Source organism: Cynocephalus volans, chromosome 3, assembly GCF_027409185.1.
Source record: "Cynocephalus volans isolate mCynVol1 chromosome 3, mCynVol1.pri, whole genome shotgun sequence".
Taxonomy (NCBI): Eukaryota; Metazoa; Chordata; class Mammalia; order Dermoptera; family Cynocephalidae; genus Cynocephalus; species Cynocephalus volans.
In genome coordinates, this window is record NC_084462.1 from 6,410,339 (window position 1) to 6,482,427 (window position 72,089).

Consider the following 72,089-nt stretch of genomic DNA (forward strand, 5'->3'; position numbering starts at 1 on the left):
TGCTTAGGTGAGTGAATTCTTGTTTTTCTCTTCCTACGGACCCCAGGATGTCCTCAAAACCCTAGCACCAGGGCAGTGGCTCTCCTCTCAGCCACACTGGTGGCCAGGCACCTCCACTCTTAGGGACACCTAGTGTCATTGGTTTGCCTTTCACTCTCTGAGATCCTCAGTGATTTCTGGGGATGCCTGGTCTTCACTGAAGAATCTCAGGGACCTGAATTTCTCTCACTTCCCCCCCCCCGAACTTTACATTTCATCTCATGGGCAATCAGGCCTCTCATACTCCTCTCACCTGATATCCACCCAGAATGACATTTTCTTCTACAACACTTCCTGGCCACAATACAAATTGGAGAATGAAAGCTGGTGGCTGGAAGATGGTGCTCTTGATTTCCAAATCCTCTAAAACTTAAGAAACTTCCTTAGGTGCAATGGGAAGTGATCTGAAGTCCCCTATGCCCAAGCCTTTGTTTACCTTCATTCTCAACCCTCTGTCACTCCTGTGCTACTTTTTAGATACTTCTTTCACAAACTCACTCAAAGAATAGGATCCACCCTAAGTATGGGAAAACAACATCCACTTCTCAGACCCCCAATCCATCTCCTGAAAATAAACCTCCTCCAAACTGTACACCCTCTCTGCAGACAGAGGTCACCATGTGTCTTACAGAAAGGAATGCCTTGATGGAAATGCTCCGACCAGTCTTCCTGCCTTGCTGTTCTCTCTCTCAACACATCTTCCTCACTACAACTCATCACAGACAGCACCCACTCCTTCCTCTCACTCACAAACCAAAAAGGGTTTGTCTCTTCCTCCACCAGCATTCTCTACCAACCCCTAACTGGTGTGACTCTCTCCAGATCCTACTCAGTGTGGGACCTAAAAAAAAATAAACAAGTCTCATGACTAGCCATTTTCACCTATAGCTTCTGTCTTGCTACCCCAGGTGTCTTCTTCCTCGGCGGCTCCTCATCCCACCTCTGCCTTCCCTCTAACTGATCCCGCACCTGGACCCTAGTGTTCCAGCTCCCCACCATTACCTTACTGCCAAGCAATCAAACTATTCAGGCTCCCCTTCATGCTACAGTTCTCTCTTCTATGGCCTGTCATAATCAGGCTGCTCCACTCCTCATTCCCTTACTGGCTACCTTAGGAATTTCAACAGCCCCAAGGACAGGAATAGCTGGTGTTAGCACTGCCACAACCTATTTTCAACAACTGTCAAAAGCCCTCTCTGACACCCTGGGTTAAATGGCCTCCACCCTTACTACCATTCAAAATCAAATAAATTCACAGGCAGAGATGGTCCTACAGGTCCTGTTTCAAGATGGCGGCGGCTGCGGCAGCTGGCGCGGAGTAGCTGAGGTGGAAAAGGTGGCCACTGGGCCTCAGGCAGCCGGGAAACTTGTGGACCTTCCTCTGGCCATCTCTTAAGGGAGGATTGCTGCTGCTGGCCGGTCGTGGGGGCTCAACGCCACTTTGCCCCCGGCAGGAGAGGCTGCCTCATTTACAGGCAACAGCTTTGAAGTGTGGAGCAGGAAAAGAACTGATTCTTAGCTGCAAAAGTGAGTCTTGAAACAGGGAACACGGCGCCAGGGCTGCTGTGGATGCAGCCAGGATCCAGGAGGCTGGGGCCGCACTGAAGGCGGCCAGCTGCCCTATTCAGGATTCGAGGTTTCAGGCCGGCATTAAAGAAGATTCCTGGGAGCGCCCGAGCGGCGCCGCAACTGAACAGCCCGAGGTGGCAGCGCCGAGAACACGGAAGGCAACAAACCAGAGACAGAGCGAGCGCCCGACCTGGCACAGCACTGTGAGTGATCCCTGGCACAGCTCTGTTCGGGGGGTGGATGCCCACGCGGCTCCCGCCTGCACCACCAGGCCACTCACTGCCCCGGTGCTGCCTCCATTTTCCCAGGTGCGGGCAGCTCCGCCCTGCTCGGCCATCACTGAGCCCATTTGCTTGGACTGGCGCGGGGCTTTCCGGACCCTGCGGGCCAGCCTCCTCTCCCACTCCCTCCGCGGTTCTCTGGCAGGGCTGGGGGTGTGGGGCGTCCCGACCAGTTTTGGGAGGGCTAGGAAGTACGGGCGGGCCGACTGTCACTCCACCACACCCTGGACTCTGGCTCCGGTAAACTTCCTGTTACTGGGAGGCAGATACCATCTCTGCGACCACCAGTTTGGAAAAAAGCCTAACGAATTTCTGGTTGGGAATAGTGTGGTAGGAGAGTTCCCAGGTCCGCTTGAACCTGCCGGAGAGCAGGCTGCAGGCGGGCACTAGACTCGGTTTATACCGGGGGGATACAAAGGTGAACAAGACCCGAGAAAGATCTACACAGTGCTACAAAGGCACCCAGAGAGACCAGTCGTCTGTGCCTAGCAGAAACCTGGTAGACTTCCTGGGCGAGGCGGTGCTGAGCAGGGTCTTGAAGGCCCAGCTGATAGACGAGGGGTGCAGAAGACACGCCCCAGCCCAGCACAGTGTGCACAGAGGGGGGAGACGTGCGGCCAGGGAGGCAGAGACTCGACAGAAACCACACACCCGGTGGGGTCGCCACTGCACGATCTAACAGCCTGGGTCAGAGCACACGGAACGGGGAGAAGTCCTGTACAGAAAGTGAAAGCTCAACAGAGATCACACACCCTGTGGTACGTGATCCACCAGCCCAGCAGAGTACAAGCTGACCAGAAAGGTGGATCCCCGGAGAAGCCCAAGACCCGAGGCAACCACACACACAAGACACTAGAGGCCAACTGAGCAGTCACGGCGGGAGCCATACCAAATTGGCAACCACAGCAACATCCTAGTTAGTCATTAGTCTTAAACCGGTGGACTGTGAAACCCCCTGCCACAATGAATAAACACCAAAAAAAAAGACACCAGAAATACAAAAAATCAAGAAAGTACACCACCAAAAGTTAATAAATCTCATACTCTAGATCCTATAGAACAAGAAGCCCTTGAAATAACTGACAAGGAATTTCGAGTGATAATTCTAAGGAAACTGAATGAGATACAAGAAAACTCAGCTAGACATCATGATGAAATGAGGAAAAGTATACAGGATCTGAAAGAGGAAATATACAAGGAAATCAATGTCCTGAAAAAAGATGTAGCAGAACTTGCTGAACTGAAGAAGTTATTCAGCGAAATAAAAAACACAACGGAGAGTTTAACCAGCAGGCTTGTCGAAGTTGAAGAGAGAACCTCTGAACTTGAAGATGGGCTGTTTGAAATAACACAAGCAGACAAAAAGAAAGAAAAAAGAATCAAGGACATGGAAGAAAATCTGAGAGAGATATCAGACAACCTCAAGCGCTCAAATATCCGAGTCATGGGTATTCCAGAAGGGGAGGAAAATGGAGATTCCATTGAAAACATATTCAACAAAATAGTGGCAGAAAACTTCCCAGGTATAGGAAAAATCACAGATCTTCAGATCCAGGAAGCTCAACGATCTCCAAACGTATTCAACCCAAAAAGGCCTTCTCCAAGACATGTTACAGTCAAATTGGCAAAACTCAGAGACAAAGAGAGAATCTTAAAAGCTGCAAGAGAGAAGCGTCAAATCACCTATAAGGGAGCCCCAATCAGGTTAACATCAGACTTTTCATCACAAACCCTAAAAGCTAGAAAGGAATGGGATGATATTTTCAAAATACTAAAAGACAAAGATTGCCAGCCAAGAATACTCTACCCTGCAAGGCTATCCTTCCGAAATGAGGGGCAAATAGTATATTTCCCAGACAAACAAAAACTGCGGGAGTTCACTACCACAAGACCACCCTTACAAGAAATCCTCAAGGGAGTACTGGGTTTGGTTCCTGAAAAATAACTACCACTGCCATAAAAACCTAAGAAAAATCTAAACCCGCTAGTACAATAAAAATGGCATTCATGAAGAGAAAACAAGCTAACAAAAACACTATCTACAACCTAAGGAACCAACAAACAAAGAAACCAAACAGTAAATCAGAAAGCAAGGAACAAAAGACACCTAAGACAGCCAAACAACCAATAAAATGCTAGGAATAAATCAACACATTCAATAACAACTCTTAATGTTAAAGGCTTAAATTCCCCAATTAAAAGACACAGACTGGCTGACTGGATCAAAAAGCAGGACCCAACTATATGCTGCCTACAAGAGACCCACCTCACCCATAAAGATTCACACAGACTAAGAGTGAAAGGATGGAAAAAGATTTACCATGCAAACAGAAAAGAAAAACGAGCTGGAGTGGCTATTCTTATATCTGACAAAATAGACTTTAAACTAAAAAACATAAAAAGAGACAATGAGGGACACTACTTAATGATAAAAGGACTGATCCATCAAGAAGACATAACAATCATAAATATGTACGCACCCAATGTTGGAGCAGCCAGATTGATAAAACAAACTCTATTAGACCTAAAGAAGGAAATAGACACTAATACCATAATAGCAGGGGACCTGAACACTCCACTGTCAATATTAGACAGATCATCTAGGCAAAGAATCAGTAGAGAAACACAAGATCTAAACAAGACTCTAGACCAATTGGAATTGGCAGATATCTACAGAACATTCCACCCAACAACCTCAGAATATTCATTCTTCTCATCAGCACATGGATCATTCTCCAGGATAGATCACATATTAGGTCACAAATCAAGTCTCAATAAATTCAAAAAAATTGGAATTATCCCATGTATCTTCTCAGACCACAATGGATTAAAACTAGAAATTAATAACAAACAAAACTCTGGAAACTATACAAACACATGGAAATTAAACAGCATTCTACTTAATGACATATGGGTCCAAGAAGAAATCAAGCAGGAAATCACAAAGTTTATTGAAACTAATGAAAACAATGATACATCATACCAAAACCTGTGGGATACTGCAAAAGCAGTATTGAGGGGAAAATTTATTGCATTAAATGCTCATTTCAGAAGAATGGAAAGATGGCAAGTGAACAACCTAACACTTCACCTTAAAGAACTAGAAAAACAAGAACAATCCAATCCTAAAGTTAGCAGACGGAAAGAAATCATTAAGATCAGAGCAGAACTGAATGAAATTGAAAACCAAAAAACAATTCAAAAGATCAACGAATCAAAAAGTTGGTTTTTTGAAAAGATAAATAAAATTGACAAACCATTAGCATGGCTAACAAAAAAAAAGAAGAGAGAAGACTCAAATAACAAAAATTAGAAATGAAAAAGGCGATATTACAACTGATTCATCTGAAATACAAGGAATCATTCGAGACTACTATAAACAACTATACGCCAACAAATTTGAAAATCTGGAGGAAATGGATAAATTTCTGGACACACACAAGCTCCCAAAACTGAACCGTGAAGACGTAGAAAATTTGAACAGACCAATAACAATAAAGGAGATTGAAGCTGTTATCAGAAGGCTCCCAACAAAGAAAAGCCCAGGACCAGATGGATTCACAGCAGAATTTTACCAAACATTCAAAGAGGAATTGACACCGATTCTTTACAAACTATTCCAAAAGATTGAAACGGACGCAAATCTCCCAAACTCATTCTATGAAGCAAACATCATCCTGATACCAAAACCAGGTAAAGATATAACCAAAAAAGAAAACTACAGGCCGATATCCTTGATGAATATAGATGCAAAAATCCTCACTAAAATACTAGCAAACAGAATACAGCAACACATACGAAAAATTATTCATCACGATCAAGTGGGATTCATCCCAGGGATGCAAGGTTGGTTCAACATACGCAAATCAATAAATGTGATACACCATATTAATAAACTCAAACACAAGGACCATATGATCATCTCTATAGATGCTGAAAAAGCATTTGATAAAGTTCAGCACTCATTCATGACAAAGACCCTCTATAAGTTAGGTATAGAGGGAAAGTATCTCAACATAATTAAAGCCATATATGACAAACCCACTGCCAATATCATCCTGAATGGGGAAAAGCTGAAAGCTTTTCCTTTAAGAACAGGCACTAGACAAGGATGCCCACTCTCACCACTCCTATTCAACATAGTGTTGGAAGTACTAGCCAGAGCAATCAGAGAAGAGAAGGAAATAAAGGTCATCCAGATTGGAAAAGATGAAGTCAAACTGTCCCTGTTTGCAGATGACATGATCCTATATATCGAACAGCCTAAAACCTCTACAAAAAAACTGTTGGAATTGATAAATGATTTCAGCACAGTAGCAGGATACAAAATCAACACACAAAAATCAGTAGCATTTCTTTTCTCCAATAGTGAACATGCAGAATGAGAAATCAAGAAAGCCTGCCCATTTACAATAGCCACCAAAAAAATAAAATACTTAGGAATTGAGTTAACCAAGGAGGTGAAAAATCTCTATAATGAGAACTACAAACCACTGCTGAGAGAAATTAGAGAGGATACAAGAAGATGGAAAGATATTCCATGCTCTTGGATTGGAAGAATCAACATAGTGAAAATGTCCATACTACCCAAAGTGATATACAAATTCAATGCAATCCCCATCAAAATTCCAAAGACATTTTTCTCAGAAATGGAAAAAACTATTCAGACATTTATATGGAACAATAAAAGACCACGGATAGCCAAAGCAATGCTCAGAAAAAAAAATAAAGCTGGAGGCATAACACTACCTGACTTTAAGCTATACTACAAAGCTATAATAACCAAAACGGTATGGTACTGGCATAAAAACAGACACACTGACCAATGGAATAGAATAGAGAATCCAGAAATCAACTCACACACTTACTGCCATCTGATCTTTGACAAAGGCACCAAGCCTATTCACTGGGGAAGGGACTGCCTCTTCAGCAAGTGGTGCTGGGATAACTGGATATCGATATGCAGGAGAATGAAACTAGATCCATACCTCTCACTGTATACTAAAATCAACTCAAAATGGATTAAGGATTTAAATATACACCCTGAGACAATAAAACTTCTTAAAGAAAACATAGGGGAAACACTTCAGGAAATAGGACTGGGCACAGACTTCATGAATACGACCCCAAAAGCACGGGCAACCAAAGGAAAATAAACAAATGGGATTATATCAAACTAAAAAGCTTCTGCACAGCAAAAGAAACAATTAACAGAGTTAAAAGACAACCAACAGAGTGGGAGAAAATATTTGCAAAATATACATCTGACAAAGGATTAATATCCAGAATATATAAGGAACTCAAACAACTTTACAAGAAGAAAACAAGCAACCCAATTAAAAAATGGGCAAAAGAGCTAAGTAGGCATTTCTCTAAGGAAGATATCCAAATGGCCAACAGACATATGAAAAAATGCTCAACATCACTCAGCATCCGGGAAATGCAAATCAAAACCACATTGAGATACCATCTAACCCCAGTTAGGATGGCTAAAATCCAAAAGACTATGAACGATAAATGCTGGCGAGGCTGCGGAGAAAAAGGAACTCTCATACATTGTTGGTGGGACTGCAAAATGGTGCAGCCTCTATGGAAAATGGTATGGAGGTTCCTTAAACAATTGCAAATAGTTCTACCATACGACCCAGCCATCCCACTGTTGGGAATATACCCAGAGGAATGGAAATCATCAAGTCGAAGGTATACCTGTTCCCCAATGTTCATCGCAGCACTCTTTACAATAGCCAAGAGTTGGAACCAGCCCAAATGCCCATCATCAGATGAGTGGATACGGAAAATGTGGTACATCTACACAATGGAATACTACTCAGCTATAAAAACGAATGAAATACTGCCATTTGCAACAACATGGATGGACCTCGAGAGAATTATATTAAGTGAAACAAGTCAGGCACAGAAAGAGAAATACCACATGTTCTCACTTATTGGAGGGAGCTAAAAATTAATATATAAATTCACACACACATACACACATACACACACAAACGGGGGGGGGGAAGAAGATATAACAACCACAATTATTTGAAGTTGATACAACAAACAAACAGAAAGGACATGGTTGGGGGGAGGGGGGGGAGAAGGGAGGGAGGTTTTGGTGATGGGGAGCATTAATCAGCTACAATGTATATCGACAAAATAAAATTAAAAAAATAAAATAAAATAAATAAATAAATAAATAAATAAATATCTGTAGGAAAAAAAAAAAAAAAAAAAGAGATGGTCCTACAGAATAGGAGGGCCTTAGACCTACTTCCTTCTGCAGAAGGCAGCACATGCTTATGCCTTAAAGAAAGCTATTGTTTCTACATTAACCAGTCTGACAAAGTCCAGAAAATAAATAAGTAAATAAGCATACATACATATGCAAAATAGTCTTTAAAAGGCTACAAACCTAAAAACCCCTGCCAATTAAATGGTCTAAGGGCTCGTGGCAATTACCCCTTTTTCTCCCCATCCTAATTCCCTTTGTAATAATTTTCCTTCTGCTATCTGTAGAACCTATACTTTTTTTTTTTTTTTTTTTAAAAAGATGACCGGTAAGGGGATCTTAACCCTTGACTTGGTGTTGTGAGCACCACGCTCAGCCAGTGAGCAAACCGGCCATCCGTATATGGGATCCGAACCCGGGGCCTTGGTGTTCTCAGCACCACACTCTCCCGAGTGAGCCACGGGCCGGCCCGAACCTATACTTCTATAACAATTCTCCTGGCCCCTCTGCACAACCATCCAGACAATGACTCACAAGCAGAAGCTAGCCAAAAGCCTAAAAGAAATTTCAGATCAACTAGATAATCTCCAAGATCAGGTCGACTCCCTGGCAATGGTAGTCCTACAAAACCGCAGAGCACTGGACCTCCTCACAGCAGCCAGGGATGGGCTTGTGCTCTCCTCCAAGAGGAATGCTGTTTCTACACTGTGAGGAAAATGGAGTAGTTTGGTCAGACCCCTTCGTCTCAGGTCCAGTTGGGTGTGGTGCAGCACATTTTCCATAAACAAGTTGTGTGTGGGTGGAGTTAGTGTGCATGCACACCCATGTATTTTTAGTTTGTTGCTATTCTTGTGTGTTCTTCAGAGTGTGTGAAGCAGTGGCTCTGAACTGCTGGTCTGCAGAGCTCTTATCTAGAAATAAAGACTATTCTTTCTTCACCTACATTTCCAAGGACCTTTTTCCTGTTACCTAGCTCATAGACCTGCATGTGAAGGGTTTGTGAACAGGCTCAAGGAGTCTGTGAGACCTAGCCCTAGCTCTACATACACCAATAAGTTCAGTTTGGTTTGGGATGGGGTGTCACGACTGAGAAATAGGGCTACATACCTTCTGGACAAGACATCTTCCTTTCCTTCTTTGTTCATGCAATGGATTCCTTCATTTCGTACCCCGTTACTTGCCCTTTTTGTTATTTTGGCTTTTGGCCCATGTTTATTTAAGCTTCTTTTAAATTTTTCCCAGGACCAATTACAGGCATTCACCAAACACATGGTGCACGAGATGCTTCTTCTACAATAGGACTATCAATGCCTCTAAATCTACAAGGATCCCACTCACTTTCTTCCACCCCACGCTGTAATCATGATGCCCTTGTAGCTACAAGAAGAGAGGAAAATCACAATCCCCGCTTCCCCAAAAACAAATAAAAAAATTAAAAAGGGAGGATTGTTAGGTCCTTGGAACTAAGAAACTGACTTTTAGAAAGCCCCCACCCTTCAGTTTTGTTTCTCTGTTTTGTTCCTCTAAGTTTCTATCTCCCTAAGTCTCTGTTCCCATGAGCAGGCTGAGCAGGCTGTACCCAGAGTGTAAGATTGTAATTGTTTCCCTCTGTTAGCCCAAGGTTTCTGTCTCCCCAAGTCTCTGTCCCCATGAGCAAGCTGTACCTGAAGTGGAACACCGTGACCGTCTTCCTAGGCTAAGCCGGATGCCAATCTTAACCCTATAAAAGAAGACACCCAACTGCCTCTTAGCACTGACGCCATTTTTCAGCTCAGCCTGTCAGGTCCGCTTGCCACTTGCTAATAAAATCTTCTTTTCTGCCTTTACCTGGCTAGTGTCTCTTTCCTTGGCAAACTTGCACCCAGCAGCAATTGATCCTCAGCGCTTGCACCCATTTGAAGCTCTGTGATGTCCTGGTGGGCAGGCTGCTTCCTACCTATTTCAAGTTAATGTTTCAATTTAAAGTAAAAGCTTAGTTTTGTGGGCTTCTTATATTGGAAGGGGAGGAGATGTTTTAGTCTTAACAAGTTGAAAGTTGTTTTAAGTAAAAGTTATTTGGGGGAGTGGGTGGAGATAGAAGTCCTCAGTGGTCTGGGAACTGGGGGGGGGGCGTGCATCTATGGGAGTTGGTTGGTCCTGGAGCGTCTAAGCCTCTGGAAATTAGAAGAGCTTATTTAATTAAGGAAGGACTGTAGTTGTCTCTGTCAGGAATAGAAAGTGGAAGGTGAAATGCAAAACTCCGCTTATACAGAATTTGCAGTTTTACAGTGATTCCCATTAAAACATAAATTCCATTTTCATTCCCCATGCATTGAAAAGTTAGAGATTGTATGTTTTTCAAAATTTAAAAGGAAAGAGCATTTAAACATTTACACGTATTTGGTTGAAGAGAACTAGCATAAGTCATTGAAAGTATTTCAGCACAAAAATTTAACATGAACACATAATTTTATGAAAGAAGATAATTTTTTTTTCCAATTTCCAGAGAGAAAAAATATACCCTATTCACCAATTCCACTGAAAAGAAGCGCAGTTATATTTAATTTGAAAGTCTTCCACAAGTTTTCCTGACAATCTGGTGAGGTATTGCCATGTTGAATGCTTTTATAATAATGAACTCTGCTTAAACAAAACAAATATATTGTGTAAACCCAGAGTCATGAACACAGATCAGTGTAGAATGTAATTTCTATTAATGGAGAAATGACCCTATTTTTAAACTTTCGTGTAAAGTCATACTCTAATACTCTAGCATGGTACTTTTCAACCTTCCCTGTACAAAGAAATTCCTTAGGGATCTTAGAACGAAGGATATGTTTCAATAGTGGTGGGGGCAGCCTGGGAGTCTGCGTCTATTAAGAAGCCCACAGGGGTGCCAACGCAGGCCCTAGAGGACAAATTGAGCAGTGTGGGAAACTGAACTTAATCTAAACTAACTAAGGTGTGTTTGAAGGATGTGACTTTTATGTACTAGATACACTACCAGGGCAGCTATAGGAGATACTAAAGAAGAATTATGAAAAACAACATCAGAATAAGCCTGATAAAGAATTATGAAAAGCAGGACATCACAGTAAGCTTAGTGTTACTGCTAATGAAAATTGAATAGGACGACATATAACAACTGTCACTTAAATTCTGTATAAGTAGAGTTGAAAATCTACCAAAGCCTTGTAGCCATCTGCTGGCTACCTACACTCACTCAGCACCCTTCCCCCCCAAAAATACATTTAGTGAATTCTATATTTGTAAATGGCAACATTCCATTGGGTCTCAGCTTCTGTTTTTTGGTTGGGTTTGGAGGACTTAACAATAAAATGTAACAACAGGATGATGAACCTCTGTTATATGTTGTCATTGATATATTCTGTTGGAGAAATACAATTAAAAATAAAATCTACCAACCCAGAAAATTACTTTTCACAAAACATAGGGAAAAAAAATATTTTTTGAATAAGCATTAGTCTAGACTGTGCCTATGCATCATGGGCAATACACTAAAGAGATTGCAATGATAAACAATAACTTAGTATACAATTAAGAAGATTTGATAGCATAATGCATTATACATAATTCATCCTGAATTCATTTGGCATTTGGGGTGGCCCTCTGTATTTTCTAATTGTGTTTTTCCAAAACAAAATAAAACAAAACCTCCTATCTTTAAGACCCAGGAGGTAGTTTTACAATTCAGACCCAGGTGCCTGGGAAAGTTAGGCTCCTTACCTTCCACAGAAATTGGGTGATGTGGGCACTATCTCCCTTAATGGTCATAAGATTTTCTCCAAAAAGATTTTCATACATCATAAAGGGGGCAGAGAAAGAATTTACTATCTCAAGTTTTCTAACAAATTCTCTAAGAAAAGGAAGGGGGGAAAGTCTCCCTCTTTGTATCAGGGAGACATTAAAAATTTTTTGTTTGGATTTGAATGTACAACAGCCAAAAGACTCTACTGAAAGATAGCCATGCAATAGAAGCAAGAAAAATTGCCAAACCACTCGGGACAAATACATTTCAGAGCAGCTAGAGTTTATATCACCAATATCTCACATGAGACTTTCATTAAAGCATTTTTGCAATGTTTAATTTGGTAATTAAATTTAATGGCAGCAGTTTTTGTTCTCAGAGGCTGAGTCTGTCACACTCATTGCCTGACTGTCACCTGCTCTGATGTAGACAGCAGGGACGCATATTTCATAGGCTTCCTAGCCAGCTGGTGTCTGGGTGGGTGTTGGCACCTGCCAACACTGGCAGACAATAGACAGGGAAGATGCCCAGGTGTTTCTTTCTTTCTTGCCATGCCTCAGGTGACCTCTATGTCAGGGGCTACATCTATTCCAGGACTCCAGCACACTCTGAAAAAATTGCGCTTCATGATCCCAGCTCCAATTGATAGCTTTGGCTGCTGGGCCTTAGAAACTCCACCTGACCCACTATTCCTCCAGCTGAGGAGGTGGAAGCACTTCCCTGCTGGTGCTAACCTCTTAGGTGTTTCCACATTCTCTCTGAAGGAAAATTCACTGGACCTTAACTGATGAGAAATGTACATAAACTAATAATGTATCCTATATTCAATGCTATCTTAGATTTGATGAAAAAAAGTATTTTTTTTACTTATAGATAATGGTGGCTGTCAGGTTTCTATGTTAATTCTACTTATTTAAGAATAGTGTAACAGTTTGATATTTAAATGTAATTTTTTGATATTACTAAGATTTTGTCTTCTGCAACTTTTGGGGCGGGGGGGGGTGCAGATGGCAGGTAAGGGGATCTGAACCCTTACATTGGACTTCTGCAATTATTTATTATACTTTAGGTTAAACGCTGAGATGCCATCTTAAAAAAATGAGATGGCTATTAGTTTTATCAAACTCTTTAGTAATAAAAGTAAAACAATTTTATAAACCACTAATATCTCAGAATTCCCAAATTTTTTCATGAGAATTTGCAGCTTTCAATACCTGCCAAGACCAGAAACTAGTGAAGCTATGAACTAAATCATCTAATAGAAACCTTGGAATGAGGAAGAGGAAGGGAAGCTGAAGAAAAGAGAGAATTTTCTTTCCTACTTATTTTAAATAATGCTCAGCTGGCAGAAGAGAGGATGCCAAGATAATTTAGTGTTGAATATGTCAAAAGACAAAATTAGTTTTGTCCAAAGATCTAATTGGCTTCATTTGTGATCCATGAATCAGGCAAGATCTCATTCTATAAAATAAAATGAGAGTTCTTCTGGGCATGACAGAACAGAATGGTTGGTTTTTATAAGGGGGAAACAAGTACACAGAACAATAAAAAAAGTGAATTGGTTAACATCAGGTTACTACAGGCCACTATTTTTGTAAGGGTTAAAGCAGAAGAGACTCCCTTATTTTGCTGACTCAGGTAGACTGGGCTCTTTCTGACAGGTTGCTGTAAATCCCGTTTTCAAGAAAAACTGATCTGTTTGGGAATCTACCTGCTTCCTTAATGTTTCTGCTTAATTACATGGAACTTAACATGAGTGACTTTATTTTGCTTTGTTTTTTTCTACTGTGGCCTGCTGTAGGAGGTTAATTGAAAAGAATGTCTTCCCATAAACTTAGTTTAACAAAAGTTACATGCGTATGACATTTTAATTACTGCTTTCATTGTCTAACCATGACCAGAAAAAATCATGCTGTTTTCTGCAGATTTTTCCTATGAGCAATGGAAAAATGGCAAAAAAAAAAAAAAAAAGTTTTTAAAAATATGTAACCCCTGGGTTCTCCTTGTTCAAAATAACTGTCACACTGACCTCTGATTTTGGTAATGTAGAGCAAGATCTTTCATAATTCGATGTCTCTTGTATGTGACAAGAACAGACACAACACAGCCACAATAAAGATACAGGGCCCTTCAATACCATTTGAAGGCATATACACCAAGGTTCCTGGGCAAATTCATTGTTACTATTATTAAGCTAAAATTTTTAATGTTCCTTTTTAAAAATATAATGTGTATTTTTTTAAAATTTTGCTTGGTGTCATAATACGTAAGGACAATATTGAACTTTATCTGAGCCTTGTAATCTTGGAAAACAGCAACAGTTAAATTCTCCCAATGCTTTGTGTTGTAGAAATCAGATTACTGCAGAAAAACATCCTTTCTTTTATTCCTTAGATAGAACTTCTTTAACTAGAGCAAATGCCAGATACAAACTCTCTAGATTCCCATTTTTTTCCATAAATAATTAGCTGAACTGTCTGTTCCTACTGATCAATCAGAACAAAATGCTTGTAACATTAATTACCAAACTTTAACCTACTGCTCTCTTTTTCCCAGGACCCTGAACTTTGGCCAACCCTTAACATTGTAGTTAGAAACATCCCCTCCTTTTTACAGCCCCTCCTGAGAGTAGGTTGACCTCAGGGCAAAACATTCCCTGATCAACTGTAAGTTATGCTCCCAGCTCATTCACTCTACCATGTCTTGTTCTGTCTACCCTTCCCTATAAAAGAAAATCCCTTTTCTGTCTGATCTTTGAGATCTTCACAGATCTTATGGTCAGGACATTCTCTCATTGTAATAATATTTCATATAAAGTCTCTCCTAACCTAGGCCCAGGTTTTTGTTTGTTTGTTTTTGGGGGTTTCTTTGGACAGTAGTAAATACTATGTATTCCATGTTTGCTTAGAAAACCTATAGTCTCTATTTTTTTTTTGACATGAGATTTGATTCAAACTAGTTCCTAGAGTTTTTTTCAAATTTTTGAAATCTTTAATAATTTGTATTTGTTTTTAAAACAATATTACAAGGACATGTATGTTGAAATCTTCCTGTGAGAAAATATCTTTTTTTCATTGTGATTATGCCCATTTTGCTCCTTTGTAAATTTTATACGCAAAAAGACTCCCCATAAGCAAAATGGATTCATGACTTTCATTTATATTCAGTTTCTTCTCAACTTTTTTGGAGTTTGATAAAAAGCTCTACCATCAACTTATTTCTTTGCTTGAAAACATGGGAGTTCATGCAAAAGCCTTTTTGTGCCCACTAGGCTAGGTGGCAATATTTTATAATACAGAATAATCTACCTTCTGAAGATTTGAAAATGTATCCCAGACACTATATTTTTAAAAAAGTGTAGCAAACAAGTACATAAAATGATTTGAAAATATGATTACATTAGGTTTTCAGTTACATCTGGATGTACTGTAGAGATTTAAAACTGAGAATGAATATTATAAATGTAATCTAGTTAAGAAATCTATCAAAATGATTCCTCAGTTTCACAGCTTGAAAGAATCCTTCCTAGTGTCAAAACCAACTTATTTGCAATAAGAACAGAAAAGTTTTGAACCGTTCTTCATTGATAACAAAATATCACAGTATACATATTAGAGAAAAACTTCACAAACGTAATGAATTTGGAAGGCCTTGACAGGGTGAATCATCACTAATCACCAGAAATTCATAGTGGGGGAGATTTTAAAATTATAATGAATGGGGCAATGTATTTAACCAAGAGTCAGACTTTACCAAACATCAGTAAATGAGAGAAACCTTAAGAATACATTGTGTGTGGCAAAGTTCTCATCCAAAATTCTATCCTTCGGGAATCATCAGAATATCAATTTGAGAGTAAAATCTTACAAATTTTATGAGTAATGATGTTCAAGGATCACTATATATCAGATAATTCAAATAGAATGAACATTGAAAAACCTGTAACCAATGCTTAAAACTTGTGAAACATCTCATGATATATACTGCAGTGAAATCTTATAAATTTAATATATGTGAAAAAATTTTTTAGCCAGAGAACTTTATCTCATCAAAGAAATCTCGCTGAAGAGAAATCTTCCACACGTAGGGGTTTGACAGAAACACATATTTCATAGTAGATTTTAGCTCACAGATACTGTCTTAGAGATTATTGACTGTAGAAATGAGAATATTGAAAATTTAATCTAGTTTTACTTTCTTTAGGGTTCATATAAAAGCAAATAGACATCTCTATTAAATTCCCCTAGAACTACTGCAAAATTATTCACTAGGTGAAAACATTCAATTGTCTTCTAAAGAGCATATGCTTTACAGGGTTTGTTATCTACACCTGACAGAACATTCAAAAATAATAAACAAGAGCCAAAATATATAAAAATTTTTAAATAAAAATATTCTTTCTAGTAACTCTTGAATAGATGTAAATTGAATTTGACATTGTTATTTTTAGAAATTGATAATAAGCAAATTATGATGTCATAAATGTTTATTTCAAAGGTATTTGAATTTATCATTCATCTCAAGTGTGGAATAGAATAACACTTATGTATAAAGAAGAACAATGCAATTTATACCTATGAGCATATTAAACCATTATTGCTTTTTTTTTTTTAAAGCAATTGTTGGTTACCTAAATTATCACAAGCTTTACCAGTCCGCCTCCCATGCCATAGATCTTGTTCCTATGAACGTCTTCAGAACTGAGCAGAGAATGTAGTCTCTCTGCCTCAACGGTGAATTGAGGGTAGAAATAGAAATGATGTTCCGATCGGTATCAGCACGGAACGGCAAATTCTGCACAGGAAGAGTTTTGCATTTTACATTCAAGATTGTATTCCCTACATAGACACCTGCAGTCCTTAATTAAACTGTTTAAGTTAAATTCTAATTGGAGAAGACATTCCGGGTGTGATCCAACCATAGCCCACATATACCCTACCCACCCTACTCCAGTCACAGAACCCGCACCTTCAAAAAAATAGTTTTTGACTAAAAACTTAAAACGCAATCATCTTAGCTTTCACATAAGTGGCCTACACAACTCTAAGCTTTTACCTTAAACTTCTTGACCTAAAAAGAAATTGAGACCAAATACTGATAGCAAGGATTTATTGGGCCAATATGAGGATTACCACTGGAGAGATGCATAGTCGGGTCGCCCTGATAAATTTTATATTTTTATTCACAGCCCCGCCTAATTACTTCATTAGTTTTTCTATTGATTGTATGTGACTATACATTTAGGATTGTTACTAGGGTATATCCTACATGCAGGGGTCGGGTAAGGGCTAAGAAGCATTCTAGGTTATTTTATGGATTTCTGGTGCCACTATGTCTGCTTCTTAGGAAAAGTGGTCTTATGATAATGTGTTCCAGGAGAGGTGTATGTGACTACTGACTTATTCCAGATCTCCCAAGGCACTATAATGTAGCTGACCTAATCAGAGCAGTTTTTTGGTTATCAAACTCTTGGAAATTAAGTTAAAATAGGCAAGAAGCAATGCTGCTGCACAGGACTCAAAAGAAACTCAATTGGTCCTAAATACACACAAAAATAGAGGGAATGGAAGCTATGCACACCTGCTCCACCCTCCAGCAGGTCTGTGCCCAGGCCTGGCCACACTCAAGGCACAGCCCCTTGCCAGTCCCGCCCCGGCGCAGGTCCCGCCCAGGTCCCGCCCAAGCTCCGCCTCAGCGTCGTCCCGCCCCGCCCCCAGGCTGCCCTACCACTTTCAGCAGCGCGCAGGCGCAGTTTTCTACAGACCCGGAAGCGGATAGCTCAGAGCGAAGGTCACGCAATGGTCCGTGACTTCCGGTCTGTCTTGTTTAGACTTGTGCGACTCAATACCTCCTCCTCCATACCCAGGTCTGGGGGTCTCAGCGGAGGTTAAAGTCCCCGCACCCGTGCATGCTGTCCGTGGTAAGTCCCGGCGTCGCCGTGAGACTTTCGGGACCCCGATCTCTTTGCTGCCGGGTCGGGGGGCCCAAGTTCGTTTTCGGTTAAAATCTTTCTGTGGCTTTTCCTCGTCTATAGTCTTTCTGTCTTCGGACCACGTAGCCACCGCCTGTTGCATTGTTTTGCTGCTTAAAATCCTTCACTGACCACCCCGCCAGTCCCGTGTCTTTTAAAGTCTTGGTAGATGGACATGCAAGATGGACTCAAAAACTCTTTGAGCCTGTCCCTGCTGCTCCCCACGGCCTAACCCCTCTTGACCTCTCTAGCGCGGCGCCGGCTGCGCCCCTCCTCCTGCAGCCCTGGGACTCCGGATTCTTTCCCTGGCCCTGGGATTCTGCAGACCTTACCTCCTTCTTCCCTCCCCCTCCAATCCTCAGATTCTCCCTAGGCAGGTCCTGCGTCCCTCCCGGCCTCCTCAGTCACCGCTTCTGAAAGACCCCTGATCCCTGCGTGGGTTGGTGACCCCGTCTTATGGCACCCGAGCCTCCACCCCACTGCACTGAAACGTGCTTTTTCTGGGTTTCTGGCCTCTGACTCTGTTCCAGTGAATGGGGTTGAGGGAACGAGAGGGGTCAGGAGAAAGAAACAGAGGAAGACTATGGGAGAAGTAGAAAACTGAGGAGAAAAGATCAGTAAGGGGGTCCATAAAGAGACAGCAGAATAAAGGATGTGGGAGGCTTTTGCGAGGGGACAGTAGGAGTGAAAGAGAAGAACTCGAGAAAGTAGCAGGGGGAGAAAAGAAAATAGAGAGATAGGGAGAAAAAGTGGGATTTCCAGAGAGATGAAAGGAAGCAAAATAGCGAGGGGGACCTTGGTTAGCAGAAGCGGGGTTGGTAAAGGACAAGGCACTTCAGATAAAGTGTGGGGAAAAAAGAGGCAGGACATAGGCTCACTTGATAAAAAAGTTGGAGCCAGGTGCTGGGACAGAAAGGGGTGGGGCTGACAGCACAGAGAGAACGGGGGGAGGGGGGTAGCGAGCTGAGGTGCCAGGGGTGGGGGGCAGGAAGACAGAATGAAAAACAGAATGTAGCAGGGAGAGCAGAGGGGCCACAGAAATGAGGGTAGAGGCAGAGATAGTGGAGATGGGGCACAATGAGAAAGATTGGGGAGAAAGCAACAGGAGGTGAAAACAGGTCTCAAGAGTGGGGCGGAGAGCAGGGTGAAAAGGGGGAATAAAATCAGTAAAACCTGAGAGGTGGGAAAACAAAAGGATAAACAGAAGAGAGAAACCAAAGGAGACGATAAAACAGACAAACACGTAATGGAGAAAGACTTGTTGGTTAGATATGGATGATAAGTCGTGGTGTATTGATTTGTGGCTTTGTAATCCATATAACTTAAAATTTGCGTAATTGTTTAAGTTGTACAGACTGGAATTGCAAGACTCCTTTCTATAAGGCGTGTGCATTTTATGATTATTTGCATCAGAAGATAACTTCCGTGCTGGATGGTTAGCTTAGTCGGTTAGAGCGTAGGGTTGTAACACCAAGGTCAAGGATTCTGATCCCCCTACCTGCCAGCCGCAAAAGAAAAAAAAGAAAAGAGAAAACTTCTATATGCAGCCCTCATTCAGCCAGAGGATTAACTATGTCAGTCAGTTACTCCTTTTTCCTGGTATGACATGGGGGAGGTGAAATGAGACAAGAAATTACTGAGTCTGTTACTGCATAGTACATTTTAAAATGAATATTAAAAATGGTGTTTTTTTCCCCTCTTTAAAAGGATTTACTTTTTTCTTTCTGTTTCTCTTACATTTAATTTATTTTTATTTATTTATCTATTTATTTTTTTTGTCTTTTTCGTGACCGGTAAGGGGATCGCAACCCTTGGCTTGGTGACGCCCACACCGAGCTCAGCCAGTGAGTGCACCAGCCATCCCTATATAGGATCCGAACCCACGGCGGGAGCGCCGCTGCACTCCCAGCTCCACATTCTCCCGAGTGAGCCACGGGGTCGGCCCTCTCTTACATTTAATTTATTGTTCTTTTTCAGGCATATTGAGATAAATCTTAGCTTACTGAATTTCTGAGTTTGTTTTCTGTAAATAGTCATTAACTTCTGAAATAAGATTTGGTGACATCCCATAACTGGGTCATGCCATTCTTTTCTAAATATGAGGTATTCTCAATTTTTTTTTTTAACTTTGACCGCAGAAGTCATTAGATTAAAAAAAATTGCAAATTGTTTTCCCTTTTAAATATATTGTGTCTGGTTCCGGTTATAAGCCATGTATTTTTCTATTTTTTATCATATGTTGGAAGCATTCTTTGCTATATAGTAAATAATTTTAGACTGTTTCGGTGTAAGGATGGTAAGGATGTCCATAATTTTAACAGAACCTAATTTAGTGAGTTAGTCTAATATCCAATAGCTTTTCTTCCCTTTATGAGATTTGTTAAATTAGCAAGCTGTGAGCTACAAAGTAGATATTCTCAAGTCCCTCTTGTCCTCCTCTGAAAATCTTGGGTGGACTGGATTGATTTAGAACTTCGTTCCAACTAAGCCCATCTATTCATGGTGAAGAAATTTGCTCAGAACTCATTTCCATAGCTGAAAACTTTTTTCAATGTTTTCAGCACCAAAATCTATATCTTCACCATTGTGTGGTTTTAAAATATTTCATAGTGAATTTCTGGGAGATGAAGAAGTGAATGCTTGGGATAAATGTGATTACAACCGTAAAAGAATTTCTTTTGCTCAAGCACATGAAAGATGATCCTGGAATTTTTTAAATGAGAAGGAAAAGTTCAGAACAAACTGTTCACTGCCTCATTGAGGCTACCCTTTCAAAATTTAATTACATGCAGTCCTGCTCACTCAACTCAGGTGTCCTCAGGGTAACTTGGTGAAATTACTTTTCTTCCGGGCCTCACTGAACTTACAACATGGAGATGGTGGAATTCTGAGTCTGACTGAAATGATCTCTGAAATGATTGGCAAAATTAGGTGTGTGTCTATGTGTAGCATTTTTCTGCAAGGGAGTGACCAGTTGTTAATTACAATCTTAAATGGGTCCAGGCCCAACAACAGTTTTGAAAACTATTGAGAGAGAGGCAGGACATAGACTCAGAGACAGAAAGACTTTCTCTCAGAATTTTCTCTATGCATCAGGAGTAAATCTGAAGTCAGATAATGTCACCTGCTGGCATTGAACTCTCCACTGTCTTCCTGTCACCCTCATGACAAAATCTAGGCTCCTAGATTACAGAGAAAAGCACGGGCAACAAAAGAAAAAAGTAGATAAATTTGGCTTCATCAAAATTAAAAACTTTGGTGTATCAGAGAACACTATCAACAGTGAAAAGGTAACACACAGAATGGGAGAAAATATTTGCAAATCATGTATCAATAATCACAAGCAATGTTATATCAAAAATTGTAATCAATAAGGGATTAGAATCAAGAATATTCAAGTATAAAGAACTACTACAACTCAACAACAATCCAATTAAAAAATGGACAAAAGACTTGAGTAGACATTTCTCAAAGAACGTATACAGATGGCCAATAAGCACATGAAAATCAGTAATTGTTAAGGAAATGCCAATGAAAACCATAGTGAGATGCCACTTTACACCCATTAGGATGGCTATTATAAAAACAAAAACAAAAACAATAATACCACGTGTTGGCTAGAACTTGATACTGAAATCCTTATGCATTGCTGGTCAGGATGTAAAATATTGCAGTAGCTGTGGAAAACAGTTTGACAATTTCCTCAACAACTTAAACATAGAATATCATATGATCAAGCAATTCCACTATTGGGTTTGTACCCAGAGGAAATGAAAGCAGGGACTTGAACAGGTATTTGTTCACTCACATTCATAGCAGCATTATTCACAGTAGCCAAAAGATAGAAACAACCCACATGTCCACTGGTGGATGAATGGATAAACAAAGTGTGGTATATGCATACAGTAGACATTATTCAGCCTTAAAAAGGAAGGAAATTCTGAAACATGCTACAACTTGGGTGAGGTGAATCTTTTGCTCTTCCGTGCTAAGTGAAGGAAAACATTATGCTAAGCGAAATAAGCCAGACAAAAAAGAACAAATATTTTTATGATTCCTCTTATATGAGATTGTGCTATCACCTCAGTGGATCCTTCTCTGACTCTCCCATTGGTACTATTCCAGCCACACCCCTACCCCAACTCCTGGCTTATAATGCGGCTTTGTATGTTTCTTTCTGCTCCTTCTTCCACTGTCTGGATATGGGGGTCAAGGCCACAGCAGAGAGCAGAACCACAAGGTGGGTGGTGTGCTGGGCTTGCCCCTCTCAGTGCTACTCAGCCCTGGCTTCACATTAGAGTGCTGAGACATTTTGCAGATACCTCTTTTGTGCCCAGTGCCAGAGATTCCCCTTCAAATAGTCAGGTGGAATGGCATGTTTAACATGCCCCAGGTGATTGCAATTTTTATCCAACATCGAGCGTCAATGCTGCGGGACCTCCATTTCTGAGGTTTTAAACCAGCCCCTCATCCAGGGAGAGGTCAGGGGGCCTCTCCTCTGCATGTAGTTTCATCAAGGCCAAATCTTTAACTTGAAAGGGAGGATCAATTCAGCTAAGGTTCTCAATGCTGCCGCATTTGTGTGCACTTTATCAGGAGGGTAGCGAGTTCTGAAGAAAGAGATCAAAAACTCACCATTTCATCTCCATATAGAAATGTATTGTCCCTGAAATCTTCCTGTTGCATTGGGCAGCAGAGGACTGTCTTTTTCACATGTCGAAGTCCTCCCTGTGTGTGTAGTTGTGGAATAGTGAAGGGGTATGTTGACTAAGTATTAAATAGTATATTTTTGACACTCAGGATTGAAGTCTCAAGACTCATCTTGCCTTAGGAAGAGGCCCAGAGAGGGAAAAAGAGGCAGGAACATGGAGTCAAGAGTGACACTTTCTCAGGTAAAGTCATATTCTCATTTCTCCACCTTGAACTGCTGTTTGGACTTGATAAGCTGGGACTGTGAAGTATCCTGCCGAACACATTTGCTCACACTCACCCAGGGCCTTCCCTCCATCTCCTCCCATCTCCATGCAGATTCTACCTCATATTTTTACATGTATATATTTAATGGAGACTAGAGTTAATGTTTTTTAGGTATTTTTCTCATTTCGTACATTTTAAATATTAGGCTAATATAGAGCAATGTTGACAGTCTTATTTAAATCTAGTGCAATTTATATACATTAATTATGCCAATGCATATGAATAAAAAATGCATTATGAGTAAAAAATGATAATAAAGATTTTTTTAAAAAGCCATTTAGGACTACTTTTATTTTAGTTCATCTCAGTGTGTGTGCATGCAGTCCCACATGTATATGTGAGCAGGATCTCATTGTGTGTATTAAAATGCTATTACTTCATAAGTTTTATATTTCTTTTAACCTTTGAAAACACATCTTACATGTTTTCCGTGGCATTGAATTGTTTCCTGTACTACCGTATTAATGAGTTAATAGGAGAAAGTATAGTAACTCATTGTGTGTATGCGTGTGTATGTGTGTACCTTCATCTATATTGACCCTTTATCTGGTTCCATCTTTTAACCATGAACTTGTTTCGTGTTTTCTCAGTTAGGAAAACATCTGTCAAAGTACTTTTATGCTATATCTGTTGCTTAACTGTGTGAAGCTGTAGATTTAATTCTAAAGCCTGACCTCCTGGTTCAGGTGCTGGTTCTGTGCCATTTGTTAACTGTTTGACCTGAGGCGAGTTTCTTAGAGTCTCTGTGAAAGAGTTGGGTCCTCAGTAAGGTGGGAACAGATCTCTGTCTAATTAGATGTTATACGAGTTAGTATTTGTAAAGCATTTGTAGTAATGCTTACCACGTAGGATATTTAAAACTTTTAGTTGTCACTGTTATTTATCATCCCTGTTTTTAATTTTCCCCTTTCTTTAGAGCTACTGTGGCTTTTGTCATTCCTGAAGAATTATTCGTGGTCTAGCTATTCATTTAGTAATTAGATATCATTTGGTGTGTAGAACATAGTATCTAGCTGTTGTATATAGGTGACATTATGTTGAATATTTTCATTTGTATATTTATTTTATCTTCCACAAAATTGTAAAATCCTAAGTGATTTAGTGGATTTTATATTCTCTGATGGAAAAGTGTAATAAAACAAAATTAGGATCATATGACTTGCTCAAAATTACATTTTGTGGACCTATCAGAACACTCACTTCAACTGAAACAACCCATCATCCCTTCATTTTGTGTGAAGATAAGAATGCTTCCCATGGCCCCTTGATGAAATGTATTTTTCATTCCAGGGACTGTTGACATTCAGGGATGTGGCCATAGAATTCTCTCAGGATGAGTGGAAATGCCTGGACCCAGCTCAAAAAGCTTTATACAGGGATGTGATGTTGGAGAACTACAGGAACCTGGTCTCCCTGGGTGAGGATAACTTGCCTTCAGAAACTGGAATCTGCCCTTGTGTGTCTTTGCAATTTTTCTTGTGAGTTTCTTGGGAACTCCTTCCTTGCTTAAAATTGAGCCATCTTGGTTCAGAAATGAAAAGCTTCATAATGCAGCATCTGGACTTTACCTTTCCCCTTTCTTCAGATGGTCTACTTACTTCATGCTAGGTTAGTAGTGATTTTAGAGGTTGAGTAAGCACAAAATCTTATGGTAAACTTTTAAAATATCTGATTACCTGGTTTTACCCCTGTGCTTTTGATTCAGTAGTCTTAGAAGAGATATCTGTATATTTAAAATATTCCTTAAGCCTTTGGAAGTAGACAATCAGTGAACAAATTTGTGAAATATTATTATAGACCCATCTGTAATGGCCTCTCAGCCGAACAAAAGGCTGTGATTATATGGTGGGAAAGCCGCAGCACGTCAGCTGCCTTTATCTCTCTGAGCTGAATACTATCTCCATTTTGGAGCAAAGGAAAGAGCCCTGGACTGTGAAGAGTGAGGTAAAGATAGTGAAAAACCCTGCTTGGTGGGTATCAAAAAATGAACATGAACTCGGGTAAGAGCTCAGGTGGGCAGAGAGGAAGCTACTTCAAATATTGTTTGGGAAATTCTTACCAATTGTGAGAGTTCTGTAGGAAAACAAAAGTTCATTTCTTGTAAGTGCTCGAAGGAATTTTTTCTTTCCTCATCACTTTTTTCTTCGTATTTGTTAAAGTTTTCTGTCATCCTCCAATGATGCTTCAGTTTATGCAAACACAAAGGCAAAGTCTTTATAATGACCTGCAACATTCTGTTATCTGCCCCTATGACCTCTATCATACCTGGACTTTGAGGAGCATAGGAAAGGCTATTTATAAGGGGCTTCTCTTTCTTCCTTGACCTCTCCTTATGTATTCAATTCTCAGTCTGCACAAATCAGATATGAGGCCTCCCTGGTCCTGGCCCCAGATCTTCTCTAACATTCATTCCCATTTAATGTACTTGAGAGAGCTTCTCTTAGGATGGGATAATATTGGCTGCTCTTTCATTGCATCTAGGGCCCCAGGAAAGTGCTTGGGGCTGTCTCAAGCCCTCTCTACCTGTTTGGATGCCTCAGCCATTTTTTCATTTCTACTTTTGCAAACCATCAGGATTGAAGATTGTTACCCAGCAATACTGTAAAGATAGTAGACAGAGATTCTTTCTTTGACCCTTATTCCTTCATGGGAACTTTGTCTCAGTCTTTTAGGCACTCAGCCTGAGCTCTGTGGGCAGAACACATGGTCCCACTTCAATATCCCACAAAATCTGATCCCCCGTACGTTCATCTCGTGACTTACTGTTCTCCCTCTTGCAGCTCCTGTTTAGTATGGGAATGTGCAAAAACCTTGGTTGTGCCTGGTTTCATATTCTCATAAATTTGTGTGATTTTGCCTCTGAAACTTGCTTTTGACATACTCGTACCTAGGATCTAAAATTGTATCCTCTTTCTCTTCTGAGATAACCTACCTTTTAGGTGCTAGGCAGTTTCTGGTAGATGCTCCCATGAGGAGTTTTACTGGGTAAAAGAAAATTCTGGATGGAGAACACTTAGATTTATATGTTACAGTAATATCATCCTGCTACATAGAGAGGTATACCTTGAAGCATTTCTCTGAGTCAAGTGGTCAGCATGTCCCAAGATGCTGAGATAGAAAGTATCCCGAGAATGTGACAGATAACTAGTTCCAGTAGTCCTTTTGGATTTTTTTTTTTTGGTGTGGAATATCACCGAAGTGTGTCTCAGTGGCAGTGTGGCAGTGTTGGTAAGATTTACTAATGATCATCCCCTTTAACTGGCAATCACGAGAATAGGAATTTACTCTAGGGAGAGAATTGTACAAGTTTGTAATCCCTTATCTGTGAGACTGTTGATCAGACTATTTGCTCATGTAACATTCTTAATTCCACGTATATGCTATTGTTCATTCTTCAATAAATATGATTTTGATGCAGTATATTGAAGGAATTTATGAAGTTATATGATGATTACATTATTAAATTAACCTAATTTGTTTTGTTTTAAATATTCTTACTTTGATTTATATATTTTCATGTATTATAAATGAACTTGTTTTTTATTTGTTTAATCATTGCACATTTTTGATGATACACATAGTATTTCATAGGAAACATATCCAATTTGTTGCACTTCATGTACTTCTTCATCACTGTTACTTCTGTCATTATATTTTCCACAAAACATTTAAAGTTCTGGAAATTGCATTTTTCAATTAACCCATAAAGACTGTTTTGTTTTCTTTTTAAACTGAATTCTGTATAAAGTTCACTGTGTCCCTGTTGACCCACATGTTATGCTGTCTTGTTCTATGGCTGTTATTGTTTGCTTACATTGCTGACCACCTCCGCACATCTTCCTTCTCTATGAATGTCCATGGAAATGCCAAAAATTGTTTCTACACTTAACTGCTGCTGATAAAACTGCCCTTCATCACAAGCCATTCCCTGCTTTCAGTCATGTGCCACTTAGGGTTTGAATATGGGTTGTCCTGACCAAAAAACATGTTGAGGCTTGGTCCCTAATGTGGTGGTGCTGGGAAGTAGAACCTTTAAGAAGTAGAGCCTAATGGGAGGTATTTGGGTCATGGGAGCTCTGCCTTGTGGGCTGGCTTTGTTCTGTTCTCACAGTAGTGAGTGAGTTCTTGCTCTCATGAGACTGGATGAGTTCCTAGGAGGGTAGGTTGTTATAAAGCAAGGACACCTTTCCTGTTTTGTCCCTTCCTATGTGTCTGCTTCCCCTATGACCTTCTAGCATGTTATAATGCAGCATGAAAACCCTCAGCAGGAGCTGAGCAGATGCTGGCGCCGCACTTCTTGGACTTCTCTGCCTCCAGAATCATGAGCCAAATAAACTGCTCCTTTTTAACAAATTTCTCAGTCTCAGGTATTCTGTTATAGCAACACAGAATGGACTAAGATAGTTGTGTTCTTCTGATGATCTTTGTGAAGCCAGCCCTTATTAATTTGGGGCAAGAGCATATTAATTTTTATTTGTTCATGATAACTGTATGTCTACTAATACGTATAGTAAGAGCACCACTCATCTTATTTTCTATTTGATGTGAGTAATTATGTTAAAGAGATCCTATAATAGGATTTCAAATAACTTGATGAGGCCAACAAATGAGACACTATTATTTTTATGTAATATAAAGGAGACTTAGCTTCAGAAATTTAACATATACATATAAAATTGGTAAATATTTATTTTTAAAATATATTATGTAACTAATACTTTTATTGTTAAAAATATTTTATTAAGTTCTAATTCACATAACAGTATTTCATTAATGTGTAACTCAAATAACATACTATTTTTTAAGGTGTAATTTACATAACAATGTTTTATTAAGGTGTTCACATAACAATATTTTGTTATAAAATATTATAAAGTGTCAATATAAAATATTAAGGTTACAAAACATTAATAAAATATTTTATAGCAAAATTAATAATTACATAATATATTTTTAAAATAAATATTTACCAGTTTTGTATGTTAAATTTGGTAACCATTTTAAAGTGAACAATTCAGTGACATTTAGTGTGTTTACCAGTTGTGCACCTGGCACCTCTATCTAGTATCAAACAAACTAGATTTCCATCACTTCAGAGTCCTCTTTCCCATTAATCAGTTTCTGCACATTTCCCGGTGTCTTCATCTCCTAGAAACCACTAATCTACATTCTGTATCTATGGATTTATCTGTTCTGGATATTTCATATCTTTTTAAATATTGTTTTGGCTATTCATGGTCCTTAGAAGTTTTGTATAAATTTGATCATCTTTCCCATTTCTCAAAGGTGAGAGGGAAGAAATCAGAGTGTTTTTCTCTGCTCTCATATCACAATCAACACAGAAGACTTCTGTGACCAAATGTGTGGCAGTTTTCCCCCACACACCAAGCAAGCAATCAATTCTGCAGTGATATCAACTGGATGTCCTCTAATTCCGTTCAATTCTGTCACTGTCCACCTGAAAATAGTGTCAAATCACACAGGTTGAGGGCTCAGTCCCCCAAGACTGTCCCCACTTCAGACACCAGTTGCAAGTCCAGGATCTCAGAACTTCTGACCAACTATAAATAGTGGTTCCCAGGACCCTCTCTTTGGGTTTGATTAATTTTCTGGAGTGGCTCGTAGAACTCAGGGAAACACTTATGTTTACCAGTTTATTACAAAGGATATTACAAAGCATACAGGTGGAGAGATGCATAGGGTGAGGTGTGGAAGAAGGGGCAAGGAGCTTCCATGCCCTCCCTGGATGTGCTACTCTCCAGGAACCTCCACATGTTCAGCTATACAGAATCTCACAGAACCCCACCCGTTTGGGCTTTTATGTAGGTTTTATTACATAGACATGATTGATTAAATCATTGGCCATTAGTGAACAACTTAACCATTAGCCCCTCTCTCCCTCCTGAAGTTTGGGGGTAGGGCTACAAGTCCCAACACTGTAATCTGCCTTGATTTTTTCCAGTGACTAGCCTGCATCCTGAAGCTACCTAGGTGCTGCCAGCCATTAGTCAACTCATTAGACATTAAGATTCTAAGGATTTTAGGAGTTGTGTGTCTCCACACTGGAAGAAACATCAGATAAATATTTCACAATATTAAAAAAGGTCATTGGAATTTTGATACTGTTTGCATTTAATCTGTAGATAGCTCTGGTGAATATTTCCATCTTAAAAATATGAAGTTTTTGAAGTTCATTTGTAACACTAGTAGTGTTTTTATTTGTATGGATTTTATGTTTTTCAATATTCAGATTTATGTCACCTGCAAATAGAGATAATTTTCCTTTTTACTCTCCAATATGCATCTTTTTTCTTTTTCTTTTTTCTTGCCTAATTACTCTGAGTAGAACTTTCAGTATAAAGTTGTATAATATGAAGTTGGATACTGGTGAGAGTTGCATCCATGTCTTATTTCTTATTGTAGAGCTAGGGCTAGGGTCTGGAGCTCACAGACCCCTCCAGCCTGTTCACAAACCCTTCACATGCAGGTCTGTGAGCTAGGTAACCAGCAAACAGGTCCTTGGAGCCTTGGTTAAAGTAGGAATAGTCTTTATTAGGCACACACAGGTCTAGGAGCTAAACAGTCCAAAGGAGAAACTCAGAAACTCAACTGCTACCAGCACAGTCCAAGGAAAAACTGAGCAGCTGCCAGCAGAGTAAACATGCTGTTTTTAGACAGGAGCTCTGCCAGCCAGCTCTAACAAACTGCAGAGCACAGAATAACAACAAAACTAAAAAGATACATTGGCACGCATGCACACTAACTCCACCCACACAACTTGTTTACAAAGAATTAAGAATGTGCTGCTTGACCCCCAACCAGACCTGAGCTGAGGGAGCCTGACTAAATTATTTTATTTTCCCCACATTTGTTCGATGGGGAAAGCTTTTATTCTTTCACCACTTTAGTGTGATGATAGCTTTGGGTTTTGCATAATGATCTTTATTGGGTTAAGGAAGTTCAGTTTCTGTTTCTAGTATGATGAGTGATTTTTATTGTGAAAGTGTTCTGGATTTTTTTCAGAGGTCTTTTATGTAATGAAATAGTTACATAGTTTTTTGCTTTTCTAATATTAATGTGGTATGTTACGTTGATAGATCTTTGCATGTTGAACCATGCGTTCTTGAATACTTGGAACTAATCCCACTTGCTTATGATGTGTAATCTTCCCAGTATACTGCTGTATTTGGTTTGCTAATTTTGCTGAGGATTTTTGCATCTGTATTCATAACAGATATTGGTCTTTTCTTGTGATGTTTTTGTCTGGCTTTGGTATCATTAATGCTAACCTCACGAAGTGTTCCGTCCTCTTTTATATCCTGCGGCACAGGTTTAGTTATAATAAACTTCCTCAGCTTTTCTTTATCTGTGAATGTCTTAATTTCTCCCTCATTTTTTAGAACAATTTTGCCAGAGATAGAATTGGTTGACATTTTTTTTTTTTTCTGTCAGCATTTTAAATATATCATTCTATTGTCTCTGGACTCCACGGTGTCTGTTGAGAAATTGAGTGTTTATCTATTGTGGATCTCTTGTATATGATGAGTTGCTTCTCTCTTGTTGCTTTCAAGATGCTATCTTTGTCTTTTTCTTTCACCAGTTTGATCATAATTTGTCATGGTGAGTATCTCTTTGAATTTTTCTTACTGGAAATTCATTGAATTCTTATGTGCAGATTCATGTATTTTTTTCACATTTAAGAGATTTTTTACCATTATTTTTTCAAATATCCTGTTTGTCCCCTTCTCTTTTTGCTCTCTGGGACTTCCTTTATTCATATGTTATTAGCCCTTTTGATGTTGTCCTACAGGTCTCTTAGGCCATATTCATTTATTTTCAGTCTTTTATTCTTTTGTTCCTCACACAAGATGATTGTAATTGACTTACCTACAAGTTTGCATATTCTTTGCTCTCTCTCATCAAATCTTCTGTTGAATCTTCCTAGAAAGTTTTTCATTTTGGTTATTTTACTTTTTAGCCCCAGAATTTTTGTTGAGTTTCTTTTTATAATTTTTATTTCTTTATTGATATTCTCTATCTATTTAAATATTGTTCTCGTTTTCATTAATTCTTTTTCATCGTTTTCTTTAGCTCTTTGGCTATGTTTAAAATAGTTGATTGAAAGTGTTTGTTTAGCAAGTCCAATGTCTGAGCATTGTTAAGAACAGTTTCTATTAATTTTATTTACTTCTGTATTGGTCATACTTCATTGTTGCTTTGCCTTGTAACTTTTTGTTAAAAAAAAATCATAATTTTCTCTCTCCCCAGGGTTTGTTGCTATTGCTTGTTGATTGCAACTGTGTGTTTGTTGATTTCTCTTAACTAATTTTGTAAGGTTTCTTTTCTTAAATTATATATATTTAAAGTTACAATATGATATTTTGTTATATGTATACATAGTGAAATGATTACTACAGTCAAGCAAATTAACATGTCTATTACCCTACATAGTTACTTTTAAAATTTTTTGTGGTAAGAGGACCTAAAATCTACTCTCTTAGCAAATTTTCAGTATATGATACAATATTATTAACTAATGTATAGTATATTAACTATATGTTAGAACTCTTGATTTATTCCTTCTACATAACTGCAACTTTGTACCCTTTGACCTACATCTTCAGATTTCCTTCCCTTCCCTGCCCCTGGTAATCACCATTCTGCTATTCTTTTCTATGTATTCAACTTTTTTTAGACTGCACATATGTGAGATCAGGCAGTGTTTTTCTTTCTGTGTTTGGCTTACTTCCTCTAGCATAGTGATCCATGTTTATTCATCCATGTTCTCACAAATGAAAGTGTCTTCTTTTTTAAGGCTGAATGATGTTCTATTGTATTATGGAATACACGTATCACTGTTTTATTATTAATTTATCCATTAATGAAAACAAGTTGTTTCCATGTCTTGGTTCTTGTGAATAGTGCTGAGGTGAACATGGTAGTCCACATACCTCTGTGAGGTGCTGATGTAATTTCCCTTGGGTATTGTATTAGTCTGTTTTGTGTTACTTATAACGAAATACTTGGAATTGGGTGATTTATAGAAAACGGAATTTATTGCTTACAGTTTCTAAGGCTGACAAGTCCAAAGTCCATCTGGTGGTGGCAGCAGTGACCCTGGGACCTCACATTGCAAGATGGTGGAAGGAGAGAGAGAGCAAGAGAGACATACTCTCTTCTTTAAAGCCCTCAGAACCATGCCCCTGACTACCATTTTTAATCCATTCACTACTGCAGAATCCTACAACCCAATCACCTTTTCAAGGCTCCATATTTCAATTACTATAATAGGATCTCCCACCATCTTAAGAGTCACAGTGGGGGCTAAGCTTCTAATACATAAAACTTGGGGGACACAATTCAAGCTTCAGGGAGTTTGGGGGGGGGCATAATTCAATCCACTACAGGGGTATACCCAGTGGAAGGATTGCTGGGTCATATGGTAATTCTATTTTTAATTTTTTGAGGAACCTTCATACTGTTTTTCATAATGGCTGTACCAGTTTACATTCCCACCATCAGTGTACAAAAAAGAGTGGAAAAAGTGTCACCTTTTCTCCACACCTTTGCCAACTTCTTGTTTTTTTGATGATAGCCCTCCCAATAGGTGTAATATGATGTCTCATTGTTTTAATTTACATTTCCATGATAGTGATGTTGAGTACCATTTTATGTATCCGTATGTCTTGAAATGACTATTCAGCTTCTTTGTCCATTTTTAAATTAATTAATTTATTTTTCTTGCTATTGAGTTTTGTGAGTTCCTTATATAGTTTTGATATTAACCCCTTATCAGATATATGGTTTTCAGATATTTTCTCCTGGTCTGTAGGCTGCCTTTTTATTTTGTTGATTGTTCCCTTTGCTGTGCAGAAGCTTTTTAGTTTGATGTTTATTTTTTCTTTAGTTGCCTGAGGTTTTGGTTGATATCCAAAAAAGAGCTTTTCCCATATGTTTTCTTCTAGGAATTGTACAGTTTCAGGTCTTACATTTATGTCTTTAATCCATTTCCAGTTGATTTTGTGTATGGTATGAGATAAGGGTCCAGATTCATTGTTTTGCCTGTGGATGTCAAGTTTTCCTGGTACCATTTATTAAAAAGGCTATCCTTTCCCTGTGGTGTCTTCTTGGTGGCCTTGTCAAAAATTAGTTGACTTATATGTTTGAATTTATTTCTGAGCTTTCTATTCTGTTCCATTGTTCTGTGTGTCTTTTTATGCAAGTACTATACTATTTTGTTTACTATAGCTACATAATCTCATTCCCCATATTTTTTTTTCCCTCAGAGTTTTTAGTTTTTCTGTGCTTTGTTCCAGTTGTTACCCTTTGCCCATGGTGGCAGTTGCTAATACATTTTCCTTTAAATGTCTTTGAGAAATATCTCTTGATTAGCACCCTCCACAAGTAGAGTTTTGATTAGGCCAAATAAAGTACTTTGAGTCATATCTTCAGGGAGCCACCAGGCAGATTAAAACAAACAGACAAGCAAAAAATGCACACAATTCTTTGAGTAAAAGGTTTGCTGGAAACCTTTGCCAGTCTTCTGGGCTGCTTAGCTGGGGAACAGGGAATGGAGATCAGGTAAGTAAAAACAACTGTCTTTCTCGTGGTTAATAGTATTCTAGGTTGCTGGAATTTTTTTATTTATTTCCAAAATTTTAATAAAGTTGATTCTGACATTTTTTGCAAGTTCACTTCCTGCTTTTATAGAAGGACGCTCATTTAGAATTCCATGCTCCTTCATTTTTGATGTTACACTTTCATATTGTTAATATTTGTAATAGGAGTATTATATATTTACCTGAACCTCTTAACCTCTTATTTCAAAGCCACTGATTCGTAACATATTTTTTCAACTCTCATATTATGTGCTCCTTCTGAAAAGTAAGTCTTTTTTTGTCATTTTTATGGGTGAATTCTTTAGAATGCCACAAACTGTCTCTTTCTCTCTATATATATATTATAAATGTGGATACTTAACATTTACTGTTGGATTTTTCCTTGGTTATTAAAATATTTGCTACTTTTTATTATTAATATAACTAATTTTTAGTATAAATTCTGGAATATAACTGCAGTGTACTAATTGTTAATATTTTAAAATACCCATTTTGCGTAGGTATAGAATGGTTTTGTAACAAGTATTCAAAAACATATTTTGTTATTGTTGTTTTAACATTGTATATAATTATGCAGTAAATAGCTTTGATATAATATATATTTCTTTTCAAATGTGAGATACCCAGATGTCTTCTATGAGTTGGCATGAGTTTTGGAAAGCCTGTGGAAAAATTTATCTTCTTTCAGGTCTACTGTAACTTTTGATCACAGAATGTTTGAAACTAGCCTTCCCTGAAAGTGATTTAAATTGCATGCAGTCACCCTTCCTTTATTGAAAAATCCTATTTTCTCTGTGTGTAAACATTTGCAGACTATGGCGGAGAAAGTAGATAACTCTGTTTGGTGTAATATGTTTTCAGAATAAAATATCCATCTTAAAACTCTCGTTAATAGAAAATCTGTGATTCTTTATATCTTCCAGATATTTCTACTAGATGTGTGACCAAGGAATTATCAGTAAAAGAGGACATTAATAAAGGAGACCTATCCCAAGCATTGATTTTGGAAAGACATGAAGGCCATGATATTGATGATTTTTATTTTAGTGAAGTCCAACAAAATATACACAAGTTTGAGAGTCAGTGGACATGTGAAGAAAGAAATTACAATGGGGTTACTGAATCCAGTAACGAAAATCTCCCTGGTAGAAGAGATCAACAGTATAGCAAATCCTGGAATAATTTTTCTCTAAAGCAAAATGTTTTTGTAAGAAGTGCATATCAGTATTATAAACATGACAATTCATGTATAAGGAATAAGGAACTAAAAGATAACCTAGGCTATGCAGGAAGCAAGTGTAGGAAATACTTAGAAAATAGGCTTGTATTACACTTTCAGTCACATATGGCTGAAATACAGAGATTTCAAATGGAAGAGAAAATATATGAATGTAATCAAGCTGAGAAATCTATTAAATATCATTCTTCAGTTTCACCACTTCAAAGAATTTGTCCTAGTTTCAAAAGCAACATTCATAATAAATACGGGAGTATTGTTATGCACCCTTCTTTGCTTACAGAACACCAAAAACCACATGTTAGAGAAAAGCCTTACAAGTGTAGTGACTGTGGGAAGGCCTTTAGTCAGTGCTCAGTCTTAGCTAATCATCAAATAATTCATTCTGAACAGAGACCTTATAAATGTAATGAGTGTGGCAAGACTTTTAACAGGTTCTCAAACCTCACAAGGCATCAAAGAATCCATACTGGAGAGAAACCATATAAGTGTACTGTATGTGGTAAGGATTTTATGATGCGTTCACACCTTTGGGGTCATGAGAGAATTCATACAGGAGAGAAACCTTTCAAATGCAATGAATGTGGCAAAGCCTTTTCTGAGCGTTCAAACCTTACTCAACATAAGAGGATACATACTGGAGAGAAACCTTACAAATGTAGTGAATGTGGAAAAGATTTTACCACACGTTCACACCTTTGGGGTCATGAGAGAATTCATACAGGAGAGAAACCATACAAATGTAATGAGTGTGGAAAAGGCTTTACTGGGAGTTCAAATCTTACTCAACATAAGAAAATTCATACTGGTGAGAAACCATATAAATGCAATATATGTGGCAAGGCGTTTAGTCAAAATTCAAGTCTTATAGTTCATCTGAGAATTCATACTGGGGAGAAACCTTACAAATGTAATGAATGTGGCAAAACCTTTAAGCAGTACTCTAGTCTCAATAGACATCAGAATATACATCTTAGCATGAAAACACAAACATATGTATAGTAAGGCTTTTATCGGATGTTCACATCTTTTGAATAATGAGATTAAATATTCATACTGAAGAGAAACCTTATAAACGTAGCAAGGCCTTTAGACAATGGCCTGGCCTAAGAGTTCACCAAAGAATTTGTAATGGAGAGAAGGCTTACAAACTTAATTACTGTGGTAAGTTGTTTAGACAGGTTTCACAATGAACTATGTATTAGAGAATTCATACTAGGGAGAATTAAGTCCGTTCCTTTTCAAAGATTAATCAAATCAGATGTTACACTCTGTAATCAAAAGTGAGACGTCTGTCAAAAGCTTCAATTATCTTCAATTTATAAAATATTTTTATTATATTAGATTTCTTGAAAAAGTACATTATTGATGACTTTTTCATCCTCAGTTAAAAAAAAAATCTCTTCTGTGAAGGTGTCATTTGTATGTGTGTGTGTGTGTTAATGTCAATGGTACTGTGTTTTTAATTTCCAATTCCAGTTTTTCATTACTGGTACACAGGAGAGATGTTGACATTTTTTTTTTTTTTTTAACATTTTATGTCTAGCAACCTTGCTATAATCATCTATTAGTGTTTTATGTTCCATACTTTAGGGCGTGACATGAGATTATTCAATAATTATGGTAATAGATGTCATTGTATTTTGTTTGTGGCATAAAATCAAATAAGTCTCTCTGTTTCTATCCTAATATTGAGCCAGTCTTGCATTCATTAAGTCAAGCTTGGTCATGGAGCAGGTTCCTGTAGTGCTATATTACAGTCAGAACATCTGCATTTTATTAGGATCTTACATAATTAGTATTGGCCTATACAATAAATATTTACACATAAATTGAAACTTATTACAGCCAAAATTGTGGTCCTTAGTCATCATCTCTATATGAATCTCAAAGATAATGACAGCTTTGGGGTATAAAAAATTTCTCAGTGATTTTGGATACAAACTTGTTTACTATGTTCACTGAGTAATGCTGTACTATATGTTTCCATTGGAGGAAACTAGGTGAAGGTCACAAGAAGCCTCTGTAATCTTTGCACCTTCCTGTGCATCCACAATTGTTAAACAATAAAGTTTTTTTAAAAAGAAATGTGTTGTGCTGTGGCTCTCACAAAATTCAGATCTAGCTTTTTATTCATCGAGAATAAAGGATATAGATGGGTATAAAAATAATTCTTAAAACTGCCCATTCACTGCCTCCTAAATGTTTAAGGGATATTATAAATATACATCGAACTAAATCCTACATAATACAGATCTACTCTACATCCAAGAACTAAATCAGGAGCACAGAGGTAGAATCAGAGAACTGGATATTTAAAGTGGGTGTGATATGTATTGATAAATACATCCTGGATCAGGATGAAGTGAGCAAGTCATCTGAAGAAATAAGAAGACTGAAATCCAGAGTCACCATTGTGATTTTTTAAATTTCTTAATCAACAAGGCTTCAATCTTTCCCTTAAGAGCAGAGATTAGAAACTCAGTCACTCGAGACGGGTTCTTAAGAGAACTCATAATGGGAAAAGTGAAGATAGAAAACAGATTCTGTCTTAGGGGAGTTACTTCACATAGGAAGACCAGTTGTCTCTAGTTCTCCAACATTGTGTCCCTCCACATAACTTTCTCAGCAGGGTCCAGGCATTGCCAGTACTTCTGAGAGAGTTTTATGGACACATTTGTGAATGTGAATGGTCCCTATAATGAAACGTACACATGCACACTTCCTGAAGAGGTGTTAGGAAGATTGTTTTACACAATATGAGACAAGAACAGAGGTATAAGGATTGGTTCTGTTTGAGGTGAGCTAATTTTGAGCAAGTTATATATGCATATGAGGATACTTCAAAAAGTTCATGGAAAAGTAGAATTGAAACAATACGAATCTTCATAAACATTTTGAAGTACCTTGGTATATGTATATTCACTTTTTTCTTATTACAGAATATGAGATCCACTAAATTTTCCAGAGGACATAACAGTGTAGGAACGAGGAGTGGGTATTGTTTGGAGACAGTTCTCCATGAGTTTCATGCGTGTGTACATGCTCGTTGGACAGAGGCATTGACAGCTTTTGTTCTGGACTCTTCAGTGAATTTTTTTTTTAAATAGAAAATATCTTTGGAAGATAAAAATAGTACCACTCTCTAGAGTAGAAGGTATATTTATTTGCCTTTCAGGATAATAAATATACCATCCTCTACAGTAAAAGATGTGAGAGGTGTGCTAATACTCCCTTTTGAACACTCCCTTTGAAAATATTACAGTATTCTAAATCAGAGCTGCTCAACTGTGATTTAAACCCAGTGCATGTGCTACTTCCATGTGGGATTTTCTTCATCATTTCTGTAGGATTTGGCGGGGGAGGCAAGGGAAACTGATGCCAGCATTGCTTATGCTACCTGTTGTGCCACGAGTAATAAAGTCTTTTGATTCTGACTCAGGAGTCTTGTGTTCAGCATCTATAAAATTGTGGCAGGTTAACTTGTTACATTGCAAGCTGTTTTAAATCTCACTCTTCACAGTTACTGAGGATAGCAATTGTTGTATATTGTTATATATCACCCTAATATAACAAAAATTATTATTATTTCATTTTATTTGTATTATTTTATTTTAACTTGGTAGGTTGAGAGTTATGTCAAATCTAATGCTCTTTATCTTTCCTGAGAATAGTAATTGGGATAACTGAAAACAAAATTATATACACACACACAGACACACACGTGAGTGTGAGTTAATATATGAGGGTGCTTTAAAACATTTGTGGAAAAATGAAAGATAATATGGATCTTTCCATGAATGTTTTGAAGTACTCTCATATAACCACCCTGTAAAGGGTTTAATTATGTTGAAGAGACTCTCCAAGTCAGGATGGGATTGATTTGCAGGCTGGAGAAGGGCATGAGAGACCAGAACTGTTCAATAAAAATGGAAGAATGATGTAAAGTGTTGGGACAGAGGATTACTTGGTATAAAGTAGAGGGGACCAGCAGGTTGGAGCACTGGGTAAGTAGAGGTAGAAGAGCAGAGGACCCTCACGGGCAGAGCAGCTCAGAAGGAACTTGGAACAAAACAATTACCATTTTTTTCGCCCTTGGACCATGTGGGTGCATGTCTCCTGGTGTTACACACCTTCACTGTCTTTAATGAAGGCCACATGATTCATAGTCTTTTTCTCTGCAAGTTTATTATTCTGGGAATTCTTGAAGGGTGGGCTGAGCTCTGTTGATACAAGGCAAAACCAGATTTCACAGAGAAGTCTGAAGTGAGGATAGAGGAGATTCTGGGAGTATAAATTTGAGAACTAGTAAAAGTGTTCTGGGAAGATTTTAGACTTTGAAGGCTGTGTAATTGTTGAGGTTAAAGTCAAGATCTCTAAGTCATAAAGCAAGAAACAGTACATGTCTGGATTATGTGTGGAATAAAGAGATATTCCAAATCTCTTTGGAATACAGAGATAATATGTAGAGAGTGGGTTCTCCAAAGTCCATATATTAGAAACTAAACCCTCACAGTGACAGTGTGAAGGGGATGTGAAATCCTATTATGGTAATTGAAATGTAGTGCCTTAAAGAGGTGATTAGATTGTGAGGACCATTCCCTAGTGAATGGATTAATCCACTGATGGTTTAACGGTAGTTTGTGGACGTGGTTCTGATGGCTTTAACAGGACAGCTTGTGAGAAGCTCTCTCTCTACTTCTGCCAGCCTCCATGTCACACCCTGCTTTCGTGTGAAGAGTCACTACCCACCAACAAGGCTCTTACCAGATGTGTTCCCTGGACTTTGGACTTCCCAGCCTCTGAAACTATAAGCAATAAATATTGTTTCTTTATAAATTACCTGGTTTCAGATATTTCTGTTATAAGCAACAGAAACAAACTAATACAGAGAGAATAATCAGTATTCCAAAGTATACATATAGTGTGAGGAGAAGATGGAGCTGGAAAAAGGGAGGTGAGATTAGTTGGTCCAGTAAGTATGGTGAGATATGCCAGGCAGATGATAGGTTGAGAGGGCATGGGTACACATCCTCCTTTTTATCTCCTCCCTAACCTAAGGAACCCCTTATTACCAGTCTGTCAACTTTCCAATGCAGGCCTGAAATTGCAATCTGGGGTGAGTGCTTCTGTTTTAGGCCTCAGTATGTTTCAAAAGATGGAAAGCTATTGTTTCCCCCTGGTGAGTACTCCATGCTTGAGCCCAAACTGGATTACATGCAGAATTGACTCTATTTTCTACTTTCTGCATGGGCTGGATGGGTTCCTTCTGTTTCCTGGTCACCTAGAGAGGCATCAATTTTTAATCAATATTTGACAAAATCACATTGATCAATCAGGTAAAGAGGCCCTCGTCCCCATTACAGACTGAAGCCTGTTTATTTCTCCACTTTACTAAGTCAATTATTTGGATGCAGAGAGACTTTGAAATTGGGGAGCAATTTTTTAGAGAAGTAGGTTGGCTACTGCAGGGGTCAGACTAAAGAACAGGGTTTTTGTCCAAATCATCCCATCCTTTTTAGTGTGTTAGATAGATCCAAGAAAAGTCTCAAGGCAGAATGTTCCCACTGATGTGGGGATTATTAAAAATAAATGAATAAATAAAAAGTCCAATACCTATGAGAGAACAAAATTCCACAGCACTTTCTGTCTGTCACATTCCCATGTCAGGGTCTTGGGCTAAGCCTCTTTATTAAGGCCGTTATGTAGGGCAATACAGAATTCCATGTGAATGAGGAACTGTGGCCTCAGGGAGCAGAGTCCTATATGATGGAGCTTCATGGTCCTGCTTGTTTCAGCTTCTGTGCCCTTTCTCAGCAGAGCATCACTGACTGAAAAATAAACTGAAGATCATATCCAGAAAGGTCTTTGAGTTTTTCAAGGAAAGCAAAATAGAAAGTATTTTTATCCACTTTGAAAAGAAATAATAGGCATGGAACACAGACCTCCATTAATTTAATGTAGAAAGAGTATTTGTGAGTGTTAAATATTATTTACTTGGGAGAGTAAAAATTGGGTTCTAGCCTCTCATTGCTTTCTTTTCTTCCAGCATTATTGCTGATTCAAGAGTGATAAAGTTGGAACATTGAAAGCTAGAGGTCTGCCTATTCAACCACAGGCTCTCTGAGGGTTAACTTTAATTTCTCCTTGCCATGTTGTCCTCGGGCCACTGTCTCTTAGGATGTCAGATACTGGGGCCTTTCTCTCTCTGAAAGCAGAGACACCTCAGAACGAGTTTCATAGGAAGAAAATTAGAACCTGGGACACTTCTTTTATTCTATGCAATGTCTATCCATGAGATTTAAAGGACAATAGAGCTCAGTGATTTGTTTTGTTTTTGTAAAGGTGTGTGAGATATAGTGGGAGGAGTATTAGTTGGGTTTGGTGGCAGAACATCCAGTCCTGACTTTGGACACAGTTAATTAACCCTCCCAAGTCTCAGATGGCTCCTATGAGATGGCACCTGTCCTGCACTTCTCAATTAGATATTGTGAGGTTCACAGAGGATCTTCCTGTGAAATCACTTGATAAACATAAAGGACTGAACATGTTTGAGCCTTACTATTGTAATCATAGACCATGTTACCTTGTGTCCTGATTCTGGGGAGTCACACAGTCTAATCTTGTAAGCATACACCTCAAAGCCGTTCTTCTCAACCTCCCATAATGTCCCTCTGCTTCTACCTTCACCGCATGTAAACTGACCTCCTAATTTCCCAACTTGGAAGGTTTGTCCAAAAAACAAAGTGAGGTAACATAGCACCTGCTATCCCTTAGGCAAAGCTGATTAATATCATCCCTTTATTTTTTGTATTCTTTTCCCTAACAGGGCTGATGCAATATTAGAGCTGCAGTACAGCCTGGGATTTACATGGCAGAGAGAATTTATAGAGTATGTGTCACCTCCTGCAGAGTGATGGAGATGCAAAAGATGACTCAGAGCTCAGGTATTCAGAGCAATGAGAAGCCCAAAGGAACTGCACCCAGGAAAACTCCTTCAAGAGAGGAGAGCCCAGGCAACCCTTGAGTCAGTTTTTGCTTCAGTTTTTATTGTAAAGACAAGAAAGTTACAGAAGAAAAACAGGTGGTTCATCAATCATAGTGAAAACATAAACAAACTGGCTACATGACAATCTTTATTAAGCATGTGTAACTTAAAGTAGTTCAAGCAATTTGCCATCAAAAGGTGTCATAAAACTAAGCTATGTGATATACAAAAGGAAACAATGAGATCATCACCAAAGTGCCTAACTCCCCAAGAAACTCAAAGAAACAGCTTAGGGCAAGACTGGCTATAATCAAAAAGACAGTGAATAACAAATGCTGGCGAGGGTGTGGAGAGAAGGGAACACTACTTCACTGTTGGTGGGACTGTAAATTAGTACAAACACTTTGGAAAACAATTTTGGGGTTTCTCAAACAACTACAGATAGATCTTCCATATGATCCAGCAATCCCTCTTCTGGGTATATATCCAGAGGAATGGAAATCATTGTGTGGAAGAGATACCTGCACTCCCATGTTTATTGCAGCTCTGTTTACAGTAGCCAAGATAGGGAGCCAACCTAAATGTCCATCAATAGATGACTGGATAAGGAAACTGTGGTGTATATATATGCTATGAAATACTACTCTGCCATAAAAAAGAATGAAATACTCCCATTTGCAACGACATGGATGAACCTGGAGAAATTTATGTTGAGCGAAACAAACAAAGCACAGAGGGATAAATAGCGCATGTGCTCACTCATATGTGGGAGCTAAGAGAGAAAGGAAGGCAGGAAAGAAAGACCACAGTAGTGCCATGATCCAACAGAGGGAGGGAACATTCCTAGGGCTGCAAATTGGAGTAGAGAGGAGAGGAAGGGGGGGAGGGAGGTTGGGGGATAATTGGGAGGGGACAAAGGGTACAAAAGTAATTTCTGGTAATGGATATGCCCCCAGTATGAATCTGGCCCCCACATCATGGGCAGGTGGGGGGACAATCAGCTTTGTATCTCATGAATATTCATAATAAAAAGAAAAGATGTGGAATGTCCCCCAGGTGCTAACTAATCTAACAGAATATCCTTGAAGATTTTAGCTCACATACTTTCCCATCACTCAGGTTTGGCTGAACTAAGGGCAACTGCCCCCAGAGCAATTGCTTTTGCTGTGCTTTAATTCTCTTATCTACATCAAAGGCTTTAGTCCTGTGAAAGTTTTCTGGTCTTACTCTGTCTTAGCATTCCTACGTATTTTCCTAAAGGTTTGGGCTTTCGCCTCCTAAACTACAGGCTTTGGCCGTCTACACTAAGGACTTTGGTCTTCTAAAATACATGTGTTTTATTTCTATCTCATTAATAACTTCTTAGTCAATATCCTCTACAGGAAGGAAATATGAACAAAAGCCGTAGGGTGCAAGATACAATAATAATCCCGATAAGCTTTATTTGGAAAAGAGGATTCTGAATTTTGTCATATTTTATTACCATTTTCTTTCAGCAGAGACGTGATACTATCCTAGACAGGGCTGTTGAGAATGATGTTTATAAATTTCCAGCAAACAGAACATCATCTATAGAGTGAAAACCTTAAAATCAGAGGGTAGGAGGCAAATGTGCCATATCTTCACCTGCCACTGTTGGCAAACGAGGGGAGTTTGTTTCACTAACGCTGCTCCGTATGTACTCACCCTGCAGGATGTGGATAAATATGGAATCTCATAAAATTTTGATGGTTGTGAAAACTGGAACAAGTAGAAGTATTTACTAAAGCTGAACAGGTATAATGCTATGATGCATGAAATCCACTGCTAAAAATATACACAATAGAAATTTATACATTTCTCTAAAATGCAAGTTCTAAAGTGTACATAGCAGTACTAGTCATAATAACCCCAAACTGACAACCACCCACATGTGCATCAAGATCGGAATGATTGAATCAATAGTGAGCCATCCACACAATAGAATTCTTTTATGTTAGTTATTAAAATTGACACAATGGAATTAATGCTAATGATGACCCACAACATTTGATAACATGAATAAATTTACAACAAAAATGTAAAGTGAAAAAAAGCCAAATACAGAAGATTTTATTCTATATAGTTCCAGTTATATAAACCTATCAAGTGGGTGAAAGTAAGCTATGCGGATAGGTGTTGGATTAGTGGTAATCCTTGGGGGTAGCAACTGGGAGGGTGTAGAGGAGGCATTTATGAGCAGGCAGTTTTCTGTTTTTTGAACTAGAAGATGGATACAGAGGTGGGTTCAGTTTGCAACATTTCATTGTGCTGTGCACTTAAGACCTGTGTACGTGCCTTTAAAAAATGTTTTTAAGTATATATCACCAATTTAATAAAGTTGTGGGAAGGTATATGGATTAAGGTTTTAACATTCTTATATTGTCAAGGTAGAGGTTAAAAGTATTGCATATCCTTATGAGGAGTTCTGGGCAAAACGGCAGAATAGACAGTCCCCGAGTCACTCTCTGTCACAAATCAACCAATTTACAACTATAAAAATGTAACGTCAGCCAAACTGGGTCCGCTGGAGCCCAGGGGAAGAGGAACTCTCAGCATTGGACAGTTCATCTAGGCAACAAATCAACAGAGTAACCATTACTCTTTCAGAGAGAGAGAAGAAATCTAGGGTTATCAGTTGGAGGGGGGAATAAAGAAAGATTGGACAAGGGGCATAAAGAATAAGTACAATTTGTAACAATATACATACTAGTGATATTGATTTGGTCACCGTATGTCAACATTGAATCCCCAAAATATGTTTAATCAATTATGATTCTACATTAAAAAAAAAGGTGCGCACACACACACACACACACACACACACACACACACACACACACACAAGAAACAATTAACAATTTCCCATAAAGCATAAAGATAACGTACGAAATGGGAGAAAATATTTGCAAACTATGTATCCAACAAGGGATTAATATGCAGAATATACAAGGAACCCAAACAACCTAACAGTAAAACAACAAGTGACCCAATTAAAAAATGGGCAATGGAGCCCAGTAGGCATTTCTCAAAGCAAGATACACAAATGGCCAACAGACACATAAATAAATGCTCAACATCGTTCACCATCAGGGAAACCTAAATCAAAACCACAATGAGATATCATCTATCAAAGAGACAGAGAATAACAAATGCTGGAGAGGATGCAGAGACAGTGTAACCCTCCCACACTGCTCATGGAACTGTAACTTAGTGCAGCCATTATGGAAAAAAGTATGGAGGTTCCTCAAGCAACTACGGATAGATCTACCACGTGATGCAGCAATACCAGAGCTGGGTATATACCCAAAGAAACGATAATCATCATATCATAGGAATACCTGCACTTCCATGTTTATTGCAGCTCTATTTACAATAGCCAAGAGTCGGAAGTAACCTAAATGTCCATTCACAGATGACTAGATAAGGAAAATGTGGTATGTATACTCAAAGGAATACTATACTGCTGCAAAAAAGAACAAAATTCTGCAATTTGCAGCAACAAGGATGAACTTTGAGAAAATTATGTTAAGTGAAATAAGCCAGGCACAGAAAGAGAAATACTGCATGTCCTCACTCATAAGTGGGAGCTAAAAAAAAGTAAAATAAAATCAACGAATAAATACAAAAGAAAGAATGAAAGATTGACCACAATAATTTGTTGAACTTTCAAAAGGAGAGAACAGAACTGAGGCCACCCGAGGTGGGAAGGGAGGGAGAAATTGGTAAAGGGCTTCAAACATGACTCCATTGTGTAATGTTGAACATACTAATTATTCTGATGTGAGCAACCTTTCTTTAAAGGATTCAGGTAAGAAGGATGACTGGTCTGCTGGGTGTTGGATGGAGGGACAGTGGGAGTCTTGGTCTCCAGTTCCTGATCTTATGTTAATTGGTCAATAATAGTTCCTTTCTCTTACAAATTTTCATGGTCTTGCCTTTTATAAGCTCCTCAGCAGGACATGGCTCGCTCCTATTGACAGAAAAGATTGTTCCTCCCATCACTTATAGGAACCTCCTGTGGGTATAGATAAGGAATGTTTCTGGTTGTGGTTGTACTGGGGATCCAGACACATATAAGGAAAGACGTTTGTGGGGTCCTGTCATAGTGTCATAATGCAGAGTAAGAGTCAGAGAGGCAAAAGGACAGGAGGGCAAGGGACCCGTCCCCATCTGATCTCAGGCCTAGCCCACACCCAGAAACATTTAAGACTCCATCCAGATTTCTGCTCCTTTTGCCACAATAACATGAGAAGTTAGGGCTTCCCAAGAGGTAAGGACACAGGATTAGAAAGGTCGTGAAGATTTCCTTCAAATAAATGAAATCCGTCTATTTTTAGTACATTTCTCTCACATAATTTTATTTATATAAGTTGTAAATGCAGTTTAAAAAATGAATGCAGTACAGAACAATTATACAAGTGTTATATTTTTCCTTCTGTGCTTCTTATTGTGGATTAAAACAGCAGGAATTATGACCTGAATCTGGACCAAATAAATTTCACTGTAGGAAAAAGTATGTTAATCTTACCTATGATTATAGTTGATAAATTTTAATTTTTTAAATCAAAAAGACACAAGCAATAAACTCAAAATATTTATTGTAAACATAGTTTACCAGTACTGATTTTGTTCTTTAAAACTTTTATTATGGGGCCGACCCCGTGGCGCACTCGGGAGAGTGTGGCGCTGGGAGCGCTGCGCTGCTCCCCCCGCAGGTTCGGATCCTATATAGGACTGGCCGGTGCGCTCACTGGCTGAGCGCAGTGCGGATGACACCACACCGAGGGTTGCGATCCCCTTACCAGTCACGAAAATGACAAAAAAATAAAAACAAAATAAAACTTTTATTATGGAAATTTTAAACATTCATACCATTAAAGAAACAAATTTATCCTCTGTGTACATTTAAGAGAGGCTTACAATGTGTCAGTATTTTGCCAGTCTTATATTATCCATTCCAAACTTCTGATTTGAGGTTGAAGGGAGTGGGATGGGAAATGAGGCTATTCAAATGGGATATTGAAATGCAAATTCTACAATTGTAGAATTATCATAAATAATTTATGAAGATGTCTATTCAGCTCCTTTGCCAATTTTTAATTTATTTGTTTTCTTACTGTAAAGTTGTTTGAGTTCCTTGTATGTTCTAAATATTAATCCCTCGGCAGACTTATAGTTTGCAAATATTTTCTCCCATTTTCTAGGTTGTCTTTTCACTCTGTCAATTGTTTCTTTGGCTGTGCAGAAGCCTTTGAGTTTGTTAGAGTCCCATTTGTTTATTTTTTTCTTTTGTTGTCTGTGCTTTTGAGATTGTATTCATAACGTCTTTGCACAGCCCTATATCCTGGAGTGTTTCCCCTGTTTTCTTCAAGGAGTCTTAAACTTTCAGGTCTTATGTTTAAGCCCTTAATCCATTTTGAGATGATTTTGGCATATGGGAAGAAGAGCAGATCTAGTTTCATTCTTCTACATATTGACATGCAGTTTCCCCAGCACCATTTTTGAAGAGGCTGTCCTTTCCACATTGTATGTTCTTGGTGCCCTTGCCAAGATTAGTTGGCTATAAATATGGGGATTGGTTTCTGGGTTCTCCATTCTGTTCCATTGGTCCGAGTGTCTGTCCAGTACCATGCTGTTTTGTTTACCATAGCTTTATATAATTTGAAGTGAGGAAGTGTAATGACTGCAGATTAATTTTCTTTGTTCAAATTGCTTTGGGTATTTGGGGTCTTTTTCTGTTCCATATGGATTTTTTAAGATGGTCTCTCAAAGGAGGACGTACAAATGGCCAACAGGTATATTAAAAAATGAGCAAAATCACTAATCATCAGGGAAATCAAAATCAAAGCCACAATGAAATATCATCTCACCCCTGTTAGACTGGCTATTATCAAAAAGACAGAGAATAACAAATTCTGGCAAGGATGTGGAGAAAGGGGAACACTTCTGCACTCTTGGTGAGACTGTAAATTAGTGCAGCCATTATGAAGGACAGTACAGAGGTTCCTTGAACAACTACAGATAGATCTACCATATAATCCACCAATTCCACTTCTAAGTATATATTCAAAGGAATTTAAAACATCATGTGGAAGGGATATCTGCACTCCCATGTTCATCAAGCTCTATTTACAATAGCCACGATATGGGGCCAACCTAAATGTCCATTGATGGATGACTGGATAAGGAAAATGTGGCATATATACCCAATAGAATACTACTCTGCCATAAAAAAGAACAAAATTCTGCCATTTGCAGCAATATGGATGAACCTGGAGAAAATTACGTTAAGTGAAACAACCTAAGCACAGAAAGAGAAATACTATATGTCCTCACTCATAAGTGGGAGCTGAATTAATAAATAAACAAATAAACAATAAAGAGAAAAAGAGAGAAATAACAATCACAATAATATGTTGACCTTTTAGAAGCAGAGAACAGAACTGTGGTTACAAGAAGTGGAAAGGCAGAGGAGTAGGTGAAGGGGGCGGTAAATGAGAAATTAATGAGAAATTGGTTAAGGGACACAAAGAATGATTATATATTATAATGATGAATAACCTAACTATCCTGATTTGTACACAACTATTGGTAGTCATCGTTTTTACCCCACAAATATGTATAATTAATTATGCTTCAATAAGAAAATCAACAATTAAGCTTGGTAAAGTTTGGCTTTCCAAAACAATAATAATTTGTAAAGTTTAACATAAATGACCACTGATTAAGAATATGATAGACTGCCATATTTTGTAACACAGAATTAAGTGTTCCTGTAAAGCATCTCATACCTACTTCATATTTACATTAATCTAAATGATTCAAAAGTATATGTAGGGCCGGCCCCGTGGCTCACTCAGGAGAGTGCGGTGCTGGTAGCGCCAAGGCCGTGGGTTCGGATCCTATATAGGGATGGCCAGTGTGCTCACTGACTTAGCGTGGTGCGGACCACACCGTGCCGATGATTGCGATCCCCTTACTGGTCAAAAAGAAAAAAAAAAGTATATGTAAATTTTCACTGTAGAATTTTTGAACGTAAATTTAAAAAATGTTCCTAAACTTCAGTTGCTCATTACACACTTAACTTGAGAATATCAATTAATGTAATTGTCAATATTATCAATGTGAAGGATAAACTATGACTAAATTAATAGACACAGAAGTAGGTTTTTACATCTGGAAATAAATAAATTTCCTATTAATCATGTATGAAAATAAATTTAATTATATTTTTACCTCACATGATTTACATAAATAATGACCCGCATCAAGGACCAAGTATAAAATTTAAAAATATGAAAACTTTCAATCCAAAGTTGAGTCAAAGTTTACACTTTCAGCATAGCGTAATATTACTAAATATCAAATACACACTTCACTAAAAGGGTGAAACTTTGATAACATGAAAACTAGAAAATGCTTTCTGAAAGTATAAATTAAGACCAGCTACAAAATGGAACAACATATTTGCAATCCCTATGCCCAAGAATGAACAGCTATCCGAATAGATAAATATTAATTTCTACAAGGAGGCAGTTCACATAAATGAAAACTAAACATAACTGGCAATTCACAGATTAATGATGACATGTGGTTAATCATATATTAAGTTACATACAGCATTGTTAATTATTAAATAAATACAAATAATACAGCACCATTATTATACATACATATAATCCCTAAAAGTTAATTTTAGTATATGTGCTGCCGAAGCGAGCACATAATCCCTAAAAGTTAAGACACTACATGGAGTGTTGGTCTGAAGAAGTGAAGCCTCTTCTTCAGGGTTAGTTGGAGAGTTATTGGTTTAACTACTCTGGAGGACAATATGGTCACATGGACTAACGTCAAGATGCATGAAAACTTTGATCTGTCAATTTGGTTCCTCACTTTCTGAATATAACAAGGATAGCCCCCAATGTACTTATGACATCTTTGATGGTTAAAGCAAAGTATTGGAAACAAATTAAATACCCATCAGTTGGGGCAGAAATTAAACCTTAAAGTCCAGACACAAATAAGTAATAATGATGAAGCTAAATGAACTAGAGGCATGTGGGTCAATAAGGAGATTTTCAGAAAAAATTATTTGAGTAAAAAGGCAAGATGTAGAATTAAACAAATATGTTAACATGTATACAAAAGTGTAAATATGCAGAGAACAATATGAAGAGTTAAAGTGTAAATATGGATTTTTAAATGGTTGTGAATGGCAAACAACAAGTTATAGTGGAGATTGTCTGTTATATACATTTATGATAAAATGGAAATGCACAGAGAAAGTACACACCAAATAAAATGTTCCAGAACACCTTGGTAATAAGGGAGAGGATTAGATCAGACCTGACTACAATGCACTTGTTAGATAAGCACTAACGCATTTTTCCAGGCATTTTGAGGCAGTAAAAAGTCCAGCTGGGTTGGAAATTTCCTCCTTCCTAAACCATTCTTAAAGCCAAAAGTATCCCATGGAGATTACCTGCCATAGACAATGTAGACAGATAGGAGACAACAGTTTGCTTTCCATTACTATTTTTGCCATTAAGATTTTTAAAGGATTTCTCACCTAGCACTCTTATTTTTGTAGAACAGTGAATGAGCAGTTATAGCCAGTTGCTGCCTTTGGCATTTTAAGAGTGAGTGAAACATTTATATTTTATTCCAATGTATTCATGGGTCATTTATTAGAAACTTGTTAAAATTCAGGGCACAAAAGTTAAAAGAGTAAATATGACAGACCAGAAGAATATCAGCTGTGAAACTTTCAGACTGAAGGTGGAAGTAAGAATTGTTCTAGCTTTGGCATAACCAGTCCTAGTGGTACATGCTGCAGAATACTTCAGATTTATTTCCAGTAGAGAACTCTCTTCTGTTTTTCCCAGAACTAATACCAGTTCCTCCAAGTTTTCTTTCTCTTCTTTAGTAAATGTGTACACTCATACATTTAATTATAGGAAGATTTTTTTTTCTTGTTCAAGAGAACAGAAACAATCTCAGAATTCACATGGAAAGGGGATGAGAAAGACAGTTCTGCCGACTGCTCTACTAGGCTCCCACGGTTGAGTTTACTAACTGTTAAGTCATGCTCAGTCCTTTCAGATGTGATTTATAGTAGACACAGTTTAAGGAGCCAGGACCCTATAGTATTTGGGACAAAAGAGTTCTGATATCTGTAACCTGCAACTTTACTGAATTTATTAGTTCTGTGTGTGTGTGTGTGTGTGTGTGTGTGTGTGTGTGTGTGTGTGTGTGTGTGTGTGTGCATATGTGTGCGATGTGGAGTCATCTATGTATAAGATTATGTATCTGCAAACAGGGACAGTTTGACTTCCTCCTTTCCAATTTGCATGCCTTTTATTTCTTTCTCATGTCTAATTTCTCTGGCTAGGACATCTAGTACTATGTTGAATAGGAGAGGTGAAAGTTTCTTGTTCTTGATCTCGGAGGGAAATAATTCACCTTTTCTCCATTCAGTATGATATTAGCTGAGGGTCTGTCATATATGACCATTATTGCACTGAGTTACATACCTTCAATATTTAGTTTAAGATTTTTTTATCATGAAGAAATGTTGAATTTTATGAAACTCTTTTTCTGTGTCATTTGAAATGATCACGTCACTTTTGTCTTTCTGTTAATGCGGTGTATCACATTTATTGATTTGTGGGTGTTAAAATATTCTTGCATCCCTAGGATAAATCCCACTTGATCATAGTGAAAGATCATTTTAATGTGCTGTTGAAATCAGTTTGCCAGAACCTTGGTGAGGCTTTCTGTATCTATGTTCATCAGGTATATTGGCCTGTAATTTTCTTGTTTTGTTTTGTTATCATCCAGTTTTGGAATCAGAGTAATGCTGGCCTCTAAAAATAAGCTGGGCTCACTTCAAGTCAAGATGGCAGAATAGACCGTCCCCAGTGTCACTCTCTCCCACAAGCCAACAAATCTACATCTATTAAAAAGCAACAACAGCCAAGCTGGGGCCACTGGAGTTCCAGGGAAGTGAAGAAGAAACCTACAGAGTTCATGAAGGCAGGAGAAGCCATGATGAGAAAAAGAAAGGATTGCTCCCACCATTTCGAGTTCCAACTGCTTCAAGCCTTGAGCTGGTGAGTGCACGGAGCAAGAGCTGGCAAAAGCTGTAGCTGTGCCCTTTGTATGAAGTTGCCTGGAGGCAGCAGGGGAGAAGAGGGCCTTGGTGGCTCCTAGGCCAGCCAGACCACTAAAAGAGTTTTCATGAACCCACATAGAAGCAAGGAGCCACAACAACTGAAAAAAGGAACCACTCAGAGGCTGGTGAGTCATAGCATGGGACCAGCACACGGCCCACCACATGGGAAATGTTTGGAGTGTGAGCAGTGGGGGAGATGGGCCCACTACGTGAACACTGGGGCACAGCATGGACAGCTGATCTGCACTCCAGTCAGCAAAGGACCACTCAGTGGAGACTGGCCAGGAGTATAGAATTGCAGGGGGTATAGTTTGCTGAAAAGACTCAGGCCCAGGCCAGAGTTTTCACACAACTCATGTATTCCAGACCTCAGAAGACCCAGAAGTACTTATGAGGTCAAATATTAACACCTGAACTGCACAAAAAGCCTTCCCCAGGGAATCAGCAGCAATGAAGCAATTTAGCTCAGCTCCAGAGCTCAAGTGCAAGTCCCCACAGGAAGTTCCCCCATTTCAGAAGTAAGCAAAGGACAGTGAACTAGTTCCAGGAAGAGTTTAAGTTGTGGGAACAATGAATAATCCAACACAGAACTGAAAGAAAAAACAAAATACCCACAGATCAGTGACAAAGTCTGACATTAACTAGTAAAGGTCTAACACCACCAAAGAACACCTATAAAACCTAGAAGGACCAGAAGCACCCTGGGCTCCCAAGCCAGGAAGGGGATAGGGCCGTGGGCCTCAGCTATGCCCCCCTCAATGACCACACCCAGGCCAGTGACGACCACCAGACTGCTGCAGGAAGCTCCCCAGGCTCCTGATCCCGGGCAGTCCAGGGCCAAGGGCATCAGGCACGCCCCCACAGCATCTGCAACCAGCCCAACAATGACCACCGAGCCACTGCAGGAAGCACCCCGGGTTCCCCTGCTGGAATGAGGGGAGTACCATGGGCTTTGGCCAAGCACCCCGCTTCCTAGTCCTCCCACCATATTTCCTTTCCCCTTCCCCTCTCCCGCCCCCCACCAACTGCTCCAAAACAACATCTTAGAATGTAAAAAAATAATAATATTTATAAATAAATAAATTTTAAAAATGAGTTGGGATGTATTCCCTCCTCCATATTTTGAAATAATCTGAAAAGAATTGGTATTAATTCTTTTTTAAATGTTTGGTGGAATTCAGCAGTGTAGCCATCAGGTCCTGGGCTTTTAAAGGAAGACTTTGTATTACTGTTTCAATTTCCTCACTTGTTATTGGCCTGTTCCGATTCTATCCTTCATATTTAATCTTGCTAAGTTGTATTACTAAGTAATTTATTCATTTCTTCTATGTCAAAATTGTTGGCATATAATTGTTCATAATAGTCTCTTTGATCCTTTGTTCCTGCAGTATCATTGTAACATCTCCTTTTCTATTTCTGATTTTATTTATTTGAGTCTTCTCTCTTTTTTTCTTGGTTATTCTAGCTAAAGGCTGTGAATTTTGTTCAACTTTTCAAAAAATCAACCTTTTGTTTCACCAATCTTTTTAATTGTTTTTTATTTTCTATTTTATTTACTTGTGTTCTGATCTCTATTATTTCTTTTCTTCTGCCAATTTTGAGTTTTGTTTCTTCTTGTTTTTATAATTATAGTACTTGCACAATTAGGTTACTCATTAGAAATCTTTCTTCTTTTTTGATATAGGCATTTATTGCTATAAACTTTCCTCTTAGAACTGCTTTTGACCTATCCCATAGATTTTGACATAATGTGTTTCCATTCTCATTTATCTCAAGGAATTTTTAAATTTTCTTTTTTATTTATTCATTAATCCATTGGTTGTTTAGGAGCATGTTGTTTAATTTCCATGTATTTGTAAAGTTTCCAATGTTTTTCTTGTTTTTGAGTTCTAATTTTATACCATTCTGGTCAGAAAAGAGACTTTACATAATTTCTCTGAGGCGGAGTCTCTGCCCCATGGCTATCAGGCCAGGCATGGGCATGCAGCTCCAAGGTTGTCTCTCACAGCGGGTGGTGCACTGCCTGACCAGCTCTTGTGCTGGATACAGGTGTGCTTGGGTCCAGGGTGGGGAAAACAGATGGGAAAAACAGTCGTGCCCACTGCTCTATCAGGCTGCCACTGTTGAGTTCGCTACTGTTGAGTCATGCTCAGTCCTCTCAGATCTGTTTTATAGTAGACACAGTTTAAGGAGCCAGGACTTTATAGCATTTAAGATAAAAGTGGTTCAGATGTCTGAAATACACATACAGAAATCACAGAGGTATTTTCATGACTAGCAGTTTGTTTTCTATAAAATTCTGCACATGCGTTAATGCATGCAATAAGCTAATTGTATCAATAGCTGAAAGTAGTACTTTCTGAAATAAAATTATTTTTCTCTAACTTAGGAGTGATGTGATTAATTGAGTCAATAATTATATCTTTATTGAAATTGTATACAGTGTATGCAATTGTCTGTAGTCTCATAATATTGGTAGGACATTTTATGTCTCAAAGTTAGAAAAATAAAGTTTAAAAAAACTTTGCACTTGAGGGTTCAAGACAACAGAAAAAATTTAAGGACTCAATTTGTCAGGACTCAATATGCCATGTTTTTTTTCTTTTGATTAAAGAATGCTCTAATGTCTTTTGCGTCTCTATTACATTTAAAATTATTCAACACACATGATCCTATGCCTCCAAATTCCATTTTAAATATTTGTGTTGTATTTTAATGTATTTCCCAAATCCTACATCATATAGAGAATTCAAATATTTGTCTAAAACAATGAACAGATAATATATAATTACTAATGTAAGTTAATTTTGTTTCCGTTTCAAATGTTATTTATCACTTATTTGAATGTCATGTATTATAGTACAGGACACACTCCAATATTGTACAGCAACTTATTTGGTGGGTACCATTAACAAGAAATGAAACTGGTTTTTCTGTTGCTATCTTAATGTTGATTTATGTTCAATACATCCAATTTGGTCATGGCAAATAATTCAGTGTATGTACATTTTATTGAGAACTCCAAATCTTTATTCATAATTAATATGGGTCTATAGAATGAAACTTAGGCAACAATGAGAAATTATCATAGCCAAACTTGTGAAATACAATAAATTTAAAGTACAGCAAGATATACATATATATATGCATTATTTAAAGAACACAACCAGGATATTATAGCAGAATGGTAACACCAAAGTCATTGCAATAAGCTTATGTTGATTAAAATCTAGGTCTTTCAAATAGTTAAGTGAATCATTAACCTCCCTGTGGTTAAATTCTCCTGGAGTATAAAAGAAAAATAATAATCATGTCTAAGTCACATTGTCATGAATATTAAATTAGTTAGAATATGGAAAGCATGAATAACAATGTTCTGTATATTGCAATTGCTATGCAAAGAAATGCATCAAATTGGTAAGTATTTTAACAAAAAATATGTTTTAGAAAGAAATTTTAGGAAAAAAAAGGAAAACAAAGAATTTTGTATTTAATTCTCCATGAAAAAAATCCACATCTTATGTTTTTATATAGACTCCTCTAATTAAGAATGTGAATATTGATCATAGAAAATAATACAATGGTCTCCATGGATTTGAAGATTGGAATAATCTTCCTTTCCAGGTTATTGTTGGAATCCTGGGGAATTTCTCATTCCTATTTCACTATATATTCCTTTACTTATAGTAAAGGTCCACAGATTTGATTCTCAGGCACCAGAATGTAACAAGTATTTTGGTCCTTCTTTCTCTCTAGAGAAATCCCAAAGACTATGGCAGCTTGGGGGTTGGAACATTTTCCCAGTGATTTTGGATCCAGACTTGTTTTCTATATTCACGGTGTGGGCAGGGGCATGTCCTTTGGCAGTACCTACCTTTCGAATGTCCTTTGGGACATCACAATTAGCTCCAGGGTCTCCAAGTGGTCAGAATTTAAAGTAAAAGCTCCCAAACATATGAGTACTTCCAATATCCTCTGCTGGATCCTGCATTTGCTGGTAAATTTAATTTTTTCTATGCATATGACTGGCAAATGGAAAAACACAAACATCACAAAGAAAAGAGATTTTGGATGCTGTTTTGCTCAACTTCAGGAGGAAGTCTTATACTCCCTAATGGCATCATTGATATCTATTGTTGGGCCAGGTCACAGACCCTTTAAACCCATTGTTGGGCTGGGTCACAGACCCCTCATATGCATGTCATGAGCTAGGTAGTTGGAAAAAATCCTGGAGCTGTTGACGAGGTTGACATGCTTTATTCGGATGCAAGTTCAGCCCCCAGCCTCTTCAGCAGCAGCAGCAGCTTACAGCAGATCCAGCAGCAGCAATGACCCCCTGGTGGCCTCCTGGAGGCACTTCAAGGGGGCCCTGGGGGAACTATTTATCAGAGCTGTTTGTCCTTTATACTTAAGTCAGATAACTCAGGAACACTTGGGTTCAGAGGCACAATTACATCAGACAATAGCCAAGGAATACCTGGGCACATGTGCACAGTTAACATCAAACAGGCTAGGTCATGCTCAGCAAGATTCTGAACAGCTGATGGAGGCTGACCAATTTTCATTTTCCTTACATCTACCCCTGATGTTTCATGTTTTAGTCTTAGGCTCTGGGCCAGCACCTCCATGGTTTTTATCCTGTACAGGCAAAGTAACAGGTTCAATACATACGTAGCACCAATGTCTCCTCTACATTCTCCAATGACACTGAAGCTACCCACCATATTCATGTCCCGGTGAGCACATTTGTGTTTTTACACTCTCTCCTGCATCATCCAAAAGTGTTTGACTGTTTCTCATAATCAGAGCTAGTTGCTGGTTACTCTCTCAGCTTTAATCAATGTCTGTTTTCCAGATATCTTGCTCTTTGTGCTCATGAGCTATGAACATAGCGTATCCAAAATCTACTGCAACTGCTGTGGAACAAACAGACAGTCATCTAATCTCATCATACCCCCCCCCCACTGTCTGTTTTTCACTGCGTTGAGTCATTGATTTATTCGACCACACCATACTTTTTTAAAATGCAGCAATCCCATGCTCAACTGTGTATACTGCTTGTTAAGTGTCCACTTTCTTATCCTGATTTGACACAATTCACCACCTCAAATATTTTAATTCAGAAATTCCCTAGATCCTTCTCTTGTCTGCATCCAGACTTTATTAACATTCAGCATGGTGAAAATTTCATATTTTAGTAGCTGGGATGACTATCTCCTCATGAATTTTGTTCATGTATCAGAACATGAGCTGAAATTCTCAGTAAAATTCTCCTATATGTACATCATCTCTGAATTTGGATGAATAAGGAAAAAACTTTATAGTAATAGAAAAAAAAAAGCAATCTGAAATGTGAGGCAAACAAAGCTGCTGAATTTTAACGTTAAATCTTTGGAAAGTTAAATTCCAGAAGGTGGCATTGGAGGTTCTTTCTGCATAGAAGTTCCCTAGCCCAATATGATTGATCTGAGGTCTTTTTGCTCATATGGAATCACAAATTACACTGAATAGCTAAAGCTATTTTGAACAAGAAGAGCAAAGCTGGAAGACATCACACTTTCTGGTTTCAAAATATATTACAAAGCTACAGTATTTAAAACAGTATGGTACTGGCATTTTAAAAACATATAAACCAATGAAACAGAATAGAGAGCTCAGAAATATACCTATGCATATATGGTCAACTGATGCATATATGGTTAACAAGGACAGCAAGACTACACAATGGGGAAAAGATAGTCTCTCTAATACATAGTATAGACAAACTGGATACCCACATGCAAAAGAATGATTTTTGTATGCTTATTTATGCCATATAAAAAAATCAACTCAAAATGGATTAAAAAATTGAATGTAAAACTCAAACGGTAAAATTCCTAGAAAGAAAACAGTGAAAAAGTTTCCTGACATTGACCTTGACCATAATTTCTTGAATATGACACCAAAGCACAGGCAACAAATGAAAAAATAAAGCGGGATTATATTAAACTAAAAAGTGTCTTCACAGCCAAAGAAACTAGCAACAAAATAAAAAGGAAACCTATGAAATGGGAGAAAATACTCACAAAGCCATATATCTGATAAAAGTTAATATCCAAAATATTCAAGAAGCTTCTACAACTCAGGAGGAAACAAAACAAAAACAAAAACAAAAACAAAAACAAATAACTCAGTAAATAATGGGCAAAGGAACTGAACAGATTTTTCTCCAAAGATATAAAAATGCCCAACAGGTATATGAAAAAATGTACAATATCACTAATAATCAGGGAAATGCAAATCCAAAATGCAATGAGATAGCACCTCATATTTGTAGAATGGCTATTATAAAAAAGAAAGAAAGATAAATGTTGGAAAGGATGTGGAGAAAGGGGAACCCTTGTACACCCTTGGTTGAAATACAAATTGGTATAGTCACCATGAAAAACAGTATGAGGTTCCTCAAAAAATTCCCAATAACACTACCATATGATGCACCAATCTCACTTCTGGGTATACTCATATGTCCAGAGGAATTGAAATCAGGACTTTGAAGTGGTATCTGCACTCCTGTGTTTATTGCAGCATTATTCACAGTGGCCTAGCCATGGAAAGAAACTTAATGTCCATCACTTGATGTGTAAATAAAGAAAATACAGTATATACATGCATTGCAATGTTGTTCAGCCTCAGAAAAGAAGGAAATTCTGCCATATGGGACAACATGGATGAACCTGAAGAACATTATGATAACTGAAATAAACCAGTCGCAAAAGGATAAACACCGCATCATTGCACCCATATGATGTCCCTAAAATAATCAAACTCCTAGAAGCAGAGATTAGAATGGTGGTTACTAGGCACTGGGAGGAGTAGGGAAAAGAAAATTGCTCATTATTTGTAAGTTTCAGATATGCAAAATGAGTTAGTTCATGTTGAGTGTTTTTAACACAATAAAAAAAATGGGGCAATATTCCTTCTATATCTCACAGTAAATTAAATAAAATAAAAATCATAAATGACATTATAGAAGCAACTCTCCAATCTCCCCACATTTTGTTTCTTGGGATCTATAGTAACATTAATTAAGCCGTAGACAATTTGCTTCTTCAGAAATCAGACTTCTTAGACCCTTGGAGTTAAGAAAGAAATATCCACAAGAAAACAAGGAATCCATGAAGGTTTTATAAGCTTCAAAAGCAGAGTGTAATCCAGGTTCCCAGACATGTCTCCATTCTTCTCCCAAGACAATTCAATCACTACATACAAGTTCAAAACATTTTTGCATCTCATCCTAAGGAAAAATCTAAAACATGATAATCTTAATCTATATAGGGATACATTTTCCTAAATAAGGTGGACAACGTAGGGTTCTTGGTGATGTCAGAGGTAAGGTCTGGGAGGCTCAGCAGTCGGCCTCAACCCGCCCAGTCCTCTTACCAGGTTCTTGACTCTAAACAGGAAAGAATTCAAGGGCAGAGTCACAGTAGAAAGTGAGAACAAGTTTAATGTAACAGATAAGAACTACAGGTTCCACAGAGAGAGTGGGGCATGCTTCAGAGACTGAGCAGGGCCCACACCAAGTTTAACACAAAAGCAAGTTCAGTACAGACATCAAGTCTAATACAAAAACAAGAAAAACATACTTCAAGTTCAGTACAAAGTGCAGGGTGTCTGAAGAGAATGAGCAGCTGCTTGCTGAAAGTTAGATGCAAAGAAAAGTACACACACCTCAGCCAGTGAAGTGCAGGGCCGCCTCCAGAAAAGAGAGCAACAACCTGCCTTTGCTGGGATTTGGCTTTTACAGTTTCTCTATCTAATGAATATTCAGTTAAGGGGGTGTCTCCCAGTTATGTGCACCAGGCACATTCAAGAATGTTCTGCGCCCTGTATTGAGCATGCTCAGCCACTGGATTGCATAGACCAGCCCCTTGTGGTCTCATTTTCCCTGTGTTGGTGCTAAAAATAGGTTTAACTGGCAAGAGCAACTTTTGTCCAGGGGAGAGCTCAGGAGAGGGGTCCTGAGACCTCGGGGAGTGGCTGGAAACCCAGAGGCATGTCCTGAAACCTGAACCCAGGGAAACTGAGGACTCCTGTATACTTGGTACTTTCTAAAATAATTTGTTTAGAACTAATTGTCTTCCATCCTCTGGTTCTGTCAACCTTAGCTATGCCATTCACTCTCATGATCACAAAGTGTTTCCTAATGCACAGGTAAACTACCTGCAAATCTGGACAGAAGCAGGTGGAAGTGGTAGGGGAAACCAGGGAATTCTGCCCACAGATAGTTGGCCAGATCTGAGCTTGTGGCCACCCATAACTGCCAGGAAGGGCTGGAATACGTGTTTTAATTTTCCAGGCTCTGAGCTACTGGAATTCTAGAGGACAAAGAAGAAGTTTTCCTTGTGTGGAAGGTCATATGTATCTGCCTCACTTTGGACATCTTGAAAACAAGGTTGAGAGGATGTGGATATAAAATACTGTATGGAGATACAGAATAGAGCCATGATTGGTGCCATTTCATCCTGTAAAGTCCGATATCCTCAGTATTCTATGGCTGGATTTCTCAGTGACTCTACCAATAAGAGACATAGCTGCTTTTTATTAAAACATTAAATCAAAGACACAAAACTGAGTGGCACCGCGGTTCAGGCCCAGCTGCATGTGCATCCTTTGGAGAAACTGCTGGCCTGGTGAAGAAGGCACTGGTTCACAGAGACTGCCTCAGCTTAGCACAGCTCATGACAGGCATAGCAGTCCAAGGTTGCCAAATCTTATAATTTATTAAATAAAGAGGGTGATTTTGGTATTTAGATAAAAATCTCCCAAATTTTGTATATTGACACTTATTCATATTAAAAATAAACCGTAAATATCCATGGGTATAGAGGCCATAGAACAAAAATATTCAACCTCTCCTGTACAAGTACTGTCCCGAATCCTCATAACAGTAAGGAACTTGTTCTCACTGTCTTCTTTGCATGAGGAAATTGCATCCCAGAGAGTCAGAGCTACCTATTCAAGGTGAAAGAGATGAGCAGGGATTTAAACCCAGGCCTGTGTTACCTCAGTGTTCTCACTGCTCAGTGCTGGCTTTTCAGAATTTACTTGCCCTGCATTGACATAAGTTTACAATTCATTTGGGTAAATACCAGGGAGCATGATGGCTGGGTCACATGGTAAGAGAAGATTTAGTTTTTCAAGAAACTGCAAAACAGTTTTCCAAAGCAACTGTACCGTTGTTTATTCCCATCAAGAATGAATCAGTGTTCTATTGCCTCAATCCTCTCCAGCATTTGTTGTCATCAGTACTATTTTTTTTTGTTTAGTTTTGTTAAGTTTTAGTAATTCTTTATACATTTTGGATAACAGTCCTTTGCTAGGTATGCTTTTTGCCGTTATTTTCCCACAGTCTGTGGCATGTATTCTCATTTTCTTAGCAATTTCTTTCATAGAGCAAATATTTTCATTTTTCATGAAGTCTAGTTTATCAGTTCTTTCTTTTATGGATTATGCCTTTGGTATTATATCTAAAAAGATGTCACCAAAACCAAGGATGTCTAGATGTTTTTTTCTGATCTTCTATGTTCTAGGAGTTTAATAGCTTTGTGTCTTACATATAGGCTTGTGTTTTGAGTTCATTTTTGTGAAAGATGTGAGGCCAGTGGCTAGATTAATTAAATTACTTATTTATTTATTTTGGCATGTAGATGTCCAGCATTTCTCTCACCATATGTTGAAAAGATTCTTTCTCCACTGAATTGGCTTTGCTCTATTGTCAGAGATCACTTGACTGCATTTTTGTGGCTAATTTGTGGGCTCTCTATTCTATTTCACTTATCTATATCTGTTATTTCACTGATATCAAACTGTCTTGATACTGTAGATTTATATTAAGTCTTGAAGCTGGGAAGTATCAATCCTTTGACTTTTTTTTTCCTGTGTTGGCTTTTCGATGTATTTTGTCTCTCCATGTAAGTTTTAGAATTGTTTTGTCAATATCTACAAATAACTTGCTGCCATTTTGATTGTGTTTGCACTGAATTTATAGATCAAGTTGGATAGAACTGACATCTTAACAATATAGATTCTTCCTATCCATGAGCATGGAATACCTATCCATTTATTTAGTTATTGAATTACTTTGATGGATTTTGTTGTTTTCCTTATTAGATATTGTATAAATTTTGTTAAATTTATATCTGGGTATTTTTTTTTCTGGTGATAACGTAAGTTGTATTGTGTAAGTTGTATTTAATTTCTAATTTCAATCATTCATCACATTTATATATGAAAGCACCTTACTTTTGTATATTAATCTTATATTTTGCAACCTCCTGTAATCACTTATATCCTGGAATTTGATTGTTGATTCTTGGGAAATTTTATATTGACAATCATGTCATTTGCAAACAAGGACAGTTTTATTCTCCTTCCCAATTAGTATACCTTTTATTTTATTTATTTATCATCGTATTGATTCGGCTGGGTCTTCTAGTATAATGCTGAAACCTCTACTCCTGGTTTGCTGATAGTTCTTATTTTATTTTATTGTTTTGTAGTATAGAGAATTGATTTTTTATTTAGTTTTTGCCTGTAGGTCATTAAAAAAAATTTTACTGAAACATATTGATTGCACTTATTTATGGGGTACAGAGTTCTATTTCAATACATGTATACAATATGTGCTGATCTATTCAGGGTAATTAGCCTATTTGTCATTGAAAAACAGTCACTTTTTTGTGATGTTCACATGTAATTGCCTCTCTTCTAGTCATCTGGTTACATTCAGTACATCATTATTGATTATAGATTTCTTGGTCAACTGTACACAAGCACGGCTTATGTTTCCTATGTCACTGTACTTTTGTGTCCATTAATCAGCTTCTCAGTATCCCCTCTCCCCCACCTTCCCACCTTTAGTAACCATAGTTCTCTCTCCTTTTAATGGTTCAACTTATTACTGTTATTTATTTGTTTGTTTGTTTTGTTTTGTTTTCTCTTTTTTAGCTCCCACATATGAGTGAGAACATGTAATAATTCTCTTCCTGTGACTGGCTTATTTCACTTAACATAATTTTCCCCAAACTCATCCATGTTTCTATGGAAGGGAGAATTTCATTCTTTTTTTTATGGCTGAGTAGTATTCCATTGTGTATATGTATGACCTTTTCTTTATCCAATTATCTGTCAATGGACATTTAGGTTGGTTTCTTATCTTGGCTATTGTTAACAGAGCTGTGATGAGTGTTGACAGGTTTTTTTTTTTTTTAGGTTTGGTCAGATTTTCTTTCTTTCTCTATTTCTAAACATATATATATATTCTCTCTCTATATATATATATATATTTAAGACAGCTTCCTTTTCTTTTTTTTCTTAAAGTCTCCTCATACATTGCTACATTTTCATTTGTATTTCTTTAAAAATTTTTTTATTTATACATATTTATGTGGTATAGAATTGACTATTAGTATTTGTGTAAAGTATGTGATCAAATCAGTATTATTAGCATGTTCATCATTACAATTGCAATTACTTTTTGCGTCCCTAACCCAACTATTACTTATCACCCCATCCCCTCCCCCACTTCCTACTTCTGGTAACTATATGTCTGTTCTTTCTTTCTGAAAGTTCAATGCTTTATTACAGTCTTTCTTTCTTTGTTTCTTAGCTCCAAGTTATGAGTGAGGACGTGGTATTTCTCTTTTTGTGCCTGGCTTATTTACTTAAATAATTTTCTCCAAGCTCCTCCATGTTGCTATGAATGGCAGAATTTCATTGTTTTTTAAGCCTGAGTAGTATTCCATTGTGTATATACCACATTTTCCTCATCCAGTTGTCCATCAATGGACATTTTGGTTGTTTGCATATCTTTGCTGTAATAAATAAAGCTGCAATGAACATTGGAGTGCAGGTTTTCCTTTGACATGATGATTTCCATTCCTTTGGGTATATACCCAGAAGTGGGATTGCTGGAGCATATGGTATTTCTATCTGTAATTGTTTAAGAAAATGCCATACTGTTTTCCATAATGGCTGCACTAATTTACAGTCCCACCAACAGTGTAGAAGAGTTCCCTTTTCTCCACATTCTTGCCAACATTTGTCATTCTGTCTTTTTGATTATAGCCAGTCCAGCTGGGGTAAAATATTATCTCAATGAGATTTTGATTTACATTTTTCTGATGATCAGTGATATTGAGCACTTTTCCATATATTGTTGGAAATTTGTATGTCTTCCTTTGAAAAATGTGTATTCAGCACCATTGCCCATTTTTTAATTAGATTACTTGTTTTTCACTGTAAAATTGTTTGAGTCCTTATATATTCTGAATATTAATCCCTTGTTGGATGTATAGCTTGCAAATATTTTCTCCCATTCTGTAGGTTGTCTTTTTGCTCTGTTAATTGTTTCTTTTGCTGTGCAGAAGCTTTTTAGTTTGATATAGTGCCATTTGTTGATTTTTAGTTTTATTGCTTGTGACTTTGGGGTCTTATTCATGAAGTCTTTGCCCAGTCCTACATTCTGAAGCATTTCCTCTATGTTTTCTTTAAGAGTTTTATACTTTCAGGTCTTGTACTTAAGTCTTTAGTCCATTTTGAGTTGATTTTGGTACATGGTGAGAGGTCGGTTTTAGTTTCATTCTTCTACACATGGGTATCCAGTTTTTCCAACACAGTATACTGAAATGGCTATCCTTTCCTCAATATCTATTCTTGGTGACTTTGTCAAAGATCAGGCGGCTGTAAGTACCTGGGCTGATCTCTGGGATCTCTATTCTGTTCCATTGGTACATGTGTCTGTTTTTATGGCTGTGCCATGCTGTTTTGGTTACTATAACTTTGCAATGTAGTTTGAAGTCAGGTAGTGCAATACCTCCATTTTTTGTTGTTGTTTGTTTGTTTGTTCTTTTTTTTTTTTTGCCCAGGATTGCTTTAGCTATTTGGGATTTTTTTGTTCCATATGAATATTAGGATTGTTCTTTTCTACTTCTGTGAAGAGTGTATTTGGTATTTTGATGGGGATTGCTGAGTTTGGTGTTATAACACTACACTCTAACCAACTGATCTAACCGGCAAGCCCTGTATCCCACAAATTTTGATAGGCTGTATTTTCACTAATTTAGTTAGAAATATTTAAGAAATATTTACTGAGGTTACTTCTTTGACCTATTTATTATTTAGAAGCATGTTGTTTAATTTTAACATGTTTTAATATTTTCCAGTTATCTTTCTGTTATTTATGAGATTATGGTATGAGACCATACACAGTATAGTTTCTGTTCTTTTAAGTATGTTTATTGCCCAAGATGATCTGTATCTTGGTGTGTATTTTGCATGACCATGAGAAGAATGTCTATCCAGCTGTTGTTGGGTAAACTAGTCTATAAATGTCAATTTGATTCAGTTGATTAATCATTCTGTTTAGTGCAAGTACGTCATTACTAATTTTATACCAGCTGGTGCTGTGTATTACTAGTAGATGAACGTTGAAGTCATAAACTATAATAGTAAATTTATCTGTTTCTCCTTACAGTTCAAAAAGTTTTTGCCTTAAGCATTTTCATGCTTTTTCCCCCCCTTTAGGTGCATATACATTGAGTGGAGAATTGACCCCTTATCATTATGTAATGACACTATTTATCTATGATAATTTTTCTTGCATTGAAGTATGCTTTATCAAAAATAAATGAAGCTACTCCAGCTTTCTTTTGATAGTGTTAGCATGATATTTTCCTCCCACCCATTTACTTGTATTCTTTATGTGTCTTCATATTGAAAGTGTGTCTCTTGTAGAGAACATACAGTTAGGCTTTATTTTTGGTCCACACTAACAGTCTCTGTCTTCTCATTGCCATATTTAGAGAACTGATGCTTAAAGTGATTATTAATATAGTTGAATTAATTTCTACCATTTTCCCCGCTATTTCTGTGAAGAACATTGTTCGTATTTTTAGGAGGATTGCGTTGAATCTGTAGATTGCTTTGGGTAGTATGGACATTTTCACAATGTTAATTCTTCCAGTCCAAAAGCATAAATGTCTTTCCATCTTTTTATGTCCTCTTTAATTTCTTTCAACAGAACGTGTAGTTTTTGCTGTAGAGATGTTTCACCTCCTTGGTTAAATTGATTCCTTGGTATTTTATTTTTTGGTGACTATTGTAAATGTGCTTACTTCCTTGATTTCTTGTTTATTTTAGTTTGTTGTTGGATTATAAAACTGCTACTGATTTTTGCATGTTGATTTAGTATCCTGCAACTTTACTGAAATGGTTTCTCAGCTCAAAAAAAAAAGAAAGAGTTTGTTTCTTTTGAGAGTCTTTAGGTTTTTCAGTATATAGGATCATGTCATCTGCAAACAAGGACAGTTTGAATTCATCTTCTACAATCTGGATACTCTTTATTTCTTTCTCTTCCCTTATAGCTCTGGCTAGTATTTCCAATACTATTTTATATAGGGGTGGTGAGAGTAGACATCCTTGTCTTGTTCCTGTTCTCTTTACATTCAAGATGTATATGGCTTTTATTGTGTTGAGATATTTTCCTTCTATACCTAATTTGCTGAGAATCTTTATCATGAAGAGATGTCGAATCTTGTCAAATGCTTTTTCTGCATCTATTGAGATAATCATATGGTTTTTATCCTTGATTTTGTTCATGTGGTATATCACATCTATTGGCCTGCATATATTGAACCAATTTTTCATCCCTTTGATGAATCTCACTTGATCATGGTATATAATTTTTTAAATGTCTTGCTGTATTCTGTTTGTTAATGTTTTGTTCAGGATTTTTACATCATGTTCATCAAAGATATTGGCATGTAGTTTTCTTTTCTTTTTTTCTTTTTCTTTTCTATTTTATTTATTTATTTATTTTTTGGTACATCTTTGTCTTGTTTTGGTATAAGTGTTATGCTAGCCTCATGGAGAATGGTCGCTGTTTCAGTTTTTGAATAGTTTGAAGAGAACTGGTATTCCTCTTTAAAGTGTTGGTAGAATTCAGAGGTAAATCCATCCAGTCCTGGGCTTTTCTATGTTGGGAGACTGCTGATTACTGCTTCAATCTAGTTGCTTGTTATTGGTATGTTTAGGTTTTCTATTTCTTCTTGGTTCAGCCTTGGTAGTTTGTATGTGTCCAGAAATGTATCCATTTCTTCCAGGTTTTCAAATTTGTTGGCATATAGTTGTTTATATTAGTCTCTAATGACTCTTTGTGTTTCTTTGTATCAATTGTAATGTCTCCTTTTTCCCTTTCTGATTTTTATTATTAAGGTCTTCTCTGTTCTTTTTTTACTTAGCCTAGCTAATGGTTTCTCTATTTTTTTAATATTCTCTAAAAACAAACTTTTTGTTTCAGTTATTTTTGCATCATTTTTTGTATCTATGTTTTATTTAGTTCTTTTCGGATCTTATTATTCACTCCATCAATTTATTTTGGGATTGGTTTGTTCTTGTTTTTGTAGTTCTTTGAGGTATAGTATTAGGTTATCCATTTGAATTTTTTTGTTAAATTTTATTTTGTCGATATACAATGTGGTTGATTATTGTGGCCCAAAAGATTCTGAATGAAAAATGCTGGTGAGGTTGTGGAGCAAAAAGGAACTCTCATACACACACACACACACACACAAAACCAGGAGGGAGAAGACACAACAATTACAATTCCTTGAAGTTGACACAACAAGCATACAGAAAGGACATTCTTGGGTGGGAGGGGGGAGAGGGAGGAGGGAGGGAGTTTTCAGTAACGGGCCATTTGAAATTTTTCTATGCCTTTGGTGTAAGCATTTATTGCAATAGACTTCCCTGACAGCACTGCTTTTGCAGTGTCCCACAGGTGTGATATGTCTTTATTTTCATTAGTTTATTTATTTTATTTTCTATTTAATGTCTTCTTGGACCCATAGGTCATTCAGGAGCATGTTGTTTAATATCCATGTGTCTTTGTTGTTTCCAGGGTTTTGCTTGACTTGGGTTTCTAGTTTTAATCTGTTGTGGTCTGAAAAGATACTTGAAATGATTTCAATTTTTAAAAATATTTTGAGACTTGTTTTGTGACCTAACATGTTGTCTATCCTGGAAAATGTTTCTTGTGCTGATGAGAAAAATTTGTATTCTGTGATTGTTGGATGAAATGTTCTGTAGATATCTTCCAAGTCTAATTAGTCCAAAGTGTAGTTTAAATCCTATGTTTCTCTGTTGATTTGTTGTCTAGATAATCTGTCTAAGGTTGAGACAGTGCTGGCCAGGTCCCCAACTATTATTGTATTTGGGTCCATCTCTTCTTGTAGGTCTACTAGCATTTGGTGTTGGTTGTATATATATTTAAGATTGTTATGTCTTCTTGCTGTTTAGATCCCTTGATCGTTATATAATGGCCTTGTCTCTTTTTATGGTTTCTCTTTTACAGTCTATTTTATCTGATATAAGAATAGCTACTCTTGTTCATTTTGGACTTGTATTTGGATGGTGTATCTTTTTACATCCCTTCACTATTATTTTGTGTGTGTCCTTACAAGTGAGGTGAATCTCTTGCTGCGACACATAGTAGGGTCTAGCTTTTTTTTGGGGGGGAGTATCCATTTATTGTTAATTACTTCGTGTGTGTGTGTGTGTGTGTGTGTGTGTGTGTGTGAATTTATATATTAATTTTTAGCTCTCACCAATAAGTGAGAACATGTGGTATTTCCATTTCTGTGCCTGACTTGTTTCACTTAATATAATTCTCTCAAGGTCCATCCATGTTGTTGCAAATGGCAGTATTTCATTCTTTTTTTTAGCTGAGTAGTATTCCATTGTGTAGATATACCACATTTTCCGTATCCACTCATCTGATGATGGACATTTGGGCTGGTTCCAACTCTTGGCTATTGTAAAGAGTGCTGCGATGAACATTGGGGAACAAGTATACCTACGACTTGATGATTTCCATTCCTCTGGGTATATTCCCAACAGTGGGATAACTGGGTCGTATGGTAGATCTATCTGCAATTGTTTGAGGAACCTCCATAGCATTTTCCATAGAGGCTGCACCATTTTGCAGTCCCACCAACAATGAATGAGAGTTCCTTTTTCTCCGCAACCTCGCCAGCATTTGTCGTTCAGAGTCTTTTCGATTTTAGCCATCCTAACTGGGGTGAGATGGTATCTCAATGTAGTTTTGATTTGCATTTCCCGGATGCTGAGTGATGTTGAGCATTTTTTCATCTGTCTGTTGGCCATTTGTATATCTTCCTTAGAGAAATGCCTACTTAGCTCTTTTGCCCATTTTTTAATTGGGTTGCTTGTTTTCTTCTTGTAAAGTTGTTTGAGTTCCTTATATATTCTGGATATTAATCCTTTGTCAGATGTATATTTTGCAAATATTTTCTCCCACTCTGTTGGTTGTCTTTTAACTCTGTTAATTGTTTCTTTTGCGGTGCAGAAGCTTTTTAGTTTGATATAATCTCATTTGTTTATTTTTCCTTTGGTTGCCCGTGCTTTTGGGGTCGTATTCATGAAGTCTGTGTCCAGTCCTATTTCCTGAAGTGTTTCTCCTATGTTTTCTTTAAGAAGTTTTATTGTTTCAGGGTGCATATTTAAATCCTTAATCCATTTTGAGTTGATTTTAGTATATGGTGAGAGGTATGGATATAGTTTCATTCTCCTGCATATGGATATCCAGTTATCCCAGCACCATTTGCTGAAGAGGCAGTCCCTTCGCCAGTGCCTTTGTCAAAGATCAGATGGAAGTAAGTGTGTGGGTTGATTTCTGGATTTTCTACTCTATTCCATTGGTCAGTGTGTCTGTTTTTATGCCAGTACCATATTGTTTTGGTTATTATGGCTTTGTAGTATAGTTTAAAGTCAGGTAGTGTTATGCCTCCAGCTTTATTTTTTTTGCTCAGCATTGCTTTGGCTATGCGTGGTCTCTTATTATTCCATATAAATGTCTGGATAGTTCTTTCCATTTCTGAGAAAAATGTCATTGGAATTTTGATGGGGATTGCATTGAATTTGTATATCACTTTGGGTAGTATGGACATTTTCACTATGTTGATTCTTCCAATCCAAGAGAATGGGATATCTTTCCATCTTCTTGTATCCTCTCTAATATCTCTCAGCAGTGGTTTCTAGTTCTCATTATAGAGATTTTTCACCTCCTTGGTTAACTCATCCCAAAGTATTTTATTTTTTTGGTGGCTATTGTAAATGGGCAGGCTTTCTTGATTTCTCTTTCTGCATGCTCACTATTGGAGAAAAGAAATGCTACTGATTTTTGTGTGTTGATTTTGTATCCTGCTACTGTGCTGAAATGATTTTTCACCACGGAGAGTTTTTTTGTAGAGGTTTTAGGCTGTTCGATATATAGGATCATGTCATCTGCAAACAGGGACAGTTTGACTTCCTCTTTCCAATTTGGATGCCCTTTATTTCCTTCTCTTCTCTGATTGCTCTGGCTAGTACTTCCAACACTAAGTTGAATAGGAGGGGTGAGAGTGGGCATCCTTGTCTAGTTCCTGTTCTTAAAGGAAAAACTTTCAGCTTTTCCCCATTCAGGATGATATTGGCAGTGGGTTTGTCATATATGGCTTTAATTATGTTGAGATACTTTCCCTAGATACCTAACTTATAGAGGGTCTTTGTCATGAATGAGTGCTGAACCTTATCAAATGCTTTTTCAGCATCTATAGAGATGATCATATGGTCCTTGTGTTTGACTTTATTAATATGGTGTATCACATTTATTGATTTGCGTATGTTGAACCAACCGTGCAGCCCTGGGATGAATCCCACTTGATCGTGGTGAATAATTTTACATATGTGTTGCTGTATTCTGTTTGCTAGTACTTTAGTGAGGATTTTTGCATCTATATTCATCAAGGATATTGGCCTGTAGTTTTCTTTTTTGGTTATATCTTTACCTGGTTTTGGTATCAGGATGATGTTTGCTTCATAGAAAGAGTTCGGAAGATTTGCGTCTGTTTCAATCTTTTGGAATAGTTTGTAAAGAATCGATGTCAATTCCTCTTTGAATGTTTGGTAAAATTCTGCTGTGAATCCATCTGGTCCTGGGCTTTTCTTTGTTGGGAGCTTTCTGATAACAGCTTCAATCTCCTTTATTGTTGGTCTGTTCAGATTTTCTATATCTTCATGGCTCAGTTTTAGGAGCTTGTGTGTGTCCAGAAATTTATCCATTTCCTCCAGATTTTCAAACTTGTTGGCGTATAGTTGTTTATAGTAGCCTCGAATGACTCCTTGTATTTCAGATGAATAAGTTGTAATATCACCTTTTTCATTTCTAATTTTTGTTATTTGAATCTTTTCTCTTCTTTTTTTTGTTAGCCATGCTAATGGTTTGTCAATTTTATTTATCTTTTCAAAAACCAACTTTTTGATTCATTGATCTTTTGTATTGTTTTTTGGTTTTCAATTTCATTCAGTTCTGCTCTGATCTTAATGATTTCTTTTCGTCTGCTAACTTTAGGTTGGGATTGTTCTTGTAGAATGCTGTTTAATTTCCATGTGTTTGTATAGTTTCCAGAGTTTCGTTTGTTATTAATTTCTAGTTTTAATCCATTGTGGTCTGAGAAGATATATGGGATAATTCCAATTTTTTTGAATTTATTGAGACTTGATTTGTGACCTAATATGTGATCTATCCTGGAGAATGATCCATGTGCTGATGAGAAGAATGAATATTCTGAGGTTGTTGGGTGGAATGTTCTGTAGATATCTGCCAATTCCAATTGGTCTAGAGTCTTGTTTAGATCTTGTGTTTCTCTACTGATTCTTTGCCTAGATGATCTATCTAATATTGACAGTGGGGTGTTCAGGTCCCCTGCTATTATGGTATTAGTGTCTCTTTCCTTCTTTAGGTCTATTAGAGTGTGTTTTATAAATCTGGCTGCTCCAACATTCGGTGCGTACATATTTATGATTGTTATGTCTTCTTGATGGATCAGTCCTTTTATCATTAAGTAGTGTCCCTCATTGTGTCTGTTTATGGTTTTTAGTTTAAAGTCTATTTTGTCAGATATAAGAATAGCTACTCCAGCTCGTTTTTCTTTTCTGTTTGCATGGTAAATCTTTTTCCATCCTTTCACTCTTATTCTGTGTGAATCTTTGTGGGTGAGGTGGGTCTCTTGTAGGCCGCATATAGTTGGGTCCTCCTTTTTGATCCAGTCAGCCAGTCTGTGTCTTTTGATTGGGGAATTTAAGCCTTTTACATTAAGAGTTGTTATTGAAAGGTGTTGATTTATTCCTAGCATTT

At 37.7% G+C, this 72,089-nt stretch overlaps 1 protein-coding gene across 1 annotated transcript; it reads left to right on the forward strand.

Annotated features, from left to right (window-relative positions):
- Positions 1-17,711: 17,711 nt before the first annotated feature.
- Positions 17,712-35,967, forward strand: LOC134372933 (zinc finger protein 677-like). Its single transcript, XM_063090268.1, has 4 exons — positions 17,712-17,786; positions 22,638-22,729; positions 24,105-24,231; positions 34,357-35,967. The coding sequence occupies exons 2-4, from the start codon at positions 22,703-22,705 to the stop codon at positions 35,670-35,672; spliced, it is 1,470 nt and encodes a 489-aa protein (XP_062946338.1). The 5' UTR covers positions 17,712-17,786; positions 22,638-22,702; the 3' UTR covers positions 35,673-35,967.
- Positions 35,968-72,089: the final 36,122 nt, after the last annotated feature.

Bases quoted from the DNA above. Each gene is read 5' to 3' on its own strand.
- LOC134372933 (XM_063090268.1), top strand. From the start codon at position 22,703: ATGGAGTCAAGAGTGACACTTTCTCAG. The intron at 22,730-24,104 runs GTAAAGTCATAT...TTTTCATTCCAG, and splicing joins CAAGAGTGACACTTTCTCAG to GGACTGTTGACATTCAGGGA. The intron at 24,232-34,356 runs GTGAGGATAACT...TATATCTTCCAG, and splicing joins CAGGAACCTGGTCTCCCTGG to ATATTTCTACTAGATGTGTG.